This window comes from Thamnophis elegans, chromosome 3 (genome assembly GCF_009769535.1).
Source record: "Thamnophis elegans isolate rThaEle1 chromosome 3, rThaEle1.pri, whole genome shotgun sequence".
In the NCBI taxonomy this organism is placed as follows: Eukaryota; Metazoa; Chordata; class Lepidosauria; order Squamata; family Colubridae; genus Thamnophis; species Thamnophis elegans.
The window spans coordinates 103,233,602-103,305,690 of NC_045543.1; the positions used below are offsets into that span (position 1 = coordinate 103,233,602).

General features: G+C 38.0%; 1 protein-coding gene across 1 annotated transcript; it reads right to left on the bottom strand.

The window, feature by feature from the left end:
- Window positions 1-7,560: 7,560 nt before the first annotated feature.
- On the bottom strand, window positions 7,561-16,933 carry FAM174A (family with sequence similarity 174 member A). The gene is made up of 3 exons (XM_032214380.1): window positions 16,495-16,933; window positions 12,180-12,314; window positions 7,561-8,010 (listed from the first exon to the last, which is right to left on the bottom strand). Exons 1-3 carry the CDS (start codon window positions 16,797-16,799, stop codon window positions 8,007-8,009), a joined length of 444 nt encoding a protein of 147 aa, XP_032070271.1. The 5' UTR covers window positions 16,800-16,933; the 3' UTR covers window positions 7,561-8,006.
- Between the last annotated feature and the right edge of the window lie 55,156 nt (window positions 16,934-72,089).

The following is a 72,089-nucleotide window of genomic DNA, read 5'->3' on the forward strand; positions in this document are numbered from 1 at the left end:
CTTCTGCTAATTGTAAGAGGATATACAAAGAAAAATATGTAAAAAAATAATAATAGGAGAACCACCAGGAATTATACATTACTTTTCTTTTAAAATTAGCTTATTTTACTGTGCTAAGTAGTTCCTCATCTACCTCTCTACCCTACAGCTTCAAAAAAAAAATCTTTGTTAAACTTTATTTGCAGCCCAGCTGCATTTTTCCATTGTTCAGCTGCTTTCCCTGAAAAAGAGCATGAGGGTGGGAAGCGTTGAGATCAGATAGTAGAGTATGAATTGTCAAAGCTTTGTTTTCTTTGCGCTGAGAAGAGACTTCCATTAAAATTGCCAGAAGTACAGTAATGTCATTGTAGCTTCTGCAATGTTCATTTATTGTATGTGCAAACACAATTGTGTGCATTTTTTTCCATACCAGTAGCCTTTGTCATGTGTTATTTTTGCTGCACTATAGTAATCCTTAATAAATCAAAGCAAATCCTCATAGCACTGGCCACAACCAATATACAGATGGGCTGTATTTGCTTGAATTGCTATAATTTAAGGTGACATAATAAAAAGTCTAAGAAACATTTCAGTTCAAAATGCATTTGAGTGGAATCAAGTTCCCTTTAAAGCAATAGCCTGTCTCTTCCCCCCTCCCCCCCATACACACTTCAAGTTTATTGTGTTTGGGATCAAGTTATAAGCAGAACTATTTTTCAAGCTTTTCTGTCAGCACAAGGCAATGCACATTTTATATTTCTTCGGGAAAATCATTTGGGTCTCACACTAATACAAATAGCTCCCTGGTATTTGTCAAACCAGTCCCTCTTTTTCTGGCTTCAGCATGAGCTAAAGTAAATGATGGCACTACTTTCAGAGCTACATAAATTTTCCAGAATCAATTCCTTAAAACAGGCATATCTTTTTTCAAGCTCACTTAGAATTCTGAAAAAAGAGGAAAAACTTCAAGGAGTGACTTGTTGAGTACTGGATACTTCTGGATCATTCCGGAAGAGTGTGCCCACAAAATGTATCGGCTTACTGTGCTTCTAAAAGTAATAAGATATGTGAATTAGGATTCCTTCAGCCAGTCAAAACAGGTATTGGAATTCCTGGATATCTGGTGATAAATGAGCTAGGCTGTCTAGACTGCTGGAAGAAAAGGTATTTACCCATTGTAAATATACAAAGATTGGAAACAAAAAAAATGATAATCTGTTATTACAGATCATGTTGAACAAGAAGATAATAGCTGAAAGAATTCTTGAAAGAACCAGTTATGGAAAGAACAACATCCAGAATCAGAAACAACAGAAGAGAGACCAACATCAATTTATATTATGAAATAAGGTATCACAGACACAGAATTGGAAGAATTGCAAAGGTCTACCCGGGCAAGGAAATCAAAGTTTTGCTAGAAATAACTCAAAGTGTAAAGCCAAACCAGGCAGAGTCAGCAGTAGGGAAATCTTACAGGCTAAGCAGCTGGCTGATTGTGCAACTAACCATAGGAAAGATACAATGATATGAAGAAAGGTAGACTTCAGTAATTGTGTCAGATTCGGCTGTTTTTGTTTAAGATATGGATTACCAAACTGAGACTCAGATTTTCCTTTTCATGGCTGCTCTTTTGGAGGCTTCCTAAACAATTCTTTGTGTGTGTGTGTGTGTGTGTGTGTGTGTGCGTGCACGTGTGCATGTGTGCACGCAGAACCTATGAGTGTGCTTCCATTTCTATGTCTTTGCTGGATAGATAGCAATATTCCACTGGTAAGAGCTAGATCAGAATGATTGCTTCTTGAGGAGCAGATCCGAAGGCACTTTGTAAATTGATAAAGCACTTCACTGAATGATTTGTGCAGTCTTTGTCTGAAAACAGCATTATTTTCTGTGAAAGGGAGCTTCTCATTTAATGTACATTGAGGGCAGCATAAATTGCACACTAATGGGGAAGATAGACTACCAGGATATGGGTATCAAAGAGGAAATCATTAGCAACTAGTGCATAGCTCTTAATTACTGAAATCAGAAAATATAATCTATACTTTAGGTGCCTAAGGCATAAGACATCTGGAGGACAAGTCTATCTTTATACATTATCTTCTTTGCTAATTAAGTTCCCTATCCCTTTATTATATCAGGTTTTCATTTCGATGCACATCTAGGAGACCAAATTTAGCTTCTTTATTCAAACTTATTATCTTTAGGCCACTTACTATTTCTCATTTTACACAGGTAGTTATGAAGATAAAATGTAGGTAGGAGATTGTATTCATCCACTTAAATTTCTTAAAAGAAAGCCAGAGATAAATATAATTTGTTCTCAAGTGAACTAGTTGCCCATTTATCTTACAATATTTGATTATTCTTGTTATCCCAGCAATACAATTTGAATTTCTTTCTATTTTATATTATCTTACACTATAAACTATATTTTTCTTAAGATCAGGTACATAGTTTGTCCTTACTAGAAGCTTCCTATATTTAGAGTTAAGTTCTGGTCATTTGGCTATTGAAAGCAGTAATCATCTCAGTACACTTTAAAGTAAAGTGCTCCTTTGAAAATCCATTGATGTTATGATTCCATAACCTAAGATACTGTTTGGTTTAGTGTTGAAGATGCTGGCTTAGAAAGCATGAGATTGTGAGTTCTGGGCCTTCCTTAGAAATAATGGCTGACTAGGTGACCTCTCTCTCAGCCCAACTCAGCCCCTAAGTTGTTGCTGTGATGAAAATGGGAGGCGGGAGAATTAGATGTTTGCCACCTTAAATTGTATGTATAAAAAAGGTAGGCTAACAACAACAACCTAGAGCTGGATGAGATTCAAGAAGGACTAGTGTCTAGCAGCTATGTCCACTGACAGGTTATGAACCTAAAAACTTGAGTAGAAGATTCTGAAACTGACAATTGTTCAATTTGTGATAAACTGTTCATGCAGATTATATACACCTATGCTTTTATCCTATATTAGAAATGTAAGAGAGAACATTAAAAGTACGTTACTGAAAAGAAAAGAAAAGAAAAGAAAAGAAAAGAAAGACCAGGCAGGCCTGTTTCCTAGCATATCAATTTATCATTGCAAAAGACAATTTATTCTTTGGAATAAATAAATACATATAGCAGAGATGTCCTTTTTTCCTTAAAAAAGTCATTGTGACAATTCTTGGAGAAGCTGGCTTGACAATTGCATAGTGATGGTTGGTATTTTGATATTTTTTTTAAATCACTCCCTCTGGATACACTTCAGACTAGGGTTCTGTGTAGATAATTGTTTGAAAGGGTTAAGTCTTGTGCCAGAGATCAAAGACAAAGAGCCTGTCTAATTCTATTTTATTCCTTTCAATTAGAATATCTATACATCCCCAAGGCAAATGGCTATACTTTTATGTTCAAGGAAGACTAGATCTAAAGCTACAAGAGTTGAGCTGCAAAAACCTGGATAACCTCTAGATTTTATTTTATATTTTATTTATTTCATTTGTGTGCCACCTGACTCTTAAGTAGTAGGTGACAGTAAAGAGTTAGTTTTCTAAATTTGATGTTAGTGGCCATCCAGATCTTTGCAACCCAAGATGCTTGTTTGGAATCACACTGTTTCCCATAGTAAACATGCCCAATACTGTTTCATTTCCATAAGAATATACTAAACCACGATCAGTCCAAATAGTTCACAAAACTTCTGCAATGAAATGTTTTGTGGCAAGTCTAAAACAACATGCATTTCCATTTCATGCACATTCAGAATAAATAATATAAAAGAAGGTTCAAAACAATTTATAAACAAACAGTTTAGAATGAAACTGTGCATCTTCTTATGATTATGCATTGGCCTTCCTACTTCACAAAATCTACTTCTTTGTAAAATAAAACAATATGGGATAGACATACCAACACTAGATGGATTTGCAATTGGTTGACCAATCACACTCAGGGGTAATCCTTACTGGAACTACATCTACATGGAGGGAAGCATGCAGTGGGGTACCACAAAGTTCGGAATTGGGCCCAGTATTCTTCCACTTCTGCATAAATAATCTATTGTAGACAAGGGGATAGAAGGGGACCTCATCAAATTTCCAAGCTGGTGTCAAGCTTCCAAGTAATATGTCTCCATAAAGAATAGTACAAGGCATTCATATTCCAATAGTCTTTTTATTAGGAACATATCAAATTGGCTATGTCTCAGTGTAATTCCGGCTCTAGCCAAACCCCAGAATTACACACAGTAAAAAGCAAAAGTTTGAACCCCCCCCCCCGAGTCACATTCTCCAATAAGCTCACAGTCCATCTGTCCAGTGACTCCAAACTCCATCTTCAACCATCTGCAGGCACATCCTCTGTTCCCCCGGGAAAGAATATCACCTAGTCATAACAAACCCCCTTATCTCTACTATCCTTCTTCCTGCTACCAGAATGTGGCAAGCCTGAAACACCTTTAATCCCCTTACAGAATATTAAAGAAAGTTTATGAAAGAGTAAGAATTGACTACAATAACACATGGTTACACACATGACAGCTTCAGGGTTGACAGCTGGTGGGAATAGCTAATACTTTAAAACATAAGATGTTCCAAAGATGTTTTTTAGAAAGATAACAGCTGCCATCAGCCTCAAGGACTGAAGAATAGATTCTACAGGCTGTGTAAGTACAGGATGATTCGCCTTAGAGGCTGCAAGCTACAGGCAGTTGTGATGAGGGACAGGATATTGACAAGGACCAAAACAGCAATCTGTGGACATAATAGTCTGGTTAAGAGAAATATGCTACCTTCCAAGGATTCACATTTATGTGACAGAAAAGCCCCTAAGACCTTTTAAGATCATTGACAAACATTCCTTTTTACAGATCCATGTGGACATGAATGACACAGACAGATATTGGGTTAAAAACATTACAAGTGACAATGAAGCATTGAGCAAAAGGGGGAAGGCTGGGAGTAGAAGTGGCATTTTCTTTACTCCCTGAGCTCATGAACTGAGATAAATACTGGAAGCAAACAAATGGATACACAGATGGTACCAATGGAAAGAATTTGGACTCTCTGTTTATGGGACATATTTGTGATAAGAAATTCCTGGAAAGAAATGGCCTGCATGAAGTGGGGATAGTATGTTTGGAAGACACCTTGCAAACCTAATGCAGAGGGCTTTAAACAGAGCCTTCAGAAAAGTCACTTACTTCCAGTACTACAAATATGACAGGAAATGACATAGAATATGGAGATGTCCAATAATGAACATATGAGTAACCAAAAGTAATATATCAAATTGTATGTTTTCATCACTTGTATAGACATGCATGGATGATGGGAAACAAATGGAAAGAACTAGATCTCTTATTATAGAAAGCTGGAAATGATTTAGTAGGCATTACAGAAATGCAGTGATAAAATTCTTAAATGGTTTACAAGAATCAAAAATTACAACTGAAAAAAAAAATAGACCAGACAAAAAATGGAGAGTAAGGGAAGGAAATGCATGAGTAATTTGAACACAAGGATTCAATTAAAAATATTTTAAAATATTACAAAGGAAAGGAAATAAACTGCCAAGACAGGCAGAACTGAATAATACCTTACTGGACTAGATTCCAGAATCTTTTGGAATGACCAGTATGGTAATGTAAGACTATCAAGGTAAGTTATTAGAATTTTGCAAGCCTGTCTCTTACCTTTCCTCTCTTTTATACTCCAGTGAATCAGGAAATAGACAGTCTGAATACTTACCTAATACTTTCCCTGTTTTTCTGCTTTAAATCATGTTTTTACACCTGTAGTTGTTAAGAGCTTCTGAAATTTCTCCAAGACTGCTTAATACTGAACATCAAAGGCCCTTATCGCAAACTTCAAGGTAGAAAAGATGATTGAGGCTGCATTCCCTTGACTTGTTGATATATGCCAGCCAACAATTTTACTCCATGTGAAAAGAGATTAAAAGTTGGCTTTTATGGAATGTTTACACAATTTAAGAGATCACCTAAACATTTCAAATGTAAGAAGTTTGCTTTGATATAAAATTCTTGTAAATAACTCATTTTACATCATTTGCATATTTTACACAAATATAATTTCTGTCATTTGTGTAATGATGTTACACTTGTGTAATGACATTGCTTAGATGTATTCTCTAATTTAACATAGTTGGGAATAACATTAATTTTCTTTAAGTGAATTGAGATTTCACTTGCATTTATTTCTAAAGTACTACACACCTTTGTTGATATGTATTATTCATATACATAAATTTGTACATGTTTTAAATAAATTAAATTTTAACTTAGACTTTTGTATCTGGATCATTTTCTGAAATATAAATTATTCCAGGTTTCATCAATAATGTGATGAATTACAACATAATACTATATTTAGTATTATGTATTATGACTACTAAAGTTTGGAACTGTATTCTGCTGCAGTTGAAGAAAGCCAAAAACATAATGAACGTATTTTTTAAAAAAAGTCTTGCAATCCATCAGATTTATATGAATTACTGCAGTCAAGAGTAACAATTTCACTGTAGGCAATTTTCATAATTTATTTGGATATATAGCAAATGTGGATATTCCAATAAAGTTTCAACTTAAGAAATGTTTTAACATTACAGAACTGAAATGATTCATTATTTGGACAAATATTCTTCTAAATGACCACATTTAAAATATAGGAGTTTCAGTGGATTATGAATAATGGGCAAAATAAGTTGATATATATATGTTCATTCTAAATCAAAAGTAGCGTACAGTAATATTATTTTCCTAATTCTCCTAAGTATCAAGAAATCGACTGTTGAATTTTATTGTTAATAAAAATGGGAAACGAAGTATATGTTATTCCACACTTTTAAGAATTAAATAGTATGCATATTATATATACACTGTTAGTGGTAATCTGTTCCTTAGATCAGAAGCGAAATGATCACTAAGGGATCCATGTGACTGAGAAATGCACGAAGTTCAAGGTTGCTGTTGTATCATTTGGATAACATTTGCTTGGCAAAGCCAGTTTTATTGTCATTCTGGCGTGCACTATCACACACAGAAAATTGGTTAAAAATTGCACATTAGTTGAAAAATGATTTTCTTTTAAATTACCATTGCATTTGCATAGGGTCACTAAATGACGTAGCCCCTAAACAAGGAATAGCTGAATGTGTGTCTGTGTGTTAAAAAAAACAAAAAAACTTTGAATAGTCTGTTTCATTTTGAATAGATTCCCATACATTTTCATATAACAAGGTGAGCCATTAGTATACGAGAAATTCAGTTATATTGTATTGGTATATTATATAAAATTATTTGATGTATTTCCAGTTATTGTAATGGTGGAATTTCTTCAACAGCTTCCATGAAAACTTGCACATAGAAAGCCTTAGCAATTCTGCACATCTTACATTAAAAGAATATCAACGTCCTTTTACAACTACCTTATGGAATTTGAAATTAGACATACTGTAAACAAATGTTTATATTTGCTGAAAAAGTGGTTTCAAACAGCTAATAGAAGATCTGTTCGATTATTGCAACAATTTTTCTTCCATCCAAATCACAACATTTAGCACTAACAGATTCAAAGAACAAGGAATGACTGTTAGGAATACCATAAACATTTATTTACATCATTCACACAGAGCTTCAGTATACATCTAATTTACTAAGAACATACATCCCTCTGACACATGGTTAGATTTGGCTAGCTGCAAGGAATTCAAACAAATAAATTACACAATTTACATTAAAAAAATTGGCCCACAAAAGAATTTCAAAAAAAAATAATAATCACAAATTAATATAAGCAGAAAATACCCTGTTGAAAATAGATTAGAAATTTAGTGCGCTATTTCCATAGGCTTTGACCTTACAATTTTTCTGTATATACAAAAGGTACAGTAAAATGTTAGTATTTATTGCAACAAACAAAGATGTCATAATACATTTCATATCCTCAACTCTGATATTGGCTTCATGTTCCTTCCAAACAGGCTTATTTTGTTGCTCCACAATTGAAATATTTCTCCACAAGGCACATACTTATCTATAAAGAAAAAGAAAAAAAATAAGAAAAAACTGCTCATCCAAATTAAGTTACATCTTTTTAAATTCAATATTCACAAAAGCAGGATCTTATATTATCCAATGTGTTATACTAGCTCATAGTATATCGTAGCCAGAGATTCGTTTGAATCCAGTCCTGCTTATTGTTTCATAAATCATGATTTGAACTCGTCCAAAGCAGATTGGTGTTCTCTTACCAATTCCATGCCTAGTTTGATCTGTATTCCTATTCTGTTTTCCATAGTGATGATTTTGATAGGTTGAGCTACTTTTTCTTTTTATATAAAGACAGATGCAAAGAACAAAGAAGTGTTGCTTTCTTTCTGCTACTTATCACTTTCTTGCCATCATCTCCCATTAGTGGTCTGATCATTTCTTTGACTTTTTTTGTTCTTTACATATTGAAACATTTTGGAGAGGTATTTTTGGCATTTGTTGCATGCCTTAATTCATTTTATACTTTCCTTTCTAATCCTCAGTTTACTGGAAATCTCTGTGCAATCATGCTGGTTTGATCTGGAATCTTGTTTTTCTTTTTTGTGGTATTGTTTTTGTTTGAACCTTTATTATCTCGTTTTCAGAGTTTCCCAAGCATCCTGTTTTTTTCCCTAGGATTTCCATTAGGTTAGGTTAGGTTAGATTTATTAGATTTATATGCCGCCCTTCTCCCAAGGACTCAGGGCGGCATACAACATTAAAAGAAACACATAATACAAAAGTTAAAAAAAATTAAATAGAATATCCCAAACAAACCCAATAAGAATTGACAATAACATTTTAAAAAAAATCGAATTAAAATTAACAATGACTAATAATTTATTTTGTTTTGTTCAGGCCAGGCTGGTTTTCTGGAAAAGCCAACTTTTTAGGGCTCGTCGGAAGGATCGTAGGTCGGGGATTATACGAAGCTCCGGGGGCAGCTCATTCCAGAGGGAAGGCGCTCCCACAGAGAAGGCTTTTCCCCTGGGGGTCACTAGCCGACAATGTCTGGCTGACGGCACCCTGAGGAGGCCAACTCTGTGGGATCGCACTGGACGATGGGAGGCCTACTGGTGGCAGTAGGTGGTCTCGCAGGTACCCTGGGCCTAAGCCATGGAGCGCTTTAAAGGTCATAATTAGTACCTTGAATTGCACCCGGAAGACAACCGGTAACCAGTGCAGGCCGCCTAAAAGGGGTGTAACATGGGAGCACTAGGTGCCCCCATGATAACCCGCGCAGCCGCATTCTGGACCATTTGAAGCCTCCGGGTGCTCTTCTAGGGCAGCCCCATGTAGAGAGCGTTACAGTAGTCCAGGCGAGAAAGGATGAGGGCATGAGTGACTGTGCACAGAGCATCCCGATCCAGGAAGGGGTGCAACTGACGTACCAGGCGAACCTGGTTATCATGTAACCTGGATTCATGGAATCCTCCGTAATTTTTCTCATTAAGTTTAAAATACTAGTCTGTTTGAGTAGCATCCATCGAATATCCCTTGCAACTCCTATTCTGCTTTAAGATATTCCATGTCAGTTCAGACTAAAACCAGTATGCCTGCAAAGCACATATTGGTTTTTAAAGAATGCAGATTTTTGTTCTACTGAGAAAATGACTTGCCTTTTATAAAAAGCATTAATATTTAAGCTTATAGTATTGATTTTTATGTACAAGACGCAAGAAAGGTACTAAAACATGAATAAAAAAGGCAGAATACCATGGGAAACATTATCTATATTTCAAAACCAGATTGTTGAAAGTGAAAACCAAAGCTACAATAAACAGACAGCCTATTCTACCTCGGAGACCTCTGCTCTTAATATTTTCAAAATAGATTGCTACCAAGAATAGAACATAAGACAGAAGGCTTATTTAATTAAACATCATTATCATTTCTGGAACACAGCTTTAAGAAAACACCACGTCCATAATAGCCATCCTCCTCAGCACATACAAACATTAAAAATAATCAAAGGCCTAAAATATTAACATGTATTACTAACTACAATGATAAGTTTGTAGTTTATTTTGTAAGAGTGAATGAATTGAATTGAATTGAATGGGTTTATTTATAGGCCGCCCTTTTCCCTGAGGGGACTCAGGGCGGCTAACAACTCATAGGAAGGGGGATACAGACAATAACATATAACATTACATATAATTAAAAAGTAAACAACATTCATCCAACATTCGGGTGGGGGCAGATCAATCTCTACCCCCAGGCCTGGCAGGATAGCCAGTTCTTGAGGGCTGCGCGGAAGGTCTGAAGGGTGGTGAGGGTACGGATCCCCACGGGGAGCTCGTTCCAGAGGGTCGGAGCTACCACTGAAAAGGCTCTCCTCCGCGTAGTGGCCAGCCGGCACTGGCTGGCAGATGGCACTCGGAGGAGGCCTAATCTATGAGATCTAATCGGTCTCGAGGAGGTAATCGGCAGGAGGCGGTCTCCCAAGTACCCAGATCCACTACCATGGAGGGCTTTATAGGTGGTAAGAAGCACCTTGAAGCGCACACGGAGATCAACAGGTAGCCAGTGCAGCTCGCGGAGGATAGGTGTTATGTGGGTGAACCGAGGTGCACCCACAATCACTCGCGCAGCCGCATTCTGGACTAGCTGAAGTCGCCGGATGCTCTTCAAGGGCAGCCCCATGTAGAGCACGTTGCAGTATTCCAGCCTGGAGGTCACGAGGGCGCGAGTGACTGTTGTGAGAGCCTCCCGATTCAGGTAGGGTCGCAACTGGCGCACCAGGCGAACCTGGGCGAATGCCCCCCTGGTCACAGCCGACAGGTGGTGATCAAAGGTCAGCTGTGGATCCAGGAGGACTCCCAAGTTGCGAACCCTGTCTGAGGGGTGTAAAATTTGACCCCCCAGCCTGAGTGATGGAATGCTAGCCAAATTGTTGGGAGGGAAACACAACAGCCACTCGGTCTTTTCTGGGTTGAGTACAAGCTTGTTAGCCCGCATCCAGTCTCTAACGGCCTCAAGACCCTGGTTCATCACGTCCACCGCTTCATTGAGTTGGCACGGGGCGGACAGATACAGCTGTGTATCGTCCGCATATTGATGGTATCTTATCCTGTGCCTCCGAATGATCTCGCCCAGCGGTTTCATGTAGATGTTAAACAGTACGGGGGACAGGACCGACCCCTGCGGCACCCCATATGTTAGGGGCCTCATGGTCGATCTCTGTCCCCCGACCAACACCGACTGCGACCTGTCCGAGAGGTAGGAGGAGAACCACTGCAAAACAGTGCCTCCCACCCCCACCTCCCGCAGTCGTCACAGAAGGATACCATGGTCGATGGTATCGAAAGCCGCTGAGAGGTCAAGAAGAACCAAGATGGAGGGATGACCTCCATCCCTGGCTCTCCAGAGATCATCGGTCAATGCGACCAAAGCGGTTTCTGTGCTGTAACCAGGTCTGAAGCCGGACTGGAAGGGGTCCAGGTAATCGGCTTCCTCCAAGGACCGCTGAAGCTGGTAGGCCACCACCTTCTCAACAACCTTCCCAATAAAGGGGAGGTTGGAGACTGGACGATAGTTGTTAAGTACAGCTGGATCCAGAGATGGTTTCTTCAGGCGGGGTCTCACCACCGCCGTTTTAAGTGCGGCGGGGAAGTGCCCCTCCCGAAGCGAGGCGGTAATAACCGCTTGGATCCAGCTCCGTGTCACCTCCCTGCTGTTAGCTACCAGCCAGGAGGGACACGGGTCCAGTACACAGGTGGAGGCACTCACAGCCCTCATGGCCTTGTCCACGTCCCCGGGGGTAACGTCCTGAAACTCAACCCAGCGCTGGTCTACCAAGTCGTCCACTCGTGCCTCGGCTGGGTCTGCAAGGGTGGAGTCTAGATCCGACCGAAACCGAGCAACTTTATCCACTCAAACCAACTTTGAGTGAATATTGCTATCTAATTAAAAAGCTATGCATTTCTTATTCTCACTCATATGGTTACATATAATTGTTTGCTTCAGTTACAATGTACAGTTACAATTACAAAACTTTCAGAAACTGCACAACGCTGCTCCAATAACCATAATCTCTAATCAAAGAATTACTATTACATAGTAACATTCGCTTGTATAAAATATCTATAAACACATTCTGCTTGATTTTCAAATGTGTCTTTATAATACCTTCTGTCCTATTATTTTACTTCGTGAAATAAAGATACTAACCTTCGAGGATGATTGGCATCAAACAATGTGTTATCATCATCATCATCATCTTGCTCTAAAGGTGTCAGCTCTGTGTTTTCTATGTTTGTGTCCAGAACACCATATTTCCGTGTCTTCCTGTTTCTTCGTCTAAGTCTAATACAAAAGTTATAATGTGTAAATCAGGGTTGAGGAAGACTAATATGAGCAGAATTAGATTTGAATTTTCAGTGTACAAAATAAAAATGAAATATCTGAGTCAATATACAAGTTTGTATTCTAGGTTAATCAACAATGAAATAATTTCCACCCTTCCCGAATGTTAGTATTTGTCCCATGCAAATACAAAAATATTAAACTAATTAAACTTTAAATATATTCTACAATATAGAGCATAAAGAAATTGTAGAGAGATTAAAAATATACAGATAAGTTTGAGAAGTATCAAGCACCCTACACACTGAGTTTTAATGGTCCTCTCTTATCACCAGTTATATTCACTTAAAGTTTCATTTTTAACTACCTTTGCTTATTTTACATATTTATTTGGCCTATTTATATTAACTGCTCTCTATAGTTATCAGAATGCCAAATTAAAGAGTCATGCCATGAAGCTTAGGGATATATAAAAATAAGAAATAACTTCTGTGGAATACTGAATTCTGAACTTTATCTGTGTACTGATTTATTCACTGCACCTCTGAATTTTGTGTTGAAGAAATTAAACGAACAGTAGCAATAATCCTGTTTTCTAAAATACCAGTTCTTTATTTCTTATCAATGAAATATATAAAGATATACCAGTATTACTTAAGGTCTTCTTGGTTTCTTTCTCTCAGCAGCTCTAAAAACCTTATTCTTTGCATCTACAAATTGTTTTTCTAGTCTAATTTAGTATTCTATAGAAACCAATAGTTCACATTTAGCTGTAACTGTATCTGTTATGTGGAGGCTATGCTATTACTTTATATCAATTACTTTAGTGATCATGATAACCAATGAGCTAATTCAAATTGTTTTCTCATTAAAAAGCCACTTGCTGCCATATCAAAATAATGCTTTTTAAAAACTCCCATTAGTAATAACAATATGTAAAATGGAAATTTTACATGGAACAAAGTCACCAGTTTTCACTATTTGTAAAATTTATTATCTGCCCATCTTACCACAGGGTGACTCTGGGCGGATTACAATAATTATATATGTGATGATGATGTGTGTATATATTTATTGCCAACTTCTCTAACTTTAATGTCTTATTTAATCTCTTATGTTTCTTGTATTATGACCATAGTAAATTTGTGATACGATTTTCAGAACTGGTAGGTGTCCCACTTCTTCATTCAAGTATTATAGTATTACTTGTGTCTCTTCTGTAAATTATATTATTCAGGAAAATAAGGTGTATTTGAATAAGTTATAAATATTGTAGAATAAAAAGAAATCACCTTCAGCAGGAAAGGTAACATTGCAAGATAAACAGTGAGTCAATTGCAGTTTTACAGCATGAATTTCGGGTTAAAGCAATAGTTGTACTCACTGAATGTTTCATTGCACTTTATTTGTCCAAAATCACTCTCAGAAGATGTTGTTTATAGTGGCTTGTTGGCCTTTAATTACAATGGTGTCAGTAAGTCTGAGAAAGGGTTACAATTATGTTGAACAAGAAAATGAAATCCCATGCACAAACTTCTATTTGCTTGCATAATAATGGATTCAACTTTGACTGCTTTATAGTATACAGGGAACTGGGGAGTTCTTGCAATGGCTCTCTTACTGCAGCCAACATCACCCTCCCTACTTGCATTTTTAATAGTTTTTAGTGGTGAAGTTTTTATATAGTTATTGTATTTTTAATTATTGTGTACTGTCTAGAGTCACATTCTTACAAGATGGGCGGCGATATAAATATGATGTATGTATGTATGTATGTATGTATGTATGTATGTATCTATGCATGTATTAAAAAGAACTTGGAATCACTCTGAATAGTGACATGAGTGGCATATAAATTTAATAAAAATATTTCTGATATTATTCAACACTTCAGAAAATAGTTATTCATATGTGGCTTTATAAATAAAACAAACTGTAGGAAAATAATCCCTGCAATTCATGTGCAATGTTTAGACGTTTGAAAGAACCAAAACTAGGATAGCATCTTAAGCACTTATGAAACTTAAGAGTTGTATCTGATGAAGTGAACTGTAGCCTCTAAAAGCTTATACCTGGTCACAAAAGGTGCTATCATATTTCTGGTAAATCTATGCTTCATGTAGGTAAATACTGAAGGAGCATATTTGCCACACTTACATGAAACATTTGAACTAAGGGTTTTTCCCTTGTACGGTACTACATAGCTCATTATACAGAAAATACTGAAATATAGCATACCAATTTAAAACAAATAGTCACAAATTTCCCCTAAAACACATCTGATAATTTTTCAAAAATTAGTTTAAACTGTATTTAGAATAGAGATCTTACCAAAATATATTCTGCTTATTTTGTGTACGATTCAATAAAGTATCTATGGTGTATGTATAGTGAAAGCTGACTTTCCCACCTAATATCTTGGACATACCATGAAAAAGCTACTTTGAAAGATCAAGAAATCCCAAAGTCTTCAAAATCTGAGTTAGCATCAACTCTTAACAGATCTCTTTAGAAGTCCACTCTGTATCTATGCAAAAGGAATAAGGAATCTTGCTCTAGAAGCGTTTAATTATGATCCTTCTTTCCATTTATCTATCTATACTTTTAGCTTCCAATGAATACCAAATGAAATTCACATGACTGTGAACACTCTTTTATCCTTTGGGGATTTTTAAGCTTTCAAAAGCCTTGTTTTTTGCAGCTGCTAAACACTTGAAGCTAGGCCTTTCAGTAGCTCACCAGACTTAAACCAATGTACAGCATTTTAAAATTCTTCCTTTAAATCTCTAAAAGCTATCTTTTATTGCTATACATATAGTCCTCGAGTTACAACCATTTATATACTGATCATTTGAAGTTACTGATCATTTGAAGCACTGGAAAAAATAAGTTATGCCTATTTTTCATTCACAACTGTTGCAGTATCCCGATGGTCACATAATCAAAATCTGGATGTTTGTCAACTGGTATGCATTTATGACGGTTGCAGTATCCTGGGGTCATGTGATCACCTTGTGACCTTTTAACAAGCAAAGTCAACATGTTAGTCAGATTCACTTAACCGTGTTAAAAACTTAACAACTCAGTGATTCATTTAACTATGGTAAGAAAGGTTGTAAAATGACCCAAAACTCATTTAACTGTCTTGTTTATGAATTGAAATTTGAGGCTCAATTGTGGTTATAAGTCAAGGACTACTGGTATTTTGCTATGATCCTAAAACTATTCAATTCAAACCCTCTTTCCAAAATTACATAAGCATTCCAGACTTCATCTGTCAGGATTCCACCACACCCTGAATTTCATCATTTTAACTACATCTCAGGTCTCAGGTGCTACCAGTGCTTCTGTAAGCATTGCAAAGGTGCTTACAAAAAGAGAGAGACAGGGAGAGAAACAAACCTAAAGGAGCAGACAAGATACAAAACCCTTTACATCCAAAAGTATATATTTGTATCGCTATTTTTCTGTCTGCATTTATCACAATGCATGTCCATGTAACTCAGGAGGATTTGTACCACACAGTTATTTTATCACAAGACATATAAAGTATAAAAACCCTGTCTCTTTTATATCAATAGGCATTCTAACTGTGACTTTGGTTACTCTGCACATTATCTATCAATTTGGGTGGCCTGTTCTGGGGTGGTGAAAGAATGTCAAACCCAAATTTATTCTTGATGAATGTATTTTATTCTCCTTTTGTACACTGAGAGCATACGCACCAAAGACAAATTCCTTGTGTGTCCAACCACACTTGACCAATAAAGATTTATATTCTATTCTAATTAGACCTTCAAATAAACGTTAAGTGAGCCACAAAATTAATCCTCCACACTCAGATATACTGGGGGGGAAAAATAGTCCACAGTAAGCCGACCCAGCAAAAACAGGATAGGAGATTTAAAAAAAAAACGATTCTAAAATGATTTCTAAAGTTTACCGGAGCCAAAGAAATGTACGTTAAGCCGTGAAAAGACTAACAAGAGAAGGAAGTGGAAGAAGGGACGAGCCGAAGCAAACTACTCCGTTCTCCCTCTCGCCCCGAAAAACTCGCCCTTAGTTACGGTTCAGGTCCAGGCAGACGCCGCGGTCAGAGGGCTAAAGGCGGGGAAGGAAGCGGGGGCCGTCGAGCCCTTCCCGGGACCGAGCGAGAAGGAAAGGCTGAGGGGCCGCTCACCGAACGGTCCGGATGACGAAGTAAACGATGAGGGCAGCGCTGGCCAGAACCAGCACCGAGAGGGCGCGCTGGGTCATGGGCTGGTTGACCTCCGAGCGGGGGGGCGCGGCGGCCATGCTGCCGTTCACGCTCACGCCGCCGCCCCGCGGTCCTCCCTCGCCGGCAGAAGAGCCGCTGCCGCCCGGCGTCCCCGGCAAGGCGGAAGGGAATTTCTCGGTGGGAGGCGCCGCTCCTCCATACAGCACGGCCGCCGAAAGCAGCACCAGCAAAAGCGACAGGGGCGGCGGCGGCCAGAGCCGCCGCATGGCACCCAATCTAAGCCTGGCTGGCGGTGCGCGGCCTAAGCCCCGCCGGTTCCTCGACGGAAGGAAGACTAGGAGGCGGAAGTGCTCATCTTTCCGGCGACTGAAACCGCTGCCATGGACGCCGAGCGACGCTAAGAAGCCTCAGCTTTGTCCCCTCCCGTTCCTGCCACGTGACCGAGGGACCTCTGGCGCCTGCGCAATAGTTGTTGCTGCGGCGGTTGCTTTGAGATTGGCTTTAGTGGGAGGGTGGAGGAAGAGCTGGTAGAAAGTGAGGCGCTTTGGAGTACCAGAAAGGGACCAGATTTGTATTTGGTGTCCTGGTAATAACTGTTGTCCCAACATTTCTATTCCTTCCTTCCTTCCTTCTATCCATCCATCCACATTTGGATGGTTTGCTTTGCGAACGTCTATGAAGATTCTCAGTCATCCACCTCATGGTTGTCCCAAAGGTGCTTTTTCAAGAGGCAAATGGACTTTCTGGTTTTTCTCTGAAGACATTTTACTTCTCATCCAAAAAGCTCCTTTTTCAAAGAAAAACCAGAAAGTTCAGTTGCCTCTTGAACAACCGCCTTTGAGAGAACCATGACTTGGATGACTGAGAATCCCTATAGACATTTGGCGATTAACTTTGGGCTGAACACTCTTCAAATGGTGTGGGAATATGAAAGGATTTCCAGAAAAAAATTGCAGACTACAGGAACTATATGCATTCAGAGTTTAAAGAAGCTTCTTGGATAAGAAGTGAAACATCTTCAAAGAAAAACCAAAAAGTCCAGTTACCTCTTGAAAAGGCACCTTTGGGATATTGTTGTAAACACTCACTAATATAGACGCTTCTGTTTGTATTGGATAGAGCACCTCAACATTTCATGTGCCTGCAAGAATAAAGGATAAACAATTGTAGTAGTTAGATAATAAACCATCCAAAACAAATTTAGCTATTAGCCATGCAATCTGTTCTACCTGTCGTCCAGTTGAAGAAGAGATTTTTAAAACAAGGAACATCAAAAGTTGCCTTAGGCCAGATAAGCGAAAACATGAAGCTGTACTGTAATGTAGATGTTAGCCTGGTTTGGCCTTGGATGTTTTCTCTGAATCCAAGAATTTATTTTGTAAATCAAGGTTAATGGTGTAGTTAGTGTCTGCTGTGTGAACTCACTGGATTAATCAATAAACCAGTTACTGTAATAATCTGTATGCCACCCAACTCAATGATTCTGTAATTTATAAGTATCAAACTCTCCTCACTCATAATCCTCAAGTGACATTGAAACAGACAAATGCCCTAAATCTGGCCACCCTCTTGCTTAACTAGGGGCATCATGGGTGAGTCAAATAGTGGGAGAATTAAACAAGCAAAAGAAATCCAATAATATTGTGTGTCCCACCGTTTCTGAGCACCTCTAGTCATAATATTCAGGTGGGAGACAAGTATAGGTAAAACACTGGAAAGGAGAAGAACTTGAAACCCAAGTGGAAGGCCCTGTATACTGTGGTTAGGTGTTCTCCACTTGCAGTAAGAGTGTTGGAATCCAAGTTTTGGATACACTGGACTTGAGTTAATCCAGCTCCTGACGAGTCTTGGGAGGCAGACCAGGACAAAGCCTGTTCTTTAGTGGTACGTTTGAAGAAGTGCCCCTTATAACTGTTCTACCGGCCACGGGCAAACTACTTATGGGGCAGACTACTTACGGGGCAGAAGGGGCCTTACTGACGTAACCCCTGGAAGCTGATGTCTTTACATACGGCCGAAGATTTGGAGGAGGAAGACAACATTCCATTTATTAGATATAAGATGTATTAGAAAGTCTAGGCACCTGTCAGGGTAAGGAAAGTCGAGCATACATAGCCATAACTGAATTATCTGTTGCTTTAGTGACTGTGCTTGCCCTTATTGTGATTTTCTGTGTCGGATATTCATTCTACTGGAATCGCCCCCTCCCCAGAAAGGCAGGTGCTGAGTCAAAAATCATTGATTGTGATAGAGAACAGTACGAAAACCCTGGAGATACTTATGTTTGAGAAAACCTGTGAGTGGGCTCTCTGTAGTGCTGTATTAGTCCTAGGACTGTGGACATTGTATTTTACAAATAGGGGTTGGTTTTGTGGAACACATAAGACTGATATTGCCCCTCCCAAGTCACATATAACCCTAACCTTCTTCCTGACGTGATGATTTTGTAGATTAAGGGAATTGTGATTGGATAGATTCTGTGTAAAGAACAATTATGAGCTTCTTGTGGCTTAGGTTGTTATTGGCAAAGGGTCTGCTGAGTGATAACATCCTGAATAGAAGTTGCAAGTGTTGTGAGAAGGCCTGAGTTACCCCCCTTGCCCTTGAGGGAGGATCTGGGGATGTTGAGAACCCTGAGGAACAGGGCAGGATCAGGTCACAGGGTGTGGATGCTTTGGGACAGGTCCGCTCCCACCAAAGGTGCATTGTCTATGCATGGGGATGGAACCGTAGGCCAAGCCCAAGTCCTAAGGACAAGCCTCTGACAATCCTAGTAAAAAGTAGGATAGAACAAAGGGAGAATGGGCCCCTGCAACAATTGAGAAAAGGGAACTACATGTTAAAAATACTGGAATTGGGTCAAAACATAATTAATCAGACTGATCCTGACCTAGGTCAAAAATGCTGGTTGTGCTTGTCTGCTGACCCTTCATCCTACAATGCAGTTCCAGTTGAGCCAGATCTTTGAGAAAAGACCAGGGCCACAATAGTCCTTGAGAAGGGTGATATATGGAGAACCAAGACGGCAGGAGCTAAACTGCGAGGTGACTTTTATAATGCACTCAAAAGGCTGGGGATAAGCCGCCTCCACATTGTTGACCCCATAGCCATGGGTGTGGAAATCATAGGGTCACCCTCTTTGTACGTCAAACGTTATCAGGAGCCTGGCATTCCTGTGGGGTCACTGTAAGAAGAACTATGTCCATCAGAAGTATACCTTGGCCCTAGAAAGACACTCATGGATGTAAAATTAACCTGCTGTATTTCTCCATCTGCCCACAACATCTTCCAACAGAAGATCACCACCTCGCTTCTATCTCCCCCCTCACTAGTAACCGTTGGGAGGGGAATTTGACTACTGAAAAATGCCCAAGGCCATTTCAGCCACCCCGATTCCCAATTTGGCTCTCAATTCAATCCACCACAGGATTATGTTTTCACTTTCCCCCTGGAAATACCAGTTCCCATTATCTGGTTGAAGGTCCAGTTCTTAGGGATTAACAAAAGGATCCTAAGCAAGAAGCACTTACTGGCATGTTCATGGCAGGGACCTTGCAGGCCTGGACTAATGAAAAGAACCTCCGAGCCCATGCCTTTTCTATGAACATAGGTGTGTGTGTAGGAGAAAATGGAGTTTTCTTCTTATGTGGGAAAAAATCATATTTATGCTTACCTAGCAATTGGACTGGAACATGCACCCTGGGGACTGGAGAAGGTGCTTTGAGAGAATGAAGTCTGAGAAACACCCTATATATGCATTACTTACTCTTTCTTCTCACTGCTATATATCATTATCCTGAAGTGATTATGTTATGCCAAATATTATATGTTGCATTGCTAATATGTACTGCTGAAATATTAATCTTGCCAGAGTTAAGCAAGGGTTAAAAGCTGAAAAATTTCTTATGTAGATGAGGTACTTGGTTCTCCTGCCTCCTCCTGTAGAGGGCATTTATTTTAGAGGCTTTTTAAAACAGTTAAGCAAAGTCATCCATTGGGGACTCTGGCAGCAGCTAGCCCAGCTTGACCTCAGCATCTCTTGACTTTTTTCTTTTACATTTTTACATTTTCATCATGGCAGACAAGAGCAGAGTTGAAATCCTCTGTGAAACAGCTGGAAAAGGTATGTGGGTCAGAGGGAGGGGGAGGAATTCAAAATTAATGTAATTTGTAAGTAATTGTATTATTGTAAGTAATTTTTTTTTGTTTGTTTGTGTGTGTGTGCTTTACCTGCCTCTGCTGGCATGCGGGCTGGCAGTTTTTTATGTCAGACATAGTGGCAGGCCTTTTGGACATAGCGGCAGGGCTTTTGGATATAGTGGGACGCCTCTATGTCGGACACAGCGGCAGGGCTTTCGGAAGCTCCGGCTCTGTGTCTGTCATAGAGGCGGGACGCCTTTATGTCGGACACAGCGGCAGGGCTTTCGGATGTCCAAAAGCCGCCCCTGGCGCTAGAGGCAAAAGCCGCCCTGGCGCTATGTCTGACATAGAGGCATCCCGCCTCTATGGCAGACACAGCGCCGGGGCTTCCAAAAGCCCTGCCACTGTGTCCGAAATAGAGGCATCTTGCCTCTATGGCAGACACAGCGCCGGGGCATCCAAAAGCCCTGCCGCTGTGTCCGACATAGGGCGGCTTTTGCCTGCTTGCCTCATCAGCCATAAACCTCACCGCACGTCACTGATCGTTATATATATTGCAGTACAAATCTCATCACAAGTATAGTACAGAAAACACCTGGAGGACATTAAGATAGGCAAATTAATGTGTTTTGCAAGATAGCAGAATAACAGAGTTGGAAGGGGCCTTGGGGGTCTTCCAGCCAAACCTGTTCAAGTAGAAACCACTTACCATTACGGATAAGTGGCTGTCCACTCTCTTAAAAGTCTATTATGATGGAGTTCCCACAATATCTTCCACTTCCCGCAAGCTCTTCCACTGGTTAATTGTCATCACTGTTAAGAAGTTTCTTCTTAGTTGATTTTCTCCTTGATTAGTTTCCATCCAATCCTTCTTGTCTTGTCTTCTAGTGCTTTCGAAAATATGTTGACCCTCCTCTTCTTTGTGGTAGCTTCTCAAATATTGGAACACTGCTATCACCCCTAATCCTTTTCACTATACTAGCAATTCCTGCAAACATTCTTCATATATTTTAGCCTCCAGCCTCCTAATCATCTTTGTTGCTCTTTTCTGCACTCTTTCCAGAGTATCAACATCTGTTTTAAAATATGTTGAACAAAACTGGATGCGGTATTCTAAATCTGGTCTTACTAAGGCTTTATGATGTGGTAATAATTCTTCATATTCACCTGATCTTGATCCTATCCCTCTGTTAATGTAGCCTAGGATTGCTTTGGCATTTTTTGCTGCTGCTTCACACTGCTGGCTCATATTGTTCACTAGAACTCTAATATCTCTCTCATATATACTGCTATCGAATCAGGTTTAAGCTAATCTGTACCTTTGCATTTGGTTTTTTTTGCCTGTGTAAACCCTACTTTTCTCTATATTTAATTTTCTTTTGTTTGACAGGGCTCAATGTTCAAGTCAGATCCATCTGAATCTTGAGCCTATATTCTGGGGTATTGGGTTTTCTTGCCAGTTTTGTGTAATCTGTAAATTTGAATAGTTCTCTTTCTATTCTTTCTATTCTAAATTGTTTATGAATATGTTGAAAAGTACTGGCCCTAAATGGACCATGTGGAACCTACTGCTTGCTTCCCTCCATGTAGATGTAGTACCATTAAGGATGACACATTGAATGCAATTTGTCAGCCAGTTATGAATCCACTAGTGGTGATGCTGTCTAGCCCACATTTTTCAAGCTTACCAAGAAGTAGGTTATGATCTACTTTATCAAATGCCTTACTGGAATCCAAATATACTATGTCCATAGCATTTCTCTGATCCACTAATTTAGTTACTTTTTCAAAGAATGAAATAATATTTGTTTGGCATGATCTGTTTTTTGATAAACCTGTTATAATTATAATAGTTATAATTTTGCTTGTTTCTAAGTGTTCACAGATTTGTTACTTAATTATCTTTGTCAGGATCTTCACAGATATTGATTGCTCTGTTGTTTCCTGATCTGATTTTTGACTCCCTTTTTTGAAGATGGGAACCACATCAGCTCTCTTCCAGTCCTCAGTGCTCTAGGATCTTTGACAGCTATGGTTCAGTGGTTCCGAGATCACATCTGTGGGACTTCATAATACCTTTTTCAGTATTTTGTTACAGCTACAAGGACTGAGTACAAACAAGCCTAAATATGTTTGATTTATAAGTCTTTAGTTTTGTTCATTTGTACTTCATAAAGCTGAAGCTGGAACATCAATGTAAAGTAGATATTCTACCAGCCAACAGTGTTGTATGCTGATGGAAGTATATTGGCTATAGCCACATTTTGCTACCAACCATCAGCCCTGTCAAAAAATATTGAAGTTCTAATCTGTCATTTTGATTATTTTTGCTCGACAACTTATTTTTCAGTACATGTATTTCAAAGTGGGGCAAGCAGGATTCTGCAGTGTTTTATTGGTTTAGTTTAAAGTTCTGACTAAGGTAGAACAGATCTGCATTATTCCTCTCACTGATAAGTCTTTTTTTACTGTAATATGCCAAAATATATAACATTTAGTGCTTTAAAGATATACAGAATTGAATTATAAATAATTGACAATTCTTTCTTCCAATATTTGTATTACATCATCTGTCATCAATAATAATGTTTTATTTTTGGAGTCTAATGCACTATAAATTTGATCTTAAAAATAAGCTTTCTTCATTTTTTACATTACTGCTTGAAGTTAACTTTACAGAATGCCAACTTGGCAGATTTGAATTTTATTAGGAATAATTTAAAAAGTGTTTATGCAGCCTTTTACTAAGTCAACTACAAATTATTAATTAAATGGGTGTCAAAACTAATCTTAGATTCAGTTTATTAGATTTTTATCCTATCAGTGTCAGATGCTACTTTTTAAAGAGAAATTAGAAATTATTAAGTTCCTATAATTTTGTCTATTAGTAGAATGTTTAAGGTGAATGTCCTTGAATTTTAAATCTAGATATTGCTCCCTTTTGCCATTAGAAACTGATTTAAAATTAAAGTTTAAAATAAGCCAACTGAACATTTCAGCAATCATTTGAACTTACTATATGTTAAAGGATTGCTTTCTTATTAAACAATTACATGTTTTACCAATTCTTAATTTAAAATATTTTACATGACATAATAGGAACAGATCTTGGGATTAAGTAAATGCTACTCAATTATGTTTTTAAATTAATCAAATCAGGTTGACTGATGTTAGGTAGAAAAAGAAAAATACGGTACATCTTCTTTTCTTCTCCCACAAATACAGTAGTTGTTGCAGATGAATGATGATGAATGATGAAAGTTCATACATTATGGCTCAGTTTACTGAATTTGCTCAGGCACAAGTTTCTTTTTAAATTGGTTAATCAAGCGACATCTTGGAGGAAGGCTCTTGGGAACTTTGAAAAGATATCAATTTTCTTTCTCCAAATTTAATGACAAATGCAGTTTTACTGTGCTATCTTTTTTTATTGGACTTAGGTTTTAAATTTGTAGAATAAGCTTCTTTGAGAACCCAAAAGGTGGTTGGGAAATCCATAGAATTAAATGTTAATAATAATAATAATAACAACAACAAAAACAACAACAACAACAACTCTGCCATTGCCGGTCCCAAGCCTGGATGAGAAAGGAGGAGGGTTGGGGTCAGGTTGGCATCTGGTCCCGTCAAAAAAACCCACTAACCCATACAATATCGTGAAAAAAACAAATAAATTTTTTATACCGCATCGGTCATCGTGTGGGTTAACAAGGGCCGCGGCAGATGTTGGGGTCCCTGGATATCCGTCGACAAGTGGGCTACAAGTGGACCAGCCAACAAAACGACAAAAGTATAGTGCAGATGAAAACCGTGCCATAATGGCCTGTTACTACAACTCAGAGCCAGAAAAAAGAGGTTATTTAAAGCGAATGTATGAATTATGGAAAGAACAATATCCAGATTCAAATGTTAGTGAACAACGACTAGCAGATCAAAGGCGATTTATTATACGGAATAAAGTGTTTAGTGAAGTTGAACATGAGGAAATTCAGGCAAATTGCAAAACCCAAAAAACAATATCACAAGCGGAAATAACTGATATTCAAGACACAACTAAAGACATTATAGTAGAACTCCCAGAAGAAGGTCTCGGGGAGGAAATAACATCACCACCACTAGAACCAGTTATCACTGAACCAACTGATGAACTAACTCAAAAACAAAAAGAATTGAAGGATAAGATCATGGAGCATTTTCTGCTTAATGAGGAAAGGCAACGTTTACCATCACTAAAAACTGTGCCTAAGAAAATTTTGGCCCCTATCATGAAAATGGTTAATGCAATGTTTTCAACAATTGAATCGGGATCCATCTTGGAAACAAACCAGTTAATGTACAGCACAACTGTAATAGTCACTAATGAACTAGGCATTAAAATCAAAGTACCTAGTCACACAACAGAAAAAGCATCAAAGCCAAAGTGGAAAATCCGATTAGAACAAAAAGTCAAAAAATTAAGGGCAAATGCTGGTAACTTAAAGAACATGCATGAGCAACGGCTCAAAAACAAAAAAATCATAGATCGGCTAATCAGAAGATATAGATTGGATACAAGAAACATCAATGAAGTTGTAGAGATTGTAAAACAGCAGATAACAGCAACAGCTAGAAAAATTGAAAGATATGAGGCACGAATCATCCAATATAAACAAAATCAGCAATTTCGATCAGACCAACGCCGTTTTTATCAAAGTCTTAATGTGAATGGTGACACCAAAAGTGAAAAACCAGAAAAACAGGCCACAGTTGAATTCTGGAAAAAATTGTGGGAAAATGCAAAGGACTACAACAAGGAAGCAAGGTGGATACATGACTTTGAGAAAAGCATTGGCAACAAACAAATGAAAGTATTAGAAATAACAACTGAGATGGTCAAAAATCGAGTAAAAAAGGTAAAGAATTGGACATCACCTGGAAAGGACCAATTACATGGTTTCTGGCTCAAATATCTGACCAGTTTACATGCAATATTGGCCAGGCAACTGAATGAAATTTTACAAAAGGGCCAAATTGATGAATGGTTGACAACTGGAAAAACATAGTTGATTCAGAAAGATGCAACTAAAGGAACAACACCTGAAAACTACAGACCAATAACATGCTTGCCAACAACCTTCAAATTACTCACAGGCATTATTTCAGATAACATGATGGATTATTTGGAAACAAACAACATCTTGCTAATAGAGCAAAAAGGCAACAAAAGAAGGAGCAGGGGCACAAAAGATCAGCTCCTAATTGATAAAATGATATTAGAAAGTTGTAAGAACAGAAAAACGAACTTGAATATGTTCTGGATTGATTACAAAAAGGCATTTGACTCACTGCCACATAGTTGGATCATAAAATGCTTAGAAACAACTGGCATTAGCAAAAATATTACATCCTTTACTGAAAAGGCAATGAAACAATGGAGAACTGAGTTGGCAGTAGGGAATGAGATCTACGGAATGGTTAATATCAAGCGAGGAATTTTCCAGGGTGATTCACTTTCACCTCTTCTCTCCATCATCGCAATGATCCCACTATCAGTAATCTTAAAAAAAATGAAATTAGGCTACCAAACAGTCAAAGAAGCTGAAAAAAGTTTGCATTTACTATATATGGATGATTTGAAACTCTATGGAAAGTCAGAAATAGAAATCCAATCATTGACAAACACAGTCCGAGTATTCAGCACCGATATTTCAATGCAGTTTGGCATGGAAAAATGCGCCACTGTATCCATAAAAAGGGGCAAAATTACTGCATGTGAGGGAATTGAAATGCCCAATGGCCAATTAATTAAATGAAAAGAAAATGAAGCCTACAAATACTTAGGCATTCTGCAGTTGGATAACATCAAGCATGGAGAAGTAAAAACTGTTGTCAGGCGAGAGTACACCAAGAGAGTTAAGAAAATTTTGAAATCTAAATTGAATGGTGGAAATACAATCAAGGCCATAAATACCTGGGCAATACCAGTTATAAGATACACAGCTGGTATAGTTAACTGGACACAAGCTGATTTGGATATTTTGGACCGAAAAACCAGGAAACTAATGACAATGCACTACAGTTTACATCCACGTGGTGATACTGATAGACTGTACCTGCCCCGAAAATCAGGTGGCAGAGGATTATTACAAGTGAAGCAGACAGTTGAAGAAGAAAAACATGCACTGGCTGATTATTTAAAAGAAAGTCAAGAACATCTATTAATCGAAGTAAAGAACAAAAATCTACTGAAGGCCCAACAGACGAAACAAGAATACAGAAAAGATGTGATAAAATCAAGAATGAAGAGTTGGCAGAACAAAGCACTGCATGAGCAATTTCTGGAAAAAATAAAAGATAAAGTGGACAGTGAACAAACTTGGTTATGGTTAACAACAGGTACATTAAAGAAAGAAACAGAGTCACTAATCCTGGCTGCGCAAGAACAAGCTATCCGCACAAATGCCATTAAGGCCAAAATCGAAAAATCCTCTGATGATGCCAAATGCAGACTTTGCAAAGAAGCTGATGAAACTGTTGATCACATACTCAGCTGCTGTAAAAAAATCGCGCAGACTGATTATAAATTGCGGCACAATTCAGTAGCACAAATGATCCATTGGAATTTGTGCAAAAATTATAATATTAAAACAGCAACAAACTGGTGGGAACATCAGCCTGAAAAAGTCACCGAAAATCAGATGGTCAAGATCTTGTGGGATTTTCGCATACAAACAGACAAAATACTGGCCCATAATACACCAGACATCACATTGGTTGAGAAAAATAAGGTCACAATCATAGACATCGTAATACCAGGTGATAGCAGGGTCGCTGAGAAGGAACATGAAAAAATAGCAAAATACCAGGACTTAAAAATTGAAATTCAACGACTATGGCACAAACCAGCAGTGGTTATTCCAGTGGTAATTGGCACACTGGGTGCTATTCCAAAAGCACTGGAATTACATTAAAAACAGTTAAAAATTGACAAAATCACCATCAGTCAAATGCAAAAAGCCGCACTACTTGGATCTGCACGCATATTACGAAAATACGTTACAACGTCCTAGGCCCCTGGGTGGGGCCCGACTAGTAACCAATGCCAAATCCGGCGAAACAACTGGCCGCTGTGATACAATTGTATAATAATAATAATAATATGATAATAATATGATTCTATTTCTGTTAGCATACTGTAGATATACACTTTACCAGGTTAAGTGGAGTTGACTCAGATAATGACTGCAGTTTATCCCAACACTTTTTTAAAATTTAAAAAGCCAAGAGACAGCTTGAGACTTGGATAATTATTCTTCCTTCTTGCTTCCTAAATGGATTTAAAGGTATTGGTAATCTGATTTTGAGCTGGCTAGAAGGAGGAATGAAATCTTAGCCTGTTGGGGTAAAGAAGCTCCGCAATAACTACTATTATGCATTCTGGCAATGAGAGCCTCTGCAAACCAGAATCATGTTAGTTGTTGCTAAAGATTCAAAAGAAATCAATTCTGGATTTCTGTGAGAGTGGAAATGTAAAAAGTTCAGGAACTCATTCTGGATTGCAATTTGCAATGCTAAACAAAGTCTGCAAAAAAAAAAAAATCAATTTTCCTCTATTCAAAAAACCACCTCCTTCCTGCAAATCTATCAAAATATTTCTGAAAAGTTTCATACAAAGGAGTATGTCAGAGAGCCATAGAAATTGATGGATGCTCACTGTGACAAGTGAATAGGGTGATAATGAGGTTTTTGGATTTTACCATAGTTTCTGATTAATCAACAGAGAGGAAGTCAAAGAATAAAGAAAATGATCCAATGATGATTAATACCTCTTTTGTTTGACAGGTCTCTGGTGCAGCTTTTAATAATTAAAATGATTTTCCCGGAGTTCTGACAAAAGTGCCTTTAAATATTGTGAACAAATCAAATTCTCAATATGGAACTTGTTAGAACAACTACTTTCTAGATAATACCTACCTTTCATTGCATAAACATTTGATTGTATGGAAAAATATTTGATTGATATTGCATGCTTTTCCAGTTAACTAAAAACAACGTCTTCTCACTTTAAATTCTTTTCCTAATACCGTATACTTAGGTAAAGGTTTTTCCTGTCAAGTTGTGTCTGACTCTAAGGGATGGTGCTCATCTCTGTTTCTCAGCTGAGGGATCCAGCATTGTCCAAAGATCTTTTCCATGGTCATGTGGCCAGCATGACTATACACCAAGGTGCATGAAATGCTGTTACCTTCCCACCTATTTATCTACTCGCATTTTCATGCTTTCAAACTGCTAGATGAGCAGGAGTTGGGACAAGGAAGGGAACTCACACCGACATGCAGCACTTGGGTCTCGAACCTGGGCTGTCAGCTTTCCAGCCAACAAGTCCAGTATCTTAACCACTGATCCATCTTTAGTATACTTAAAGTCCCCAAAATCTAAAGCAAGTCTCATTATCATTTCAGTAATTTCTGTGTGAATGCTAAAAGTTGACACTGAATTGCTGACACAATCAATAAAGATATTGCTAGAAAATAAGACTTATTACTGTTCAAAGAATCTGATCCTATTATAAATATGGAAGCTTTTAAAGTTAATCTTGGTAATTTTGCAAAGTAAGTCAACCCTCCTCATATGCCTAGGCTCAACCAACATATTTCAGATATGATTTTAATCTTTTGATTCTGTAATAACTCAGCCAGAAATTTGCCGAACTGGAAAACAGTCACTAAAAATACGGTATAAATAAAATAAAAATAGAGTAGACTTAAGTCTGCTTGGCTATGAGCTTCACTGAGAACACTTATTTTCAAGATTGTTTGCATGTCTAATTACAAGTTAAAGGTTATGTTTCAGCTGGTAAAAGATCTATTAAAAGAGCTCAGTATATTTTAAATGCTGACTGTATGTAATAAGAAGTAAACATTACTAAGTTCAGTGGAGTTTACTCCTGGAGGATTACAGTCATGCCCCATAAACTTAATTGCAGGATTTTATTAGTGGTTGATTGCTTTGAATATCTGTGTTTTATGACAGAGTATTAAAATATACAGTCTTTCTCTCAATCTCTTCTCCTTTGGGATGTGGCTACTATCAAGTTAAGCTATGTAGAATTTAATAAACAATTACTAAAATGAGGTAAAAAGAGAATAAGATAAAATCATATACTGAATTCAAGAATATTTCCTAGAGTTACTCTGTTTTTCTGGAGCAATGGTTTTCAATCTTGGTAACTTAAAGATGTGTGGAATTCAGCCCCCACATTTTCCACAGTTCATTCATCTTAAAAATTGTCAAGGTTGAGAAACACTGTCCTAGAAAATCAAGAGAGGAGGGTGAATCCTGCAAATTTTTCCTGTACTTGTACTGTACTCCTTGTTTAGTAACTGCCTTTTCAATTGCAAAGGACAATTGTGTGAATCTAAGAAAATATTTAGTTTTAAGAAGTTGCCAACTGGTGTTATTGTATATGGCTATCCCTGATATCAAAGTGTTGCAATGGGAAGTGATGGATTAGGAGAATTAATATATCAAAGCTCAGCAAACATATATCACATACAAAAAAGTAACCATGGCCATAAATTACTTTTGGTTACAAACACTATTGTGAATCTGGAGTGCTTCAGATGGTAGCTATCTCATGACCTACATAAAATGAATGCAAAGTATGTGCCTTAACATAGTATTGAGAAATTGCTTTCATTTTCCCAATAGTGTGAATAATTAAGTGCAAATCTGCTTGTAGGTTATGGAAGATCAGTGCTTGGATAAGAGACCATTCACTAGAAAGAAGCCCTGAAGTGAATCTTAACAACCTTATTTGCACTTCTGCATATTTCAGTATAATGTAACATTCCAGTTCTGAGTGTGAAAAGCCAGTGTTTCTTGGCCTTTCATTGATCAAGAAATCCTTGGAGTGGCAGGGATAGAAGTGTCTCTGAATTAAATGTGACAAGTTACCTTTGAAGCAAAGAGCTTTGGTTTAGGAAGATTTCAAATTTTGTTAAAAATGAAATTTAGAATTTGTAAGACTTGGGCTACAAACCTTACAACCCTTGATGCTAATTCACCTAATTAAATGAAACATGTTCTCAATAAGCATGTACAGTGTAAGATCACACTGTATGTCAGATTACATCTTGCTTATCACTTTGAAAAAAAAGTATTAGCAAAATGATTCAAATGTGTTAAATTACATGAATAGATTAAAAAAACAAAACAGAAATCCTACCATTTAAAAACTAATAGAATATATATTTTCCCTAGCAGAAAAGAAGTGATCTCAGGTGGTCTGTGTATTCAGTCTGCTACTTAAGTGTTTTCACTTGATGAGTATCAACTGTTGGTGATACTCATCAATGTATCAACTTTTCAACAACAAATGATTTCTATTATGGGTCCCCCTTAACTGATTTTGTACTGAATAGTCTTCAACTAAAGAAGGATAAGGCATTTTTAATCTTCTCTGCAAGAAATCACTTTAAGCTTCTAGTAAGAATTATCTTTCTTGTCTTTGGCGCTTACTAATTAGAGGAGAGATGGAAGTCAAAACAGGAAGGATAAAAGGTGCTTTTCTTTCTTCTTGCTTCAAGTTCATTATGTAGCTTCAACAGATTACCCTTAAAGGAATGTGACACTTGACATAGATGTGTTCACTTTTTTAATGCTTTTTAGTCAATGTTGATTTCTGGAGACCGCCTGGACAAGTCAAAGGATTTCAATTGTGCTGACAACCACACCGTAGCCTATAATGGACATAAGGCTTGCAAAAGTCCCACTTTGTTAATCATTATTGGATGTAATCAATTTAAATTAAAGGTAACTTTCAAATGGCAGGATAAGGGAAAAACCACTTGGTAAATCAACCATTTTTTGGGATCAAAGAAAGTGAAATAAATAATGTTTTAATGGATTTTAAATTACTAGCTAAAAAACCTTAAAAGATTTGATATTAGAAAATATAAATTGATAAAGAGCAGTAATTTTGAAAGATTAATTTTTGGTGATGATGCTTTTGAAAATAATAGAACCAATTAGATAAATAAATATTGGAAATATTGTTTGTTTAATATTAAATAATGCAAACAATCGGTAGATTTTATAAAATAAAAATAAAGGTAATATGAGACATGTTGTATGACTATAAATACAGAATGTTGGAGGAGACTAAAGTATTGTTTTTTTCCTGTGTAAATAAGACACTTTCAGTTTTTGATATTAGAATGGCAACCATCAGAAATGCATCAAAAGGAGGAGAAGGAATTGGTAAAGCAACCTAGGAGAGATTACACCAGAGACATTGCAGAAAGTGTTTGAAGGATGAGGCAAGAAGATATCTGAATCAATTAATGCTAATTGGCAGCTGTGCAGAGAAAGAGAAAATAAAGAATTGAGTCAAGATGTAAAATTAATAATAAATTTTGGAAAACAAGACAAAAAAGACTTCAATAATTTGGCATTATTACGGTAGATATGAGAGAGAAAGAATTTTTTTTGAGATTTAGAGATTTTAGTGAAGATGTTAGAGAAAAGGTTTTAAGGCCTTTTGTGCATGTGTGGAATGGGATGAAAATGATACAGTGGCAGAAATTGATGAAGCTTGTGAGATAAATGAGATTTATGAAATTAAAATATATTCCAACAGATATCCTTGTGTACTTTTTCAGGAAGAAGACTAGAGATGAAGTTCTGCAATAGCATTTTAATACTAGACTGAATGTCTGTGGAGATCCTCAATCATCCAGGTCATACTGGTCTCAAAGATAATTTCTCAAAATGCAAATGAACTGTTTTTTTCCTCTTCTTGTTTTTATCCAAGAGGCTGTATCAGTTCTGGCAGGATGGTTGGTGTGATGGAAGGATTAGTTCTGAAGGGATGGGGGGGGGGGGGTTGGAGCTCTCGGAAGTTGGCATTCTCCCTGAAAGCTCTTAAGTCCACTAGGGGGTTTATCTGTGCCCTCTGGGTGACCTGTATCAAAGTGCAAATGGGGGTGGAATCTTTTTGGAATTTAAAGGACTGCATTGTAGACAGGAGATTGGTGGTGTCCTATCCCTCTCTTTCTGTTGAGAAAGCACTGCCCATTTTTAACAAAAAATAGCTCCTTTAAAACCAATGGTCTTCTTTCAAACCAATAGTCTTCTCTATCCACAGTTCTGGATAGAAAAGATCATTGGGTAGGTCATCTTTCTATCCATATTCTGGATATAGAGGACCATTGGATACACCATATCTCTATTCATATTCTGGATGGAGAGGCCCATTAGATATGTTCTGTCCTCACTACACAGTACTCTGTGAGCAGCTTGACATGCATTTATCCTCCTATAAAACAGACCATGTATATAGATCTGAATGCTTTATTAAAGGAACAGGATGGTGAAACGGTGAAAAATAGAAATACATACAATAAGAACCCAAATACAAAATAAGCAGTGTTGAGTTGCTGGCAACTATAATAATTAACAAGTATAGATAAATCTGAATCTCGTCAGTGATCCTGTGTGCATGGAATGTGTGTTTTTGTCTTCAGGTGAACATGTGCCATGGATTAGGCTGGATTCTTCCTGGTGCTTCTGTTTCCTTCCAAACGCTAAAGGAAATGATATCTGGCTTCCTAGGATGCATTGGCTTTGGGAGTCAGGATTGATGGGTAAAGATGACTCTAAAGGGGTGGTTCAACTTCCAAATAATACAGATTGGTATTTGGCCTCTGGCACTAGATGAGACTAGAGAACAACAATATAAATACAAATTGTATGCTGTGGCATGATAGGATAGACCATCCCTCTATCCATATTCTGGATAGAGAGAACTATTGGTTTGAAAAGGTTAGAGGCTATTTATATTAACACTGAGCAGCCCTCTCTTAACAGAATGGGATGGTTAAGATACCACCTATCTCATGTCTACAATGCAGTCCTTTCAGCAGTTCCAAGAAGATTTCACTTGCACTCTGATACAGGTGACCCTGACTGCACAGCTAAACCCCCAGGTGGCCTCAAGAGTTCTCAAGGACAGTGCTAACAATCAGATGACTGCAAAAAATATGATCATTGCAAGTCCACTCCCTCATCCTGTCAGAACTAAATCTTCCATCACCCCCACCATCTTGCCAGAACCAATGAAGCTTCTTGAAGCTACACTACCCATTTGATTTATACTACTTTGGATTCAGCCACTGTTCATACAATACAGATTACAAAATCATTTTTTGTGTGATTTTGTTTAATTTAAAAAATTAACAATAGCTTGTTAGAGGGCAGAATATTGACATATTTAATAGAAACTTGAATCTTAGTGTTCTTTTTCATAAAAGGACACGAAAAGGACACATGTGAAAGGTGTTACATTGAACAATTACAAGCAGATTAACACTTTTAAGTCTCGCACAACCTGAAATTAAAAAGTTGTGAAATGTTTGCAGCTTCACACGCAAGCCAGTAATGGTGTGAACTTTTCATGCTGTTTGAGCAGGTTCTTATTTCACAGGATAAGTGAGAAAGAAAAGAAAAGAAAAAGCTTGGAATTTTCACATTCCTAGCCCTCCTGTCCTTTAGTGCAGTGGTCCCCAACCTTTTTATCGCCGCGGACCAGTCAGCCTTTGATAATTTTACCGTGGCCCGCTGAGCGCGCGCAGGGGTCGGGGGGCGAAAATGGGGGAATACAAACATACTTTTTAAATCCACCTTCCCAATTCAACACCTGAATCATATCCCACCTTCCATTTTGTATGTAGATTTTAAGGAATAAACAGCTGAATTAATCAAGGTCAAAGATAAAAAGAGCAAGGGCAAAATTAAATAAGCCAGAGGATAGCAATGTAAAAAGAATACAGTATTAAGCCCATTCACTCTATCTAAGCCCCCCCACCTCACAAGGTTGTCGTGGGGGAAATAGGGGGTGGGAGTATTAGGTATCTTCACTACCATATATAAAAGGAGATACTATCTTAAATAACAAAGTGGGCCCCCACCTCCAAAATATACTAAAAGAAAAAAGATTCCATGTGCTCAACTAATTTTTTTTTAAATCATCACTATATTATGGACTACAGACATATATATATATATATATATATATATATATATATATATATATATATATATATATATATATACATACATACACACACACACACACATATATATACATACATGCATATATACATACATGCATATATACATACCATACGTATGTACGTACGTATATATATAATGTCCAAATAACAGGAAAAGCGCTTCAAGGACCAAAGTATATTCCTTTTTTGCAGCCTTAAGAGAACTCTCGTTTTTTGAGGCTCAGAACCAGGCATTCTCGTGGGCTGCAAAAAGGAAACGCGACCCGGGAGCGCAGCCTCCAAGAGTCCATATCGCCAATAACTACGCGTGGGGGGAAAGGAAATGTGTTTTGTGAGGAAGAGAAAGAGCGCGCTTCACCGATGCCCGTTGGCGAAATTTTGGAAGAGAGGCAAGAGACTTCAGGCACCGAGCCCCCACCCCTGGCTGCGGCAACTGGAGCGGGCGGGAGGCAGGGAAGGGGTGGGCAAGACCGTCGCTTTTCCACCGTGCGCTGCAATAGCGGCAGCGGCGGCCTGAATCTGGCGCCAAAATCGCACACCCCCCATCTCCCCTCAAAAGACCCCCCCCCCCACCCTCGGCTGCCCGACGTTCTCTCTCTCTCTCTCTCCCTCTCCCGCCGTTCCTTCTCACAAGCCAAGGCCGGGCGGGAAAAAGAAGAGAGCGGCCTCCAAGGGCTCCGCTTCCAGCGCATGGTCCGCCCCCTCCTCGCCTCGCTTCCAGGCGAGCCGACTGAGGCGAGAAAGGAGAAAGAGGCGGAGGCGTTCACTGAGGGGACGGCTGACTCGGGGAGGGGGCGGAGGTGGTGTAGTAGCGGGGGATTCTTCCTCCTCGCCTCACTTGCTCCTGTGCTTCCGCGCAGCTCCCCCCCTCCGGCGACGGCGCTGCATGAGTGAAGAGTCGGCCGTTGCATGGCCCCCGGCCGCTGCGCGGCCCGGTGCCAGGTACTCCACGGCCCGGCACCGGTCCGCGGACCGGGGGTTGGGGATCACTGCTTTAGTGCAGCAACCAATAACTTACTTTTGTTGAATAAGCAGAAGGAATACCCTTCATCAACTTTCCATCCTCGCCAAGAAGGTTGCAAAAATAAACTTTTTGTTCTTGAAGTTTTAGACAAAAGAAAAAAATTAGCTGAATTCCCTGCACTTTTTTCATTGTTCTAGCTTCATCCTTGTAAATGCTTGTATTACATTCTGTGAATGGGATGAAGTATCTGTGTCTCTTCAAATATTGCCAAATTTCCAGGAACCCTAGCCAATGTGTTTAATGGTGAACAATGCTGGGAATTGTAATTTGGCAATATTTGGAGGGACACAAGTTCTCCATCCCTGATTTTAAATACTAGTGTAAGCATAAGTCTCTGGTAAGCATCATAACAGTTTATAAATCCATTAATGTGTATCATAGCTAACTTAATATCTGACAGTGATACTGTTACCCAGAGGGAATTGGAAGGGGAAAATGTTTAAAATTAATTAGAGACGATTGTTTTCCTTCCTTGCATCATATTTGCCATAACTGCATTTGAAAAATTGCAAGCACTTAAGCTTCTCTTTCCAGCAATAAATTCTTATTACCCATTGACGCATAAGCCTAGCTTCCATCAACCTTAACAGTAGGGCAGGGCATGCTAACTTCAGATCATTGAATCAAGAAATAAATAGATATCGCTAAATGGTTTCCAAGTTTTAATAGCAAAGCTTCCACTAAGCGCTTTCAGTTTTAGCATAGTATGGTGGGGAAAAAAATTAAGCAGCAAATGTTCCACTTCAAAAAAGTAGGAGTTTGGTTTTGGTTTTATCAGTTTATCAGTACTAACTCAGTCTTGTTTCTAGGTGATAATAGTGGAAAAATAATTTGTGTTTTGAGACCTGGTACAGGTAATCCTCAATTTATTATCACAAATGTACCTGGAATTTTGGTGGTAAGTCATTGAGGCTGTTAAGTGAGACTACCTTGCTCAACAATTTCAATTTGTTCATAACAAATCCAAGCTGACCTGGTAAAAACGATTGTTTTCAGGATGCTTATAAATGGATACTTTATTATTTTATCTAATATCCTCCCAAGAATTAATGTCAGATTATATTTCACTAGATCTTCTTTTTTTATCTTTTGAAGTCTGTGATACATACTATACTTACTTTCCAATTAAGTTTCTGCAAAAATAAAATGTGTTAACATTAAATTATCACTTTTTCCAACTCTTCCAACTGCTTTCATTTCCTCAGCTAATCTTTACTGTTGGTTAATACCAAGCCAAGAAGAGCTAATTCTCTTATGTATTTTTATCCTTTCAAGGAAAATGTTATCAGTAGAAAATCAAGAATTTCCCAGATGGACCATATTCAGCAGTTTGCATCCCAAAAGATGCAAGAATAATTAAAGCTATGCATCATTATTGTTTCAGGTGTCTGTGAAAGAATAACTATTACCTTTTCTTCTTGAAATTGGGACATGGTGGCTCAGTGGCTAAGATGCTGAGCTTGTCGATCGAAAGGTCAGCAGTTCAGTGGTTCGAATCCATAGTGCCCGCGTAACAGGGTGAGCTCCCATTACTTTCCCCAGCTTCTGCCAACCTAGCAGTTCGAAAGCATGTAAAAAATGCAAGTAGAAAAACCACTTTTGATGGGAAGGTAACAGCGTTCTGTGCGTCTTTGGCGTTTAGTCATGCTGGCCACATGACCAGAGAGATGTGTTTGGACAGCACTGGCTCTTCGGCTTTGAAACAGAGATGAGCACCATCCTCTTGTGTTGGGAACAACTAACACATATGTGCGAGGGGAACCTGTACCTTTACTTTACCTTTTATCTCCTTGAGCAAATTACAGCAAACAGAAACAGTAACATTGTTTTTATTTATTTCTCTGTTTACTTTTACTAAGATGGTCTATACAGCATTTCCACCTTGAACCATTTGTGAACAGAAGTATCTAGTTTTACCATAGAATGAAATTTCTTCTCTCTTTCTTTTACTCCTGCTGTGTTTGAATAAATTGTGTTTTTCACAATGCTATATGTCAACCATGGGACCATTCCTATACATTTTCTATTATAGGATGGGTCTCATTCCATTCCATTTCCATTAAATCATACTTGCCTTTCAATATTAATAGTCCAGGTTCATCTTGTTTATTTCCCAAGCTCTGAGTATTAGCATATAGACAATGAAAGCCAGGAACGTTAGTGTTCTTTTTTTTATTTAATACTTTATTGTCTCTATTACAACATCACTCCCTTTTGTTTGTACAGTGGAATGTCTTCAAAGATTTTACCTCCAATACCAACAGTATTCATCTAAGTGCCATCCTATTGTAATATGCCATGTTTTAAACAAAATTATTTTTGAGGTGCAACCTATTTCTTGCCAGGAGTCTCTTATCTAGATAATTCAGACCATGATTCCAGAAACAAATTCTCTGCCATCTGTGTAGGCAGTCATTCACAAATTTTATGAGAAACTCTAAAAGGCCAATTGACTTTGCCAAAAATTATTTCAGTTGGCTTAGGTTCTATTTCCAGTTTTACTGTGAAGCTGGATGCAATCCATTGATGGGATGCAATTCTTTCATGATTAACTAGAACCAGTTGCTGGAGAGAAAAACTGAAATTGTAGACCTGCTGAAAAACTCACACCATATGGTAACCAATTTATGGAATACTTAGCAGACAGATAACACAACAAGTTAGGTGACTGAAGCACGGTAAAAATTAAGGATGTGCACAAAACAGAAGGCTTATTTTGCTCCTAGCACTGCAGAAAATAGATAATCCAGCGTACCTTGTTGAAATGTTCTGAGCTGAATGCATTTCAATATATTCAATACTGTTCAACAAACACAAAGCGGCTCAAGAGGTGTGTGTGTTTTGGAGCAGAAGTGAAAATGCTTTGATTGCTCTGATCATGAAAAACAATGGCAAGTCAACAGGAGCCTTGTATTACTACATTTTACACTCAGGATTGGTGAAGTTAAACATGGGATAGTTTATGCCAGCTACCAATGGCTATTTGTAACAAGAGCACACGGGAGGCTAATGACAAGGTATTTGTGAAAAAACTCCACATACATGGTTGCTGGTTGCTATTTTGGCATTGTTACAGTGTGCTGTGGATATTGTTCTGAGTCCCACTGCCATTTAAATAACAAGGAAACTGGGTTAAACAAAAGAGAAACTTTAAAAGAGAAAAACTCCCACAAAAATTATGGAAGAGGCAATTAATTTCCTATGCATGTACCCGGGCCAGTGTTGCAGGAGATGCTAATATTAATCATTTCATTAAAGACCAAGATCCAAACTCCATCCAAATATATTGAGCTTCTATTTTTTTTTATTTATATTCATCTTTTCCTCCTCCATTTTAATATAAGTTGCATTGCAGACTCAGTCAGCAGGGACTGCCATATCATCTACTTAGCAGTTACCATGTTCAAGCAACAGATATAGTATGTTGTATGTCTGTTGCGGGGTTTTTGGAAGCCTGGAAAAGGCTGGTTGACTGCTAAAGAAAGGCAGTGTGCTCACATCTGTTGTTTAACTCCAACTGGAATAAGATTACGCACACACAAACATACAAAAACCACACAGACACACACATTAGGCCCTGCCCTGGTCTGGCAGGACTTCACCAGTAAATATAAACCCAAGTCTTCACAACTTCCATTTCTCCTTAATTCCTCAGCACAGATGAAAAAGAGGAATTAGGATGACTTTTCGTCCAACAATAAAAAGAAAGAAAAGGGACTTCTAGTTCTTTTTTATACTAGAAGTGCCAAACAGAGGAAGCCTGTAGCATTGAACAAGCCAACCTTACAGCAATTTCATTCCCAAACATCGACAAGCATGCACAACCCAATTCCAAACCAAACAGCAAAAAGCTATTGCAGTTTTAAAACACTGAATGTTTTACAAATGTTTTAACAAATATGAATCAAGAAAATATAGAGTCCAGAAACTGTAGTATGTTTAGTCTTAAAAAAATAGTTGGATAGCTCTACATTCAGCCAGCAGACCAATCCAACATAGAGAACTTTTTGAGAAAACAGCATATTTTTTGCCGTGCTCAGTTTAGATGTGCGCACTCTGTGTAGTTTCCTTTATCCTCTTGATTGCACAAGTTTCAAAGTGCCTTTGAAAATGAATATTTTACATTTTGAAAGCTGTCCTGTCCTCATTTTCAACATGTAATTATACTTTTCTTGCTGTAGTTATCTTCAAAATAGAAATCCTTTGAAGGCTGGAGATGAAATTGCTGGACTTATTACTAGTTTTAAAAAATTCCATATTTTGATCAACTTTGTCTTATGTTTGTTCAGATTTGTATCAACTTTTCTTCCTTATAAACAAATAACCATGGTCTATTGGCTTGACCAGCTCTTTTTAATATTGATATTCTACTATTCTCTAATTTTATCCATTGTGTTATGAATAAAATTATGGTAAACAACATACATAGTAATATAATTTAAATTTGGGAAACCAAGTCTACTATCTTTTATAAGATTTTAAAATGTAGTCTACTTTTTCCTGTTCTGTATATATCTATTGATAGTTATTTATTTATCTTCCAAAGTTTTATATGAGATTAAAATTGGTGGTGTGTGTATGTATCAAAGGACCCAAAGGAGGAACTGGAGAAGATATGGAAAGTAAAGGCCAAAGTGGCCCCAGTAATGGTAGAAACACTCGTGATTGTGGCTCCCAAGATGGGAAAGTGGATCCAACAGATCCCAGAAATGATATGAGGACTCTCTGTTCAGAAGAATTAAATCTAGTACTTGAAATACTTTCTTATGCTTCTTATAATAACTGCACTTTTTTTTTTGTATTGGGAGCTGCCTAGAATTAATTATAAGAGAGGAAGCTGTATGAATGCTTTAAACAAACAGACAAACAAACAAACAAATAATGATAATGCATACAGATTATCACAGTTCCTTGTATATTTATTTCTTTTATTTATTAAAATTTGTGAAACAAAAACAAGAACAAGAATAATAGAATAAAAATTCAATGAGAGGGATGATAGGCATGTTAATGATCTTATGCATGAGAGATCAAGGAAAAGAAAAATGCCAAAATGTTTTGTATTTTAGTAGTTATAGTCCTTAAAGACAAATCAGCAATCATATCCCATTGTTGAAATTAAACACACATAAAAATAAAAATGTTAATACATAACAAATTACCCACAGTATGTTTTATGGCATTTAACTGTATAGTACACAGAATCTAGGATACATTTCAGAATATCTATTACATAAATGTTTATTTTTTGTTTATTTTTTATTTTGTTTTGCTTTTATTTTGTTCACGTATTTTAATTTTTATTTCAGTTCAATATTCAATTACATAGTAGATGCAATGTTCTTTTATTTGTATCATTAGCAGCTTTAAAACAGATCATGCCAGATCCAAGTGTCTGTACATAGATTTAAAAAAATATTTGGTGGATGCTACTCTTAGAAATTATCTCTAAATCACAATTCTGGATGTTTGGTTAATGTATTGTAATTACATTTATATCATCCTTTCTTTTAGAAATCCAAAGGAAATCTCATTTTATTTTATCAAGATCAACTTTGTTAAGTAATCAAGTCAAGTGAAGACTTGAACCTCTGTCATTCCACTTCTATCCCTATCTTAGCCCTGGTACATGAGATTTTGTGGCTCTTTGCCTAGACGGATGTCTACTATTTTTGTATGACAGGAGCAACTGCTTCATTTTGGTGTAAAATTACTTCCATAGCTGTATCAGACAGAAGAGCATAACCCAGGCCATGCAATGATATATGAACTTGAAAACTGCTTTCTGGTAAGACAATCCCCATGCAAATAATACAATTTTTAAAAAAACTATTTCTATATATATCCTGTTATATAAGAAGATAACCATGTTATGTTTATTTATTTGACTATCTGATTCCAATCAACTCAATTCAATTAACATCACATCATCTGCTGGGTTTAGAGGCTCCTGGGTAAACTTTGCAGAATGCCTTAACTCTTCTATAAAGGTGTTCTGTTTGGTTTTATTTTAAAGATAATTGCAAATAGCATCCAGATTTGGAAGGCCAATGGCCCATTTAGCATTACTAGTCCTAACATTATAAATAGCAATTCTATTTGAAATTCCATTCATTTAATTAAACAACATAATCAATTAGTTCCAACAAGTGTCTGGGATTTGATTCAAGTAATTATAACAGTTATTTTTCCCATTCCCCCTTCTTTTGGTCTGGTATTTTATCTTTCAAGGTCTTTTATAAGCTTACCTTGCACAGTCAAATTTCCTTTGGTGGTGTTTCTTGGATTCCAGTACCCTTTCTGATCTTGGCTAACTGATGATGTACATTGTACTTTTGTAAAACAGAGTAATAACTCTGTAATTGCTAAGGTTGTGCAAAACTTCAGTCTAAAAAGATTTGTTCGAGTCACTCCTTTAAAGTGAATCTCCAGATTGCCAAATTGAGGCAGTGCATTACAGGTAGGATAATTCAGCAACTGTTCAAAATTACAGCAGTGCTGAATGAAAGGAGTTACAACCCCTCCCTGAAATTATGGTCATTGCAGCATCCCCATAGTCATGTGATCAAAATTTGAGTGCTTAGTAATATTCTCATTCTTACAACTAAGGATTCTACAACTCCCCATGCTTGCCTTTCTTTCTCTTCATCTATGAACTTAAATGACAGTGAACCTCTAAGAGTTTAGCACGAAGCAATGCAAAAGATATAAGAGCTGAATGCCCAGGAAACTCTCCACATTTTCTTGTACGAATCTGCCCAATAGTTTTAACCTATGGAAGTCAAAACAAAACTTCTCTTTAAAACCATCAAGTCAATTCCTGGAAGACAGTAAGGTAAGCTCTGCACTTACTTACTTACTTACTTACTTACTTACTTACTTACTTACTTACTTACTTATTTATTTATTTGCTGAAAGCTAGTTCCAGAATTCCAGCACTGCCCAAGAACATAGGAAAAGTGGCATTTTAAAATGCTGCAGCTGAACAGCTTCCTCCTCCTCCTCCTCCTCCTCCTCCTCCTCCTCCATTGGCCAGGCTGGACATACCTAGTCAGCAGTGGGATGAAGAAAACAATGAAGGTCAGGTGTTATGCAATGAGCAAGGTAGTGAGGACAGCTGAGCTGGGACTTTCCAGGTATTTGGTGCTTCTTGTGGGAGGTGCTACAGTGTGTCCTTGGATGCTCTGGAATCTACTTTGCACCCTACTATAGAGGCTTCCTGGGCTTTTGGCCTTTTGTAGAGTAATTGCTTTGTGCTCCATTTCTCAGGAAATTTTGCATTTCCCAGACATGGCACCTTTTTGTCACACTACCAGGCCAGGCTGCGGCAGTTACAGTCTTTTTCCTTAGTCTCTATCAGGGGTGGGCTTCAAAATTTTTAGCAAGGGGTTCTCTGCCGTGTTGCTGGCCATGGTGGGCATGGCCTAGTCAGCCTCCTGCACCACAGCAGGGCGGATTCCCAGGCTCCAGAGGCCCTCTGGAAGCCAGAAACAGGCCCATTTCTGGCCTTCCCGAACTTCCTGTAGACTTGTTTTTCATCCTCCCCAATCCTCCGTGTATGCCCTGCATCCAAAACAAGCCACGTGGGGACTCCTGGGAGGGGAGCGTGGGATGGGCAGGGCCAGTCAGGAGTAGGATTTGGGGGTTCTCCAAATTGCACAGAATCTTAGCTAGAGGTTCTCCTGAACCCCTGCAAACCCCAGCAGCCCACCCCTGGTCTCCATGTACTAGTGCCACATTGCAGCCCCTCTGATAGGATGTGCATGGCCTGTATCTGGCCTCCCAGAATCTTCCCCTGAAGTCACTCCTGCATTTCTAACTAGGAATACCTTCTACTTAATGACCTACAAGATTGTTTAATGATTGCAAGGGCAATTGCCAGAATTGCAGTCATTGACTGAAGCAGTCACATGGGGCACCACTTAATGATCATAAGGACTGACGACCAAAATTTCAGGCTCATTTGTGGTTGTGAGTCAAGGACACCTGTAAATTGATTCAAATACTTTCAAATTGACTTAAAACTACCAGACTTTTGCTGATGTGCATTTATAGGTTTATCAAATTGAACATTTAAATCAATTTTAATTGATTTGTCTCCTTGAATTAATTCCCAAATTTGAATTGGATTTTATCAGATTTGCATAGTCCTGGTAATTACATTGATGGTAGTCAAAATCTGTATATTTGTGTATAATGAAAGCAAGCTCTTCTCTCTGTGTATGTATTTAATCTCAGTCTGTCGCTCATTCTCTTTACATTCATTCACAATTAGAGGCATGACTAATAAAACATCATCAACATGATTGCATGATTAGTTGTTTCCTTTTTGGCACAGATTTTCTACAGAAGGTGACCATAGCCCTCCTTTTAAGAGAATACAAAATATCACTCTCCCTCATCTCATTTCATTGGCATTTACAGATCATTATCCAATATTGTAACATAAATAAACAATATTAAAATCTTGATTACTTTTATTTGTATGCTGTAGAACACCTACACTTTATAAATGGCTGTCTAGGGAAACATGTTATTTTCCTAAATTCCAATTAGAAATCCACTGGAAGGACTATTATTCATGCTACAGCCACAGCCACAGCCACAGCCACAGCCTAAGAAATTATGCCTGAAGAATCAGCTTTGTACTTTTTCTTAGAATGACAAGTATTCAGTAATTTGGAACTACAAAATATATTTTCTTGCCGCCTCATGGACATCTACCAAATCTTGCAATATCAAAGCAGCTACCTGACTAAGGTAGAAGCCGAGCTGAAGAGAATTTTTTCAAGAAAAAAGCAGGCAATGTCATTCTTGGAATCTATTGAAGACTAGGTTGAACATTGGCCTCGGAGTCACTGAGGTACTTTAACAGGCTTTATTTAACAGAGAACACAAGCTCAGAACAAGAACAGCAACTTTAGCACCTTGCCCTGCTTGACAGTTGTATTTATACAGAAGCTGTCAAGCAAGGCAGCCAATAGAGACCCTTTAAAATCCCGCTTTCAGCCTAAACCAATAGGCATGAGCCTTTGATTGCTGGGCTGTTAGTCATAAGTTGAGGACTTGCTGCTAGCCATTAGTCAAGGACCTAGGACTGGTCGCAAGTCAAGAACTTCACAGAATCCCTTTCCTAATCTTTTTCAGAGTGCTACATTTGGAATTAGAAAAAGAAAAAAAATCATTATTCTCATTACTCTATCACCATCGATGATGATGATGATGATGATGATGATAATAATAATAATAATAATAATAATAATAATAATAATAATAATAATAATAATAATAAAATAAAATAATAAAATAAAATAAAATAAAATAAAATAAAATAAAATAAAATAAAATAAAATAATAATAAAAGATAAAGTGGACAGTGAACGAACTTGGTTATGGTTAACAACAGGTACATTAAAGAAAGAAACAGAGTCACTAATCCTGGCTGCGCAAGAACAAGCTATCTGCACAAATGCCATTAAGGCCAAAATCGAAAAATCCTCTGATGATGCCAAATGCAGACTTTGCAAAGAAGCTGATGAAACTGTTGATCACATACTCAGCTGCTGTAAAAAAATCGCACAGACTGATTATAAATTGCAGCACAATTCAGTAGCGCAAATGATCCATTGGAATTTGTGCAAAAATTTTAATATTAAAACAGCAACAAACTGGTGGGAACATCAGCCTGAAAAAGTCACCGAAAATCAGATGGTCAAGATCTTGTGGGATTTCCGTATACAAACGGACAAAATACTGGCGCATAATACACCAGACATCACACTGGTTGAGAAAAACAAGGTTACAATCATAGATATTGCAATACCAGGTGATAGCAGGGTCGCCGAGAAGGAACATGAAAAAATTGCAAAATACCAGGACTTAAAAATCGAAATTCAATGACTATGGCACAAACCAGCAGTGGTAATTCCAGTGGTAATTGGCACACTGGGTGCTATCCCCAAAGCACTGGAATTACATTTAAAACAGTTAAAAATTGACAAAATCACCATCAGTCAAATGCAAAAGGCCGCACTGCTTGGATCTGCACGCATATTACAAAAATACGTTACGACGTCCTAGGCCCCTGGGTGGGGCCCGACTAGTAACCAATGCCAAATCCAGTGAAACAACTGGCTGCTGTGATACAATTGTATAATAATAATAATAACAACAACAACTCTGCCGTTGCCGGTCCCAAGCCCAGTGTCCCCTTCCATGCCATGTGGAAGAACCAGTTGAACTACTGACTGTGGAAGAGGGTCTTCTGAGAGAAGTAAGCTAGTTGCTTACTCCCTAGGAAATGTAGGGCTACAAAGCTCTGTTGATAATAGGAAAATGACCTTGAAAAGAATTGCTGAGAAACTGTCCTTGCTGTATCTCAAAAGGCCACTTCAGTCACTTGCTTCTTTCTGCCAAATGACTGAAGTGGCTCTTTGCCTGATAATTGGATCAGATAATTTTCAGGGGATTCTTTAAGTGGGAAAGCAATACTCCCAAACTGCCAAACAAAATTTGGGAAATGGATCAGTTTAATGGAAAAAGAAGTCTGCAGCTCTAGAATGTCACTCTGAATAGCCAAGGTTCCAAAAACTATAGATATGAATTGGAAGGAATTGTCTCTGCAATTCTGAAGTGTCTACCTGCTGAAAACATCACACTTAAGGCAGGTCTATTCTGGTACCACTTCAGATTTCATCCTTATAAAACTGGCCCTATTATGTTACATGAATATTGCTGAAGCTAACTTTGTGGACAGGAGGCTTTCCTGATCCATCAATTCGCATTTTGGGTGAGGTATCCTTGAGATACAACTGAATGAATCATTACAAGATGGGAATGATAAGCAGAGGTTGTTTTATCATGTATTTTTCTTTAACTGGAATCCATTATTATAATAGTTTTCATATTTCTATTACATTGTAAGCCACCTGGAGTCACTTTGGACAATGATACAAATTTAATAAATAATCATTATTCTTATTTCCCTATTATTTTATTCCTTTCCAGCGGGTGTAGATTATTCCCAAAGAGTAAGAAATATTCCCTCTTCCTTCTTTGCTTGTTGAGTTTGAGAACAGTTAGCAGGAATATGTAGCTTAACGTAACTTGCTAATTAAGATGGTGATCATAGACTTCACAAAGAAAAAAAAAGGAATACGTACAAGAGGGGTCCTTTTATTTAGAAAACAAAGTATTTATTTTATTTTTTAAAACAGAAAATCCAATTGACCCCAAATAATGGTGATTTTTTAAAACATCAGCTTGTTAGCTTAGGGACAAGCATTATCATTTATTAAAGTACATGCTGAAAAATGGGTGAAACTGAATGCTGATAAAGAATGCTTGATTTATATTCCATAAACTAACGATTGTTTTGTTATTTCTAAGCATAACCTAAAAGGCATGAACTCTTTAAAAAAAACTGTAATAAATGATAAAATGTTAGCAAACATGAATAAACTGTAACAGGAACTAACATATCCTTTTAACATCTGGAGGAAGCAATGGGTTCCATTGCTTCAGCTGGTGTAGAGTAATAGCAAAATGAAAATCATTGGTGGGAAACCAGACTCAAAATATTGGAAAAGTGCAATATTGTTAGCTACATCATCACCCTTTCATTGCATGAGTTGTGAAAGTAAAATTCCATCCAAATAATGAAAATTTATTTTCTAGTGTTTTTGACACAACATCCATGCTGAGGCTTTCTGCTAGGTTCATCAGCCCATCTTCCTTTAGTTACATTTATTTGACACAAGCCAGTCCAAAAGTACAAGTAAATTAGACTTTTATTTCATTTTCATCAGAGGTGGGTTGCTCCCGGTTCGGCCCAGATTGGGCAAAACGGTAGTGGCGGTGGTGGGACGCTCCGCCCACCCACCCGGACACTTCTGCACATGCACAGAAGCAGCATTAGCATGCTTCTGTGAGCACAAGTGAAGTGCTGGGATTTGCAACCCATCTCTGATTTTCATCCTTTCTCATTTACATGTATTTAGAAGGAAAAAAGATGTAAGAGTTTTGTAATTTTTAAAATGAGGCTTTTGTAATTTTTCCAGTCTTCCTTTTTTTCCTCTTCATTATTTTTATCATTATATCATTTTTTTCACCAATAGTATCCATTAAAATATGAACCTTGCAGATTATTTTGCAATTTTTCTGAATTGTATTTTATTTAATATCTAATAAAGATGATTGATTCTAGCCATTCAACACTTTATAAATACACCAATTTATTTTAATTTGTCTGGCCTTTTCATTATAAAACCATGAATGAGTTTCTTTGGCAAATTCACACTTCATAGACTTGATATTAAGGAAACTTTTCAGTTATGTAATAACACTAAAAATTCAGCCAAATAGGCAAAGGTGAAGACTTCATGCCTTGGGTTGTTTTTGAAACATAAATGCAGTTTTCTTGGCAGCACAATGAAAGTGATTTGCTATTATTTTCTTCTGGCATGCTTTTTCAGTGATAACCGTGGGATCTTTTGGCTCTCTTTCAATCATTAGTTACATGCAGCATCTTTTTAAAAAGAACCAGAACTTAAATGCTAAGTATCTCTTACCTAAGTGATTAGTTGCCCACCACAGCCAAGATATCAGAATGGAATCTGATAGGTTTTTAACCACAAATGTGGATAAGAACTGTGATGGCGCAGTGGTTGGAATGCAGTACTGCAGGCTAACACTGCCCACAGCCTGGAGTTTGATCCTGACTGTCTCAAGATTGACTCAGATTTCCATCCTTCTGAGGTTGATAAAATGATGACCCAGATTGTTGGGAGCAATATGCTGACAGTTAAAACTACAGAGAGTGCTATAAAATACTATTGAGTGGTATATACTGTAAGTCTAGATGCTATTGCTATTGCTATTGCTATAAATGGGAATATGTGAGAAGGATATAATATAAATAATCCTTTTATCTCATAATTCTGGACAACTATGACAAAGCCTAAATTGGTGTCCTTAAGCCATTGATGTTGAATTATCTTATTTCCCTCAGCTTAATTTGTATCTTGAGAGTCTGTAGCTATTACAGAGCATATAGGAATATTGGTGCATCTGTACACTCTCTTCCTTCTTACATTTCTGTTGGCATCCTATTATTGGCATTTTGAAGAAAAGTACTTTTCCTTCTCAAAGTAGAATAAAGCCAAAAGTAGCTGGGTACAAATGGCCTCAAAAGGTTGTATTATAATGTCCTCTTTCCAGTGATTATATTAAAGAGAGAGGCCTGCCAGCATGTGTCAACCTGAGTTCTATATCATTATCCAGCCAACTAACACTCAGCTCACATTGTCCAGGCTACCTATAAATTGGTCAATCCAGTACTTAAGCATGAAAAATTGAAATGTTCTAGTTTTCATGAAGAAATAACTGAGTAAATCACTAGTTATTTTAACAGATAATAGCATGCATTTTAGGTAGTTAAATGGTTTTCTCCACCCCCACACTCCACTTGCAAGTGCTTACCATACTTTCTAAAAGTTAGAATCTTCTGTTTTTCTCTTATTGTAACTAGATGTGGAAAAAAATCATGTTCACTTGTATTCTGAGAAAGAAAATGTTATCACTTAGCTAAATGATTGCTAAGACTAAAGCTTCAGTGAAACATTTCCTCTTGGTTCCATCAAATCTCATAGGATCTGGGAAATAGATAATGTTGAAGATAATGAAAATACATGTTCAGAAATTTTATAAAGCTTCAGTTATAATTTAACTTCATTTTTTAAATCTTTGTCTTCATAGTAGCGATTTACATAGTAATGCGGGCTCACCCTTGGTCTTTGCATCTTCAAGTTTGTATGAAGTACCATCCTTTTGTCACCCACTACTTTTCAAATATTTGGATGCCCACTATGAATTGGATTATTATTACTATTATTACTATTTGATCTGAGAAGCAGAATGATATAACTGTGTGAGATGGAGTTCTTGATAATATTAGTAACAAGCAATTTAATTTTTATTCTTTGTCTCTAGCAAACACATTTGGTGTTTTTGCTTAATAAGTATCTTTTGATCTCCTTTTAGGACACCATCTTCTCTCAAAAACAATATAGTGAATAAAGTATAAAATATATTAAAACCATTTAACAATTGTGAAACTATTACAAAATAATAAACTAAAGTCAGAAATCAGAAGTATTCATAGGGTCCAATGTTTTCATCAAAATGATCAAATGACCCTGTCCTTTTGTGCAGTCAAATGGATACTTCTGCGATTCCAACATAAAACAGCTGTTTCAAATAAATTCATTGTCTGATTAATGGGCGTGTCCGTACCATGTACAAACCAAACCAAAACTTTTCCAAGCAAAATTTCCATACACACATTATTGCACTTGTTTGGCACCTGGTGTGCCACCCAGAGTCACTTGGTTTTAATATGGGAGAGTAAATTACATAAATAAAATGAATGAATAAAATTTTATGGAAAGTGGAAAGATTTCTCAAAGCCAATAATTTCCAGCATTGTATATATATAAAGTTTTTGTAGCAAAGAAAAAAACACAATAGGATTTTAGTTTGGTTTGATTCCAAAGCAAGTACTTCCAGTCTTTTTGTCTATGGAGATTCCCAGTCATCCAAGTCACAGTTGTCCCTAAGATGCTTTTTGAAAAGGAAACTGGACTTTCTCTCTTTTCTTTCAAGATATTTCGCTTCCCATGCAAGAAGTTTCTTCATTCTAACATAGAACTATTAGAAGTGTTCAGCTATTCTAAGTTATAAATTGAAGAAGGTTCTTGGATGAGAAGTGAAACATCCTGAAAGAAAAGAGTCCAGGCAATGTTGCCTTTTGAAAAAGTACTTTTGGGACACCCAGCCTTTCCAGGATCCATTTTATTTTCTTAAGAAAAATTTATAAAAATGATTATCCTTGGAGATGGGAGAGATTGGCAAGCAGTGGAAAATCAGATGTGTGAGCCAAACTGAGAAGTTTTCATATGACTGGCCTTGTTTTAGTTCTTTCTTTGAAAGCCAAGAATGATCAGGAGGGTGGTATTATTTACATTCTAAACTGTGCATTTGTTATGCTCATTAAAACAGTTTTTATCATTTTCTTCTAAATAATGCTTCATCATTTCAGGTCTATGATTAAACTTTCTGTTGCTTCTCCTCTGCTGTCATTCCAGTTAAGTGGTTAATCCAACACAGATAAATTAAGAGGTGAGAAAAGCAAACCGTACGTCACACTTCAGTGCATCTTTGTCTACTGATTATCTTCTGGTATTTTTCCTAGTATACCTGATGTGGATGACTGCAGTCTTAACCCTCATTAAAACTGCCAGAGCCTAGAAGGAACTGCGGAATAGTTGTGCTTGTATGTAAAGGTTCAGGATCATTTCTTCACTAACTATTTCAAGATAAGGAAGCAGGTGACAAAATAAACATCACCTCTGCAAACAGCACAAACAGAGAATCTAGTTCTTTAAATACAATTCCACTTAAGCAATATTAATGACTGAATTAAATGAAGATTTGGCTGAAACACAGTTTTATAGAATTCGGTGTCCTAGCTTAGTGGGTATGGCAGTTCAGGAATCACATTATTCAATATTTTTCCCATATAGATTCAGTCAGCTCCTGATTTGCTCATTCTTTAATGGCATATGAAGGAAGTTTGATTTTTCTGGTGCTTAGGAATGTTCAAGCTGTTGATTCATTTTAAATATGGGGCTGTTGATTTTGAAATTATTTTTGTTTGCTGCTGAGAGGCTCATGCTGCTTTTATATCTTATATATACAAAAAATCATGAACATTACTTGATCAGTTTAAATAGTCTTAAATGAGGGAGAGGGGTTCTAATCCGTTGCCCTTGTCCTTTCTTCCCTAGACTTATCTATTTGTTTCAGCAAAGCTATATAGAAAGTCCTTCCATGCACTCTCTTTTATGCTTTAAAACCATTTTTTCTTTTTAAATAATAACTTTATTGAAGTTTAAAATACAAGGATAAAAAACTAATACAAATTAAGAAAATACAAAAGGAAAAAATAAAAAGTACAGAGAGAAAAAAATGGGAAGAAAAATATAAAGAAAAAAGGATGCATAAGGAAATTACTTCTTCCTTCATCATATCACGTACAAGCAATTTCAGTAGCTTATTTCCAGTGGTGGGATTCAAAAATTTTTCCTACTGGTTCTGTGGGTGTGGCGGTTGTGGCTTGATGGACACAGCAGGAAAGGATACTGCAAAATTACCATTCCCTCCCCGCTCCTGGGGAAGGATACTGTAAAATCTCCATTTCCACCCCATTTCAGGGCAAGGATACTGTAAAATCTCCATTTCCACCCCACTCCAGGGTAAGAATACTGTAAAATCCTCCCTCCCTCCCACCCCACAAATCTGCTTTCCAGTTCCATTCTCCTATGCAGGGTAACAGAAGACCCGGCTGATCAGCTGGGACTCTGGAGGCAGCAAATAGATGGGGGCAGAGCCAGCCAGAGGTAGTATTTGCCAGTTCCCTGAACTACTCAAAATTTCTGCTACAGGTTCACCAGAACTGGTCAGAACTGGCTGAATATCACTGCTGATCTTATCTAATGTTTTAAGCAAATATCTTTTCATATTATATCTCATCTGGGATTTCAGACGGCGCTTGGAGAAATACTGACACCTCGTCCACAATCCGGTGGAGTTCTTAGTCGCTGCCTGGAATACAGCGGCGGCGGGGGCTCTAAACTGGATTGTGCCTTTGTGACCTCTCCGAGGCAGCGGATCCAGGAGGGGCCCTTGGTTCACCGAGGAACTCCGGGAGATGAAGCACCAAAAGAGATGCCTAGAGCGCTGCTGGAGGGCCAGTAAATCTGAGTCAGACCGAGCACTGATGAGAGCCTTTATCAGAGCCTATCTCGTGGCAACACGGGCGGCGATATGTTCGCATTTTGCCGCCCTTATTGCATCCGCTGAATCGCGCCCAGCCACCTTGTTTAGAATAACCCACTCCCTCTTGAAAGGGAGGGATGCGGATGACCCTTTACAAGGTAGAGCTGAGGAATTTGTTCAGTATTTAATGGATAAAGTCGCTCGGATTCGGACAGAGCTGGACTCCAATTGCACGGTACCAGCTGAGGTACCAAGGGAAGGTCTTGAGCATACTTCATGGATTGAGTTTCAACTTGTCTCTCCTGAAGAAGTGGACAAGGCCATGGGAGCGGTGAGTGCCTCCACTTGTATACTGGACCCGTGCCCCTCCTGGCTGGTCTCGACCAGCAGGGAGGTGACACGCGGCTGCATCCAGACGATAGTTAACACCTCTCTCTGGGAGGGAATTTTCCTGCTCCTCCTAAAGGATGCGGTGGTGAGACCCCTCCTGAAGAAACCATCTCTGGACCCAGCCATTTTGAGCAACTATCATCCAGTCTCCAACCTGCCCTTTGTTGGGAAGGTTGTTGAGAAAGTGGTGGCCTCTCAACTCCGACGGTCCTTGGATAAAACCGATTATCTGGATCCCTTTCAGTTGGGTTTCAGGCCTGGTTACTGCATGGAAACTGCTTTGGTCGCACTGATCGATGATCTCTGGCGAGCCAGGGATAGGGGTCACCCCTCTATCCTTGTGCTCCTTGACCTCTCAGCGGCCTTCGATACCATCGACGATGGTAGCCTTCTGCGACGGTTATGAGAGGTGGGAGTGGGAGGCACCGTCCTTCGGTGGTTTTCCTCCTACCTCTCGGACAGGTCGCAATCAGTGTTGGCCGGAGGGCAGAGGTCGACCCCAAGGCCCCTCAATTATGGGGTGCCACAGGGTTTGGTCCTGTCCCCCCTCCTATTTAACATCTACATAAAGCCGCTGGGTGAGATCATACGCCGGCACGGGATTAAGTACCACCAATATGCGGACGATACGCAGTTGTATCTGTCTGCCCCGTGCCAAGTCAGCGAAGCAGTAGAAGTGATGTGCCAGTGCCTGGAGGCTGTTAGGGTCTGGATGGGAGTAAACAAGTTGGCACTCAATCCAGACAAGACCAAGTGGCTACTGATGTTCCCTCCCAAATATTGGCCAAGTATTCCATCTCTCAGGCTGGGGAGTGAAATTATACGCCCCTCAGAGAGGGTTCGCAATTTGGGAGTCATCCTGGATCCCCAGCTGACTTTAGAACACCATTTGTCGGCTGTGACCAGGGGGGCATTTGCCCAGGTTCGCCTGGTGCACCAATAGCGACCCTACTTGGATCGGGAGGCCCTTCAGACAGTCACTCACGCCCTTGTGACCTCAAGACTGGATTACTGTAACGCACTCTACATGGGGCTGCCCTTGAAGAGTGTTCAAAGACTTTAGCTAGTCCAGAACGCAGCCACCCGAGCGATCGTGGGTGCACCCAGGTACACCCACGTTACACCTATCCTCCGTGAGCTGCACTGGCTACCCATTAGTCTCCGGACTCGCTTCAAGGTGCTAGTCGTTACTTATAAAGCCCTACATGGCATCGGACCTGGGTACCTGAGAGACCGCCTCCTGCCAATTACCTCCCATAGACTGATCAGATCGCACAGACTAGGCCTCCTCTGGATTCCATCTGCCAGCCAATTTTGGCTGGCGACTCCCCGGGGGAGAGCCTTCTCTGTTGCAGCTCCAGCCCTCTGGAACAAGCTCCCCGTGGAGATCCAGACTCTTACTACTCTCCCGGCTTTCCACAAAGCCACTAAGATCTGGCTGCTCCGGCAGGCTGGGGGGCTGTTGAAATAGCCAGCCGCATGGGAACTATGAATGTTGTGTATTTTAAATTGTTGTTTGTCTATTTGTCTATTTATCCCCTTCCTTTGTTTATTGTAAGCCGCCCGGAGTCCTTCGGGAGTGGGCGGCATACAAGACCAATAAAATACAAATAAAATACAAAAATACAAATCATCTTTTATCTATTGGCAAATAATGAAGCCTCATCATTCAATCTTAATCACCCAAAGTCCATTATGAGTTACCATAAATAACTAGATATTTTAACCTTAAATGAGTAAATCAATTCATATTCCTTTTCTTTACACAGTAACTAAAAAGATACACCAAAAAACTCTTCTTATTTTATCTTATGCCTATAAACAATTTTAAAGCCCTATTATTCAAACTTTACATTAAGTGTCATTGGAAGCAACAACATGTTGTACATCTTGATATTTAATTATGATTTTGCTTTTGCTGGTGAAACAAATAGATGCCTTGCCTATGTTTATATGCAGATGCATTCAAATATTAATGAAGGTGACAGACAAAGAGAAAATGAGACTTCATAATTCAGAAGCTCACAAACTTCAACTATGCAAATTGACACTGTACTAAATCCTATTGGCTTCACTGGCTCTTTATTGCTGCCATGCTGGCTGAGGAATTCTGGGATTTAAAGTCCACAAGTCTTAAAGTGGCCAAGGTTTCTGCTTTAGATGAAGAAGTTTTAGGAAAACTATGACGTAAATTAGAAAAACAATTCTTTGGATATTTTTTTCTACTTGCAAAAAATAAAATAGGTTAGTAAAGACCTATATGCATGGCTGCTAAGGAAGTATATGCTGTACTAAATCCCACTCAGTTCCATATCTCTTATTTGTAGTTAAGGTTATGAGGAGATTTTGTTCTGTTTTACTCAATGTACTAGCCCAGGCTCCTCTTGTTTACTTCCATTTGTATCTGCACCAAAAAGGCTCTACTTCTATGGAAACCAGAGGTGGGTTCCTACCAGTTCGCACCTATTTGGTAGAACAGGTTCGTCAAATCTACTGAACGGGTTAGAAGAGGTTCCACCAGTGGACCCGGAAAGCAGGCCACACCTACAGAAGAGGTTCCAAAACTTTTTGAAACCCACCACTGGTCCTTGGATATGATTATTCTACACTATCATGCTCATATTTATAAAACTCAGTGCCTCTATGAAAGGTAAGGATGACTACTGTGTTTGTGGTGCAATCAGAACATTGCGTGTGTTGAAGTTGTTTTAACGCAAACCAAAGATGCCTTTTAAAAAACAAGTTTACATCATATTCTTATGCATGCCAGTGCTGTGTGCGAGGTAATTTAAGGTGGTTCTGAGAAGTGTCATCAGCATCTTCATATCTGGTGACATGGGCAGCAAGCCATTCCCATCCAGTCACATGGGCGGCACTCCCACAAAGGAGGCCACACTCACAGAGTAGGTTCGAACAATTTTTGAAACCCACCACTGATGGAAACACTACCATTAGCAAATCCTTATCTTCTTTATTCCTCATCCATAAAGAAAAATCTACTTTCTCAAGAGAAGGGCAGGCTAGTATTCTTGACCTCAGACCACTATTTCTTCTTTCCTGCCTCTGTTTCAACCACTGCTAGTACCTCTTACTTTGTACTCAATTTCAATCATCTTTTTCTATCACCATATTCTGAGACAAACCTTCACTGTCAGGCCACACTAGCTTGACTTGGGGTTCTTTTACAGATGTTTTGGGATGCACAATAAACCATCCAACAAACTGAGGCATGTGCAAGTATTTTAAATAAATGCACAAAATGTTTTATTTTCCAGTGCAAAGGAAGCATTGAAAGAGGCATGATTTATTGCCTAGAATGGCTGACTAAAATACCTAAGTTGATCTTGTAGAATGCAAATGCTCATATATTTGTATATGCAAACTCTGGGAAAATTAATACAGAAGTCTACGTAGGATAAATAATAAAGTTTATCTGGAATTATTTTTCTTTAGCAGAAGTGATAAATTTGGCTTGCTTTTCCTTTGGTAGATAAGAAATAGAGCATTTAGTTGCATGAAGCCATTTATCCTTGTAATCTTTTTTCATTAAATTGCAAATGTCGCTCTCTTTGCAATTGCTCTGTATATTTGATTTATTTGAAAAGATGTAATATAAACTTTTAAGATTAAATCTTCCATATGATTGCACTTTAAAACATCTTATTTTTCTCCTCCTCCTTTCTGCAAAATTAGGTTTCCTCAAAGATTTATTCAAATATTTTATGAGAATGGCTGTAATATGCCACACTTTATTATGGCTTGATCCAATACTTCAGTGGTTTCTGCTGAAGACATTTCTATCCTATTCCCAAAACTTCACACCCTACTGGGCACTCCAGCTAGGGTCACTGTGTTATGTTTGATACATCAAATTTGAGGAAGGATTTTGGGCTTGACTCTAATTATGAACAACTCACCGGAGAAGAGCCTAATGCTGGGAAAGATTGAGGGTAAAGAAGAAGGGTACGAGAGGCAATGAGGTGGCTGGATGGAATCACTGAAGCTGTAGGCATGAGCTTAAATGGACTCCAGAGGATAGTAGAGGACAGGAAGGCCTGGAAGAGCACTATCCATTGCAGGGACGTGCAGTCACTAGAGGCAGGGGAGGCAGGTCCTCACCAGTCTCCTGAGGGAAAGGAAGAATTTTAAATAATTTTTTTTAAATAATTAAAGCCAGGGTAGTTGCTACCAGATTCAAAGTCACAGTGGCTTGGTGTCTGCTCTCAGTGTTAACTATGGGAGGAGGCCAGAGAACTCAGGGCCTCTTTTGCCTAAGGAATTGTTCGCCTTTTAAAAGTTAAGGAGGAGTTAAAAACCGAAAACTTTCATATGCAAAAGAGGCACTGATTCTCCCGCCTCCTGATCGGGGAGCAGCGAATCATGCCTTATGAGCACGCTTACGTTGAGCACGCTTACGTTGGGCGGACAAGAGGAGAGTTGAGAGAGTTTCCACAGCTGGAAAATGTGGATCGGACGGAGGGAGGGGGGGATTCAAATTTATTGTAATTTAATTTGTAATTTTTTTATTGTGAGGTTTGTGTGTGTGTTTTTTTTCTTTCTTCACAGCGGTGGGGTCAGAGGAGGCAGGGGGGTGAGGCGGCGGAGCACGGAAGCGGCAGGGACATTCTCGCCGCTGTGTTTCAACAGGCCAGGAGTCTCGCATTTATGTCCGCCATAAACGCGAGACACCTGGCCTGTTGGACACAGTGGTGGTGGGGGGAGGAATTGGCTGGGTGGGCTGGCTGGCTGGGGAGGGGAGACCCCTTTAAAGCTCAGCACTGAGCGGGGAGGAGGAGGAGGAGGAGGAGGAGGAGGAGGAGAGCGGTGAGTCCAGGCAGGGAGCAGGTCGGGCGGGGGTGGATGGGCTGGCTGTAGGCTGGGGCAGCAGGATTGTTCGTATGAGGAGGCGGGGGAGGGCAAGGCGGTGGAACGCGATGGCGGCGAGAAGCATCTCAGATGGAGCCAGGACACCCGGAAGGCAAGCCGGCACTTAAAGGCATGCCGAAGTGCCGGCTTGCCTTCCGGGTGTCCCAGCTCCATCTGAGATGCTTCTCGCCACCGTTGCACTCCACCGCCTTGCCCCCACGCCTCCTCAGACAAACAATCCTGATGCCCCAGCCTGCAGCCAGCCCAGCACCGAGCGGGGACGAAGAGGAGGAGGAGGAGGAGGAGGAGGAGGAGGAGGAGGAGGAGGAGGAGGAGGAGGAGAGCGGTGAGTCCAGGTAGGGAGCAGGTCGGGCGAGGGTGGGTTGGCTGGCTGCAGGCCGGGGCAGCAGGATTGTTCATCAGAGGAGGCGGGGGGTAAGGCGGTGGAGCGTGACGGTGGCGAGAAGCAACACCCCCGCCACTGTGTCCGACAGGCGTCTCGCGTTTATGTCCGCCATAAATGCGAGACGCCTGTCGGACACAGTGCCGGGGACGTTGCTTCTCGCCGCTGCTGCGGTCTTGCCTCACCAACGGTAACTGTCACCGCATGTCACTGATCCATTGGGTCGTGATGGGTCAACAACTAACAACAACTAATTATGAAAAAAATATATGAAGTTTGAAGTTTATTGGTATTTGTATGCCGCCCATTCCCAGGGGACTCTGGGCGGCTACATACTTTATTGGCAGGAATACATGTTTCAGATTGTTTGAAAGAGTCAGAAATAAGTACAGAGATAACTTTTCTGGTAGAGTAAGCCTCTTATTTTTTAAACATTTTTTTTCAAAGAAAGTAGATATGATGTTTGGAAAAACTGTGTACAAAAGTAGTGCTACTCGTACCTATAGCAAATTATAATAGCAGGATTATACCAGTTTCAGCTTGTAAAGCAGTGAAGACAAAATGATTCGGGAAAAGGGGATTATAATTGCAGAAAATAGTGCTTATTGATATAGTGCAGCAAATTGTGCAAATTTCCAAGCTTGGAAAGATAGAAGGCTGAGTCAACCTTGAACTTATCAGGATCAAATTCCTGGCTGTGGGCAGAATTAGCCTGCAATACTACATTCTAACTTCTGCACCATCACAGCTCCTTAAATAGAGGAATAAAATAAAAATAAGAAGAAAGATACAATTTAAAAGGCCCATGGGAAAATATTCTTCATAGAATCATTTAATTTAAAGATTAGGAATTAAATCCAATCTAGACTAAGTTCTCCTAAATCACAATGAAATGGCAAACATTTTCTTTCTCCAATCCTATTGTCCTGATAGAATTTAAATTTGACCTTTGATTTATACTAATGGATAGCAATCCTTGCATTTGGTTTAGAACATTAAGTTCCATTGATGTAAATGGCAGGAACATTTGTATAATTATATATAACACTGTGTAATGTAACTGTCTAAATATTATCTTGTTTTTGAGTAATGCAAAATATTCATCATGCTCATTGATCTCAACTATTTAAAAATGCTTCCAGGTAATTGCCTAGATCTATGAAGCCTGATTCCCAATGTAAGACGCTTATGTTATAAATGGAGATGTTTTTTGGTTCAAGCAGGCATATCTCTCTACACAACAGTCTATATAAAAGTGTATGACAAATATTTTAAGTTATTCCATCCCAATAAATGCATGGGAAAGGGACTGGGAGACCACACTCTTATAAAGCCATCCATATGTTAGCTAACCCTGGAAAATATGTTTGTTTTTCTTCCATTCAGTCATGCCCAATTTTCAGAAATAGCTTGGATGAATACCTGCACTTTTCTTGCCAGGGTTGTTTGGAAGTGGTTTGCCATTGTACTTTCCTAGGACTGAGAGAAAATGTCCTGATGGATCATCCAACTGGTTTTGTGTCCAAAGTGGGACTTGAATGCATGTTCTCCCAGTTTATAGCCTGATGGTTGAGCCATTACACCAAACTGGCTTTCAGTATGTGAGCCTCTATAAAAGGTTGCTTATCACCATAAGGTCTCAGGAGGTAGAAGTCCTGAGTTGATGTTGCCTGAGTCAGAAGTTATACAAGGTTGGGTCAAGAAGCCTCTTGTTTGGGAGACTTTTATGAAATAATAGAGCACAATGTTATATTGGAAAGTCAAAACATGTCATAGAAGAAGACAGTGTCAAAACACTTCCATTCTTCATCCAAAAAAACTGTGTCTGTCCATGATGCCATCAGGAGCTAAGGTCAACTTGAAGGAGACTTCATCTTTATTTCCATACAGCCCAGGAGCCCGGACTATGCAAAAAGCCTGTGTATATTTAGCATAGTGTAGATATGCTTAATTTGCATTTGTTTAAAGAAAATAATCAATAGTGCATAATGAAAAAGGTTAATGGCACAGTCTACTACTCTCCAAGGTCTCAATACATATACATAGAGAAGATTCTAAGAGTGTTTAAGTGTACCTGAAATTGATTATCTGAATCCAACTGTGATGCATGTGCATTTTCTAAATAACTTTCTTCCTATGTTTCCTTTTATCTGATTGATATTCTAACAGAATGCACTAACCAACAAAATTAACCTTAAGCGTAGTTTGTTCGAATATTCTTGTGGCAGAAAAATGAATCAGAACACTATCAGCAAGAAGCTAAAGGGGAAAAGCTTAAAGAGCACTAAATGAGATCTTCCTCAAGAAGAATCTTCTCAAGTTTTGGACCCAGGTAGAATGCACTTCAAGTGGCAACCAAGCTTGAATGAAAAGAGCAGAACTTCTTGATCCAAGGAAGGATTCCGTTGGCACATGAGATTAATCTGTATAAAGGTTCTTCTAGACATGGTTGTCATTGTAGCTCAGAACGGAAACTGAGTCCAGGGGAAGCCCTAGATTCTGTCCCAGTGCTGATCCCATTGAGAGTGGAAAGTTCCCAGAGGCTTTAAAACTCGCAAACCTCTTTGATTTTGCTGGGTGGAATTGAAGCCAAGTCTTCCCCATCCAGAATGAATAATTTACTCCTGAATGCAGCTGCCCAGAGAATATTACATACTGCATCAGTTTTGGTCACCACATTAGAAAAAATATGTTGAGACTCCAGAAAGAGGTCAGAAAAGAGCATCAAAGAAGATTAGGGGACTGGGGGCCAAGAGCACTTGCAGGAATTGGGTATATCTAGCCTAGAGAAGGAGCACGGGAGGCATGATAGCAATATTCCAGTATTTGAGGGGCTGCACAAAGAAGAGGAGGTCTACCTATTCTCCAAAGCATCTGCAAGACAAGAAGCAATAGATGGAAACTGATCAAAAGGCAACCTGGAACTAAGGAGAAATTTCCTGATAGTGAGGACAATTCACTAATAGAATGACTTGCCTCCAGAAGTTGTGGAAACTCCAACACTGGAAATTTTTAAGAAGACACTGGACAACCATTACTCTGCAATAATATAGAGTGTCCTGCTTGGTCAGAGGGCTGGACTAGAAATTCCAAAGTCCCTTCCAGCTTTTGTTATTCTATTAAGTTCTCTGGATATTTCCCCCAAAATAAGATTTGGACACCTGTCCTATTCAAAAATCTGAGCATACCACAATTTGTTTGCTTGTTTTTGCAGAATGTGACATTAATTCAATGGGGACTATACTAGGTAGATTGACTGCCATTGGATCTTTAAGTTCAATGTGAATATTTCTTAGCATTTCCTCCTTGATCTTTTTAACATCAACATCAGGTTTGAACCTGAGGATGTTCTTTACCTGTGAATTGTGATTTTGTCACATGGATCTGCCACTAGTTCTGATCCCTCACTAGGCATCTATTTGATGAGAAGAATTTTTGATAAAAAGCTGCAGATATTTGATGATACCAAAGTTCAGAGATGGAAGAAGAAAATATAGTCCACTAACCTGTTATCACTGGCTGAGTAACTAAAGCTGATTGCTGATTCTGAATTACAGATGTCTCCCTTGACCCAGATTCATCTAATGTGCCAAGTATATTCTATTTACAATATTTGTCCAACATAGAGATTCTACCAAGTGCGAAACAACTGATAGTAAGAAGAAAATAGCTTGTCTTCAGACCACAGCAGTAGGAATTGATCAAATCATACTTCTCAGATATTTTGAACCAAGTAGAGATTTCACTGTTCAATCTTCATCTAATCTATTTCAGGTTTTTCTTTGTTCAGCCATGTTTGTTTTATCAATTACATTGTTTTACATAATTCTGTCATTCAAAGATAAAACACAAATATTGGCAAATGCAACTTTCATTGATATTAATTGAAAAATTGTCTTTCTTTTCCTAAGAATTCATTTGTGTTTTGTGCAGAAAAAAGTAGAGGCTTTTGTTAAAGCCAGATGTTGAGACAGTTGGTTTGTAGATGCCTGCTGAAGACTTCAATCACAAATCTGTAAGATTGAAGAAAATCATATGTTTTGCTGTAAACTCAAAACAGAATGAAAGAGTAGGGAAGTTTATTTAGATACAAAAGTCCAAACCACTGCTCAGAGTTTCAAATTAAAACATCCCAGGAAGAGGGCACTTTAACCTACCATTTTAAGCACTTTGGCTATTGGAAAGTCTCCTGTGCTCTGAAATGAAACAGAACAAATCTTATCCTTCTATGTAACATTTTAAACACATTTGAAAAATAGCATTGGCCATCTTGTATGAGACAGTTTAAAATGTTCATAATTTAATATTCTTAACATTAACGATTTAGTAATTATTCACTTCCGGTGAAGACATAGTTAGTGGAATGTCCTCAAAAGGTGGAAACAACATTATGGCAGAGATCAGAATCCTGGCACTTTAAATCTCTCCAGGTAAAGGACAGATCATAAGATTGCCCATATCCTTTTTTCACATCTGCTCCTCACAAGTAGACAGCATGAACCAAGGTTTTTGCAGTTGGCTGTGAGTAGAGCGGCTGAATTATTAAGAGAATTCATCAACTTCACAGCCATTAATGTAGTCTGAATGGACAAAAAGCTCAGTCAAGCCTAATTTCTTAATGGTTTTTCAACTATTAAGAAGCTTTGGTCAGCAGGTTTTACTACATCTACTGCAGTGGTGGAATTCAAATAATTTAACAACCGGTTCTCTGCCATAATGACCAGCTGGGTAGGCATAGCTCGATGGTCATGTGACAATGTGGCCATGGCCAACTCACGTCGATGGGTGCTTCGCCTTAGCTGTTACAATGTAATAAGGGTTAACCAGAGAGGCAGTTTCTGAAAGCAGGGCAATAAAGATTAGGCTAGAAACAACACCAGAATTTTTCCTTCCTGCCTTCTGTAAAGAGGGAAAAAAATAAAATAAGATTTCTTCCAACAACTGGTTCTCCGAACTGCTTAGAAAGTTACGAACCGGTTCTCCCGAATAGGTGCGAACCGGCTAAATCCCATCACTGATCTACTGGATGAACTCCTTCATTCCTTGGAAAAAGAAGTTTTAACTACAAGATTAAGGACTTTAACATTTATTTGGGGAAAGAACAGCAAAAGGGTGATTAGAAATAATAATAAACAGCCAAAGAGTGATAAGAGAGACACAGTGGTTAGAATACAGTATTGCAGGCTACTTCTGCTGATCACCACCTGCCAGCAATTTGGCAGATTGGGTCTCACCAGCTAAAGGTTGACTCAGCTTTCCATCCTTCCAAGGTGGGTAAAATGAGGACCCAGATTGTTGGGGGCAATATGCTGACTCTGTAAAACCACTAAAGAGGGCTTATATACCACACTGTGAAGTGGTATATAAGTTTGAGTGCTATAGCAAGACCTTTGATACCATAAAATTATAAATAGATTAAGGATACACAGATATTTGAAATATTTCTGAAAATTATAAAAAAAAACCTTCCTTGATAAGACAGGATTTTGAAAGTTAAACACTAGAAGGAAACGGAAAGAACTAAACATAATTAAAGGAGAAGAATATAATAATTCAACTCACAAATGTGCAATGAAGCAAAACATGTATGTTGTTTTATGGTAACTCTTAATGGACTTTTGCTGATTAGAACTGAAGGGTGAGGCTTTAAGAATTTAAGATAAGATAGTGGGAAAAAGATATCTTTTTTATATATTTTAAGAGAAGATAATAAGTTAATGACTTACAACTGATCACTTAGTAAGCTTTCAAATTAATGACAAACCTCCCCAGAGTTACTTATGATCCAGATTTGAATTCCAATGGGTCCTCCACTGTAATTTATAATACAAAATAAGCAGGAATTTATTTCTGAGTTTCAGTAAAAAAAACACCCAATAAGAATAATGGATTTGCTTAATGACCACCACAGTTGTCACCAAGTTTGTTTAATAACTGCAATGATTCACTTAATGACTATTGCAAAATTGGTTAGAAAATTAGGCATGGTCACATGGTGACTTACTTGATGACTGGTTATGATGTCATGTCTTTTATCTTTGTAACTGCAATTTTAATAAAATTATTATAATAATACTTTAGTAATTGTTAATGTTATTAAAATATTAATATTTTGCTTTTTGTACTAAATTCTTTTTACTAAACATTTATTTTATTAACAAGTATGTGGATTTGGGATAACAAAATTATTGCCTTCTTTATAATGTACAATGTATTCCTATTTCTTCTTCAATCAATGCTTGCATACATACGGTATTAATCTATACTGCAAATCTAATTGAACTTAGAAGTTATTCTTTCAATACAGGGTATGAAAAAATAACAATCCAGAAACATCTTTCTGTCTGGTATCTTTCATTGCCTTGTCAGCGTAGTCCCTGGTGGTATCAATATCTTGTCTTTCTAAATACAAGTCCTGATATTAACTGTCAGCAGTACAGAATCATCTGTAATATTTGTCAGAGACATATAATCAAAAACTAAATAAGAATGTCAACATGATGGAATTGTGTGATGTAAATTCTAATAAAACTGACCAGTTCTCGGAAAACTAAAGTTAAAGAAGAATAAATGGCCTATTTTTTTTTTTAAAAAAAATGAATTTTAAAAAACCATACAAAGGATGCCAGTTTTCTATGTTTTGTTTGTGTTGTTATTGACCAACCTGCCATGTACATGTACACAGACACTTAAGTTGTAGCATAGATGAGACCCTATACATACAACAGACACAAAACAGGAAAAATAAATTCATGAAAAAGCAGGCAGAAAAAGCCACCGTTATGTCACATTTCTATTTAGCAGCACATGGAAAACCACTCCCAGACAGCTGCTTAGCAATCTTGTTCAGAACTTCTGACTAGATTCTGGTCATTTGAAGATTGTTTTAAAATACTTTCATTCCCTCCTTCCATGTCTCATTTTTACATCTCCAGATGCTTGACAATAAGTGGAAATGCTAATGTAACTGCTGATGCTTCCATTTTTTTTCCTTAAATGGTATTTGCAATGGATGAGAGTGGAAAATGTCATAAAGCCGTTTGGGGCTATTGAGGCTCTATCAATTGATGCTTTCCAAAGATTTCGTGAAGACCACAGAAATACAGAAATACCTGATATATGCTGTCTAGCAGCACAACAAGCAAAATAGAATTACATGTTTAGTTCTTTGTTGGAAGATGTTCTAATTCTTGATTTGGGTTAAGGTTAGGCTTAGACATCCCAAAACATTACAAGAAATTTTAGAATACTACTGTTACGTTCCATTACAAAACTTTGTTTTTAACCTATTATGTACTGACATCAAAGTAGCTTGGACTTGTTGAAGTGCATTCAGTTAGTCAGATTCATATGAGGAATAAATATCCATACAGTACACTTTCAGGGTCCAGCACTATGCAAATATTAAAATCTGGGATAAGCATATGGCTAACCTTGTCCAGTCTGATAAATAAGGAAGATTTCTAAAAGCAATGCAAGTTAATCTAAGGAAGGTCAGGACATTAAAACTGCTGTGTTTGCACACAATTTGTTGGCATAAAAATATGCAGACTCAAGTATAATAATAATAAGCTGCAGAGAGAGTATGTCAAGATAATGAAGACCAAGACTGAAAGTGCATGTAAACAAGATGTTTCCAAGTGCCCAAGTCTGATGACTTACTGTATAAATTATATTATTACTCTTAGAATTTTGTTAATACAGAAGTAATCTCAATGAAGCTGAACACCATGATTACATCAGTTTCATAAGATATTGTGAGTTTTCTAGCAGTTGAGAAATTGCTATTCTAAAGAACACAAACAACTATTACTAAGCAAACAGAAATCAGTGTACATCATAGACATCCTGATATCTGAGATACGGGCAGCTCAGTCCCTTCTGGTTTTTCTTTTTTTTAACTTTTTGTTTTATAGTTTGATGATGTTTTTTATTTTGTTCATTGCCTGGACTTTCACTAGATAGATGGGTTACCATACAAATTGGCTAAATAAAAATAAACGTCTTCTGAACCATACATGGGTTTGGCTAAGATGTGGAAAACTACTACTAATGCCAATTATTTAAATTTGAAGAAATTTGCTTCTCACTGGAAGAAAAATAAAATTATATGGCAAGATTGGCTGAATCCTAAATAAAACTGAAGCTCTTTCTTTGTGGGAAAACTGCAGTCCGACAGAGAGAGGCTGGGGCATACAAATGACAGGAAAGCAGTCTTGAATTCCTCCTGAACTTATATATGATAAATGTTTTCAGATCTTATTTATTCATCAACCTCCTGCATTTGTAAAGTAAACTACCAGGATTTATAAACTATTGAAAGTTTCAGTTCAGCATCTTTCTTCATCATGTCACAATTATTCTGCTTTTAGTCCTGTTTATCTTGAAATCTACCAAGCCAAAATACCAACTTATTCTGCCAGATGCTTGACTCTTGTTTTATTAATAAATTCATTTTAATTTTCATTAATAAGAATAAAAAACTTATCCACGATATCACAGTTTCCATACCACTTTTTTTCTCGGGCTCAAAAATAATTCTTTTTGCTAGTTTGTCCAGCTGATATACTGCTGATTAATCTCCTTTCAATATGTCTCTGATTGCTACCAACTATTTTTTTAGGACAGAAAGAATCCTTCTCTTTGTATACCTTGTAGAGCCCTTTCTCCCAGTTCCTGATATTTCCAACAATCGTTCCTCATCCAAGGATCCAGACATATAATCCATACAAAGACCATGAAGTATATTCCAAGTTCCAATGAGTAAGTGCTTTTCTTTACAGGCGTGACAATTTCTATCAACCTCCATATCTCCCTACTGTCTTCTTGGTTTTCTTATAGATTCTGGGAATCTATGGTGCTGTTCATGGTGCAGTTTTCTGTCTGCAAGCATGTCTCAGAGGGCTACCACTTGCTGTGACAAAAGGCTTTCAGCAGATGGTGAAAAGAAGGTGTTGTGTGGCACATTAAAACCTTATCTGACAATTCCATGAGCTGACTGAGAGAGGCAAAAGAGACTTCTGACTATGCATAGTGCAGAAGCATCAATTCTTTTGCAAAGTAAGAATAGTCAGCTAATACTTGCACTTTTGCTAAATGCTTAGGTTTGACAAGGTGCTTTGCAGGATATGCATGACTTTAATTATAAAGGTTATAAAGGTTATTCAAGAAGATGCAGCCCTCAAACCAGTTAGGCAGATAAAGTCACAATAAAATTAGCTTTAGAATTAAGCCCCTTAATTGATTTCTGGGTGAGATTAAGCTTTAGTGATCAATGGGCTTCCTAGAAGAAGGACATGACAATGTTTCAAGAAGTATTAGCTGTTATGTTGAATTAATGAATTGAACTATTATACCTTTGTTTCCAGTGAAAGACAGGCTAAATTTTGGAAATTTAGCTGCCTGGCTTTAGAAATTCCTTTAAGACATTTTTTTTTAAATAGTGAAATCCCAGAGGCATCGTTCACCTCAAATTCTTTATCAGGTAAAAATAGAAAAAAATCTGTAGAGGGAAAAAGAAATAAACATTTCACAATGTTTTAATATTCAATCATTTTAATATTCAGAGTTTAGATCCCAAGGGGTTAAATCCATGGATGTACAAGAAGATAGGTATTTTAACCATATAATATTATAATGAGATTGTTTTAAGAAGGATTGTGTTAAGGACTTTCAGAAGAATTCACAATTTATAATTTCTGCTTTTTCTATTCTAAGTGTCCAGTCTTCTTCATTTGGCTTTGCTCTTCAAGGCTTCAAACAGGAGTTATTCCTAGCTGTACCTGGATATGTCAGAAACTGAATGTATTCTTTCTGCATGAATTCATCCCTTGCAAACATTCCTACTCTGTCTGAACACCTCCCACACACAACCTAAGCCTGAACATGAAAAAGAAGGAGACTGCATTATGCATCACAGTCACTGTTTGTTTTTATAAAATATCTGAAAATATAACTCCAAAATGGATTTTGGCAAATAAACATTTGGTAATTTTTTTTTTACTACCAGTTGAGTAGTGCAAAGTTGCAGCTAACTAACTGAGAAATGTATAGTGGTGATGGATTATACACAATTATTCATTCTACAGCTTGGGCTTTAGAAGATTGTAAGAGAAAGCAATGCAGCTTGATTTGTTCTGAAGACTTCACTAGCTTTTTGAGGAAAACATAAACATAAACATAAAATTATTTTAAAGCTAGATGAGAGACTAGGTGAATATTATAATATCTACCATTTCTAAATAATTTAATTATTTCAGTGTAACACACTGAAAGACAATCTGTATCATAAATCATTATGTATTCCTGGAAATGTACCAAATCATATTTCTTCCCAGTCTGCTTAGAAGGGAATCGGCTCAGGAAGGATTTTTATTAAACTTTGCTTTTAGATTCATTCTATGTAGAATCTGACTTTCAAATACCTGAATATTGTTCTGTTCTTCAATTTAATTTTCAGAACTTTTGGAAATCATTTTTGTTATTAGATTATTGTATGTCTACAGGATGGCAGAAGTTGTTATTTTCTATTCTTTTCACCTCTCTATAGCCTCGAGCTGTTCCTTTCGAATCAGAAGAACATTTGTTTTCAGCATATTTTTCTGGGTGATTTTAAGAAGCCTGAAAGGTTGCAAATAGTTGGACAGATACAATAGCAGCTCAGCCATCTCACTAGAAGTTAAGTGCCAGAACTTGGCATCTGTATGTATTTTCTTAAAAATGTATTTTTTGAAAATGGAAACCTAAAACTGTAAAAATGTTTTGATTAAATTGAAGGAAAACAGCATTAATTGAGATAGCTTAGGGAGAACTAGCTTGACTGTTAAAGTTTTTCCATCTCTATTTTTCACATCTTGTTCTTATTTTTTCAGAATAAGCAGCAACAGAATATGATAAAAACTGAGAAAACACTAAAATTTCAACCTTGTAAATGAAATGTTATGTTGTTTCTATTTCTGTAATGACTAATGCAAACAAATCATTTCTTCTGCCAGGACTCCCCTACTATACTGGCTAAGGTTTGCTACATGCCAGTCTGCCATAAGAAAAGGGGAAGGGAGCTGCAGGGTGGGGATAAAGGGAGGGCTATCTGCAGGGGAATTGAAACTACTTGTACCATCTTGTGAAAGCTGCTGGTAGTTCCAAGTCACATCATGGAACGCAACATATCTTACGCGCCAAGCTAAGGACTGTTACTAAAACAATTTGTTTGGATATAATTGTACAGCAAAAGTTAACTAAGGGGTGAGGGGAGGGAAACACAAAAGTAAACTGGATGCTTTCGATGCAAACCTTTAGATTCAGTTTTGTTACGCTATTATTAATTTGCTTAATAAAGTATGTTCATTGTAGCCATGGCCTTAAGCGTCGTGGTGGCCCAGCAGTGAAGCCTCCTGCTCGGAAGGTCGAGAGTTTAATCCTAGATAGAGGCAGATGTTTCTCTCCCCCTGGGTGCAAAGCAGGGGTGGGTTCCTGCCAGTTCTAACCTCTTCTATAGAAGAGGTTCCACAAATCTACAGTGCCATTTAGAACCAGTTCCAGCTCCCCCCCCCCCCCCGCCCGTCCGCACATCATCAAGATGAAGAGTGAGAGGAGAAATTCTGGGAATTGAAGTTTTAAAGCTGTCAAGTTTGAACATACCTGGGCTTTTTTCCCTAAAAGGTTAGTGGTGCAAGGGTCTTGTAACTTGACAGCTTTAAGACTTGCGTGCTTCAAATGCCAGAGTTTCTGAGCCAACATTTTGGTTGCTAAGCAAGAGCATTGTTAAGTGAGTTTCACCACATTTTACAAGTTGGCCATGCTCACCCAGTCACATGGCTGGCAAGCCACTCCCACCTGGTTACATGGCCAGCAAACTACTGCCACAAAGCAGTCTACACCTACAGAAGAGGTTCTAATTTTTTTTTAGAAAAAACCCACCACTTGTGCAAAGAAAAAAATGTCTGCTGCAAACTCCACATGGCATCAGGAATGTATCTGTGCAGTAAACCTCAGCTTCATCCAGATACCCTGATTCTACCCTGAATTATTTATGGGATGAGAGTCGTAAAAGGGGAGTTATTGTAGCCATGGCCTTGAAAGGCTTTCTTTGCTATCTGGCCAAGTTGGGATGGCTGACATCTTCTTTACACCTTCTCATGAGATTCCTAAAGTTTTATCAAGTCTTTTTTGATAAATACAACATAGAGAAATTATCCAGGTCACTCTCTTAATTTATTATTTATTTATTATTTCTATGTCCCTTTTAATTATTAACACACTAGGCACATTTTTGTATGTCCATGTCTAATCTTTTTCCATATCATTTATAAATCCACTTTCAGCTGAACCTCCATCTTGTCAGGTAAAACTTGTTCCTCTTCCATGATATGTTTTAGACACAATCTATACATTTAATACAAGAAGAGAGCTCAAAAGTCTTGGATGTAGCCTTTAAAGTTATTCCTACCCCCATTGCATAGTATTGTTTACCCACCCCAAAGGGAATAGAGTGGTAGTCATCTATATAGTATCTATTAATTTTATTTAATTAGCTATATTAAATTATATTTAAATCTAATTTGGGTCCTGACTCTGGGGGTTTTTTTGATGAAGAATCTCAGTCATCCACGTAGAGTTGTCTGGAAATTAAGTCATGGCAACTAGACTTCTTTTCTTTTTGGTTTGAAACATTCCACTGCTTATCCAGGTAGCTGAAAGAATTACTTGGTAATTTGATAATAAGCAGCAGAATGTTTCCAACCTCCTCCTCCACACAAAAAAGTCCACTTGCTGAGGTTCTTGGTACATTTTGGAGTATGAACCCTGGTTTCCTACTTTAAGGTTATAGGTCTGTTGTATTTCAGAAAGATGTATTCCCTTGATTTAGGTCTTTTCTTCCCTAGTCAATTTAGCAGAATTTCCCTAGTGAGTGATTTTTTATATAAAATACACATTTTTCTTGGTGGCATTCTTCTTGTAATTATTGCAGATGTTCCTCCAGATTGCATAAAGCTCTTAATTTTTTTCCTCTAAATATAGGGATGTAATATATTTCGTTTAAGGGATATACACAGCAGTCACTCTCACCATTAAAGGTATAATTTCCACATCAATTTATTTTATAGAAACAGCAATCCTTAAATTTTCTATTTGGTGACAATTGACAGCAGTTGCTGTTTACCCAAAACCAAAACTTGAAAACCACAAGGGGTAAAATTTAAAATGTCCAAAAGAGAGAATAAATCACTGTCTACTGTTTATCTAGAAAAAAAATGTCACAAACCCTCAGATCTTTGTACTGACAAGAACAGCTGATTTGATTTCATTGTGACTGGTCTCAATGGTGAATGCCCAACTTTATGACAGATTCAGGAATGAAAATGGCAGTTCCACTTTCATTTTCTCCAACTGGGTCATTTATATACAGTTTTTTCCTGTAAAATGTTATGGAAGCAAGGATACTGGCTTGAACACTAGAAAGCAAATATAATTGCTATTTCAGGCAATTTATCTTTAATTTATTACTTTGACTGGAAAATGTTTATAAACTTGATTAGATCACCTCATACTCTAGTGACTTTTTTCATTTATTGTGTATTCATCTTTCAATTTTTTTAATTTACTCTATTATTCTGTTTCTTCTTTAGAACTCATATTAAAATCAGGCCAAGCCAAATTTTGGATCAGTCATAGGAAGGCTAAAAGTCTTCCATGAATCATGAAAGGGATATTTGGGTGGGGAGAAAAAGCAGCATGTGGGTTGAGACAGACAGGATTCCCTATTTGTAAATATATACCAAAATTAGTTCCAACATTCAACATCTGGCTGTTGGTGGTCCTTATAAACTGGAAAGACCAGTGC

Excerpts from the sequence above, each read along its gene's own strand:
- FAM174A (XM_032214380.1), bottom strand. The coding sequence starts at position 16,799 with ATGCGGCGGCTCTGGCCGCCGCCGCCCCTGTCGCTTTTGCTGGTGCTG. Across the intron at positions 12,315-16,494 it reads TTCGTCATCCGGACCGTTCG|ACTTAGACGAAGAAACAGGA; the intron begins GTGAGCGGCCCC and ends CTTTTGTATTAG.